Below are 72,089 nucleotides of genomic sequence, written 5' to 3'. Positions count from 1 at the left end.
TTTTATATATTTTGAGTATTTATAAATAATATTTAGAAATATATTATATTAAATTTTAAAAACTAATTTATTTTTTCGATTTATCGTAGATTAATCACCGTCGCACTAATTAATTGTGAGGTGGTGTTGTTAACCACAAATTTTTTCATCTGCAAAATATATAAATACAAGGCAAGAAAAATATAGGAAACAAATAAATTTATTATCAAACGAAAGCGGATTACAATCTCCGTGAATTCCCCTAATTATTCTCTCCTATTCTAATTTTGATTTAGGGGCTTAAAAGCTTGTTCTTGAATCGAACGAATGATTTCATATCACGAACACCTCGAATTCAAATATGTTATGATTTCGAGGTGGAGGTTCGAGACGTGAGCTTGAGAGCTCGGTATGTGTCTTTGTGAGTCTGATTTTTACATGCATAAATGCATTCTTTTATAGACGCAAGCTAGGTTTCTTACCACAAGCTAGGGTTTCATGATTTGCAGCATGAGCCGGATATTTTAAAGCCCAAATATATTATGGACTTTAATTTGAGACCTAATTAATAATCAAAATAAATTGATTATTAATTAGTAATTTATCTCAAAATTTTGATGTCTACGGGTGCCTAACCACCTCCGACCAAATTTCTACTTCTTACAACCTTTAGTAATACCCCTCAAAATTTCTTTTATCTTTTAATGGTAATAAATTAAGTTTGTATTTCATCATTGACATACCCTCCTAGCATATGTTAACCCATACATATGGTGGCCCAATATAATCCTCCTAGCATATGTTAACAGTTAACCCATGCATATGGTGGCCCAATAAAATCTCAATATTCTGCCTATCATAAACAAATTTCAAGCCCTGCTCACTCCAAATCTCGAAATAGAATTTTATTAATAATAATTTTTTAAATATTCTTTTCTTTAATATTCTTTTTTTTTGGGAATATCTAAATCGTAAACAACTACAAATTTTGGTTGTGATTTGTTTTTTCTTTTATTATATTTTATTTGTTTCCGGCAAAATTACTAAATTGTAATTAACTACAAATTCCACTAATCAAGTACAAAATTCTAATATGACTACAATTTATAAAAAATAACTATAAAAACACCTCAATCAAATTACAAATATTAGCAACCGACTGCAAGCTACAATTTATAGTAATCCACTACAATTTATCGAAATCTACTACGAAAATAGCGAAATCAACTACAAATTCACTGAAACCAACTATTAGTTATCGAAATCAACTACAAACTCTAACCAAACGACTAAAAAAAACCCAATTCTAGCAAACCCTAACGCCGCCACGCAAAAACAACTGCAAATTCTGACCAAAATGACTATAATTTTAGACTGTACTAACATTCATGCGTTAGTCGAAAAAAACTACGAAAACAACCAACTAAGAAAATATTAAACCAACTACAAATACATCCAACCAAAATACCAAACCAACCAAAATACCAAACCCTAGCCTCGCCGTGTGAAAATCAGTACCGCCACCAAACTCTAATGCAATCAAAACCTAGATGGCAATCCGAACCCAAACCCCTAGAGCTGTCACGCAAAAATCCTAACGGCCCTCATGAAAAAACAACCTAAGCCGCCGTCAATCGCGTTGTACCACCTCATCCGTTGGAGATTTTTGCCCACACCATCTCGTCATTGCCATAATCGAGGAACGTCGAAGTGGTATGACAGAGAAGAGACGGGAAAAGAGTTAGCCGCGGCGTCGGAAGAAGGAGACCGCCCAATTTCCACCGTTAGAATAGCACCTTGTGGGAGAAGAGCGCGGCAGGTTGCAGGCTTGTCGTCAAACTCAGCGTCTCGCCAGCGAAGAGACAAGGAAGAGAAAGATCTGGTGAATACAGATGTGTTTGAAGGAGTAGGATTGGTGGTGGAGCAAAAAATGTTATGATGGTTATACTAGATAATAAATGATTTAATGAACAAATGAGGGCGACATTGGTAAAGAGTAAATATGAAGTGGGTTGGTATACTCTGCAAATATAATTTGAGGGGGTCTCCCTAATTTACCCTCGATTAAAACCCCTCGAGCGCCTTTTCTTATTTTGGGGCCTCGAGTGTTCCAAGAGTTATGGTCAAGTCGCAAATAATAATACAATCCAAGACCACTTGGATAAGAAAGTTCTCTGCAACCACTAGACTATTTATGTTTTTTGTAGTTGTAAGTAAAGTATTATATTATTTATATTTTAGTATGCATTAACCAGTAAAAATAATTTTCACAATGACATTAATTATCTCAGTAACATTAATTTTTCACTATGAACATTAATTTTTTAATTGTTTTTCAATTTTCTTGTTACTGGAATATGGTCCGCTATTTAACTGTTAATTAAAACATAATACTGCTATTAGTATCGTGGCCACAATATAGTAGTGCCATTTTACTGTTTCTCATGATATAATTAATAGCCGGCAAAAAGATTGTAAAAAAGTAAATATAGCCGTGTTGACCGGTTAACTCAACTATATCATTGGTGAACACAACGACATTGCCGGACAAAATGCTAATGTTATTGTATTGACCGTGGTCGACAAAATGACAGTATAAAACTGAGAAACAATCAATGTTTGTCAACAACGGGCGGCTAAAACTGTCTAATGGGTCATAGTTGGTTAATTGGTTAAGTTACGGTCTAAATCATGAATTGTGAGTGTTTAAAATGGTTATGGATAATTTCAGTATATATAGTAGATTTTTCCTTTGTAGTGATAAGTGTTGGAGGAGAGGATTTATTCGCAAAACAAAAAAGTTGGATGCCCTTTATTTAATTAAATGTATTTGTCATGAGCTTATTTGTCATTTTTCCTTAAATTTATTTACTTTAACGTCCAAAGAGGGTGAAAGGACAAAGAAAGAGAGGGTTCAGATGGAAGCTTCAGGTGGTTGTACTCAAAAGATAAAACTCAAAAAATAATTGTTCAAACAATTATTCAGGGTAAAAGTGTAAATGTACTCCTTTTCTATAAAAGTACCTTTTCGAAAAATTAGCTAAAGTTGGTAGGGTTTTTTTTTTTTTTTTTGTGGTAAAATTCATAGTTTAGTCGATGAATGTGAAGTGGAAAGGATCGAGGATCTTAACTATAGACTCTATAAATTGGATATGGAGTACCGGACGGGCTCGATGGTGGAAGAACAAAGACTGTTGAGGACCGTACTTGAGACTCTATATGCTATGGACACTTATTGGAAAAAAGAATAATCGCTTACAATGGATGAGGTACGGAGATAGGAATACAAGTTTCTTCATGCAAAAGCCTTAGCTCGTTATCGAACAAATAGAGTTGAAAAGTCAAAGATGCTCATGGGAACTTGAAAGAGGATAAGAATAAAATGGAGCAGGTCATTAACAATTATTTCACGGAGATGTTTCGATCAACCGAGCAAGATGAGAGTGTGATGAAAGCAGTCCTAGAATACGTAGAGCCTCGAGATCACGGGCGCAACTGCTCAATTACTATTCTTACCATTCTCATCTATAGAGGTAAATCATGTTATATTAAGGAGGAACTCGTGTTATATCTCAAATGTCTCCTACTAAATTCTCGAGCCTTGATGAGACCTTCATGTTATTTTTTTATACAAAATATTGGCTATTCTTATTTCATTGGTATCAACTGTGTGCTTCAATTTCTTAACCCTACGACCCCCCCCCCCCCCCCCCCCCCCCCCAACTCTTCACCTTAATTATTTTGATTATATTTCAGAGGTGAAACCCTAAAAATGAATGAATTTTGACTCATCAGCTTACGCAATGTGACTGACAAGTTTTATTCAGAACTAATTGCGAACTGAACTAAACAAGTCTTTTGCGATATTATATCCCCACACAATTACATTCGTCCCGAAAACACTTATTATTGAAAAAAATGTTGAGTCATTTCAGTTTTCTTCTGATTTAATTTAGTTAATCATGTTATGTTGTGTCTCTTCAGTTTTTCAGTTGCTTCTTTTTATTGTTATAAGTTTTGCTCCTATTAAGTGTGCATAGTGAAACCATTAGCTTCAATCTAAGCCTAGACTCGAGCAATTGACGATCATTTCTTTGTCATTTACTGCAATATAGGTTTATTATCCTTTTAAGAGTAGTTGCACGCATTTTAAGCATTTTATGGTTTTGTTTCCTGGTTTTTTTTTGCTGAAAAGATGAGCATGTATTTACAGAATCAGTAGGGATTGAGAAAGGATTGTGCGGAAAAAAAAAAGAGAAGATAAGAGAAATAATCTTAACCAAGAGGCAACGATAGATTAGTCATAATTTACTGAATGATCTGTGAAGGTGCTTTGTAAATTTGAAGGTTTATTTCATAAGCTGTCTTGGAACTCAGAGAGACATCAAGAAAGAGAAAAGAACACATGGAACTCGACCAACAACCCTGAGGAGGCGATGAAAACCATAAGTAAAGTACCAAGGCGACGGTAACGCGAAAATCTTCGTGCTTCTCTATTTGGTTTATTTCATAATTTGGTTTTCTCAGTTTGTGCACAATGACAATTTGTTTTACTTACTTTTCTTATGATATCAATGATTGTGTTTTGAAGGATGCTTTCGAAGAATTTGGTTACCGAAATACTTGTGCAATCTTCCCCGAGACCAAAATGGTAAAATAAACCTATCTAGAACTCTTTAAGTTTGAGATTTGTTTAGAAAATCTATGTATCAAGCATGTATTATGATATAAAATCCCATTGATAATGTGCAAATTAATTTGGAGTTGCGGCTAAAAAATGGGATAGTATATACACCATGCTGGGAACGAACTATTTGTCTTCTGATTTAGCTCCATTTCTTCATTTCAGTTGAGCAAAGAAAAGTATCAGCCACTGGAAGTTCACCTGTTTACTTAACGTACTAACGTCTTTTTCGTTACTTCTCTTTACTTACGGAAAGTGTACATTATTTGCAGACACTAAACAGATTCTCGTGTATAGCATTAGCTAGTGGCAACAGAGTTTCTGTATGGTACTGCAGAAGGAGGCCTTTCGGATATCAACACGGTTTCGTTTCCCTCCCAAGAACAATAATTTTTAATTTCAGATTATGGCTAAAAATATTTTTCAAGAAAGCTAACAAACATTCCGAGAAATAGTTTCTCTATGCTTGATTATTCAAATTTTAGATTCATTTTTTCTTCATCAACTTCATTAGATTTCTCTATCTGTGTTGTTTGTTTATTGTAGTTGCTGGATGGCAGAAAATATAGGCATTTTTTATGGCCAAGAAGAGCGGAAGCAATTAAGTCAGGTCTAACGTTAGCTTTTGTTGTTATTATGTTCATTATATAAACTCTGTTTCCTACTTGTCGTTCTAAACTCGTTTGCTCGGTTTATAAAAATTAAAGTCGGATTGCTTCGTAAATTTTTTGTTCCATTTTCCACATGTATCTGGATGTTTTTATATACAATGCTCTAACTATAGCACATGGTATGGTATGGTGACTTCTCCTTTTTTAAGAATCCCTTTTCTTCCTAGTTGTGCTGCAAATTATAAATGGTTGAGTTGATTATACCCTTAAAAATGATTAAACTCATTTTACATACATTTATTATGTGCAGGGAGGACTTGCCATGGTTCAGTTGTTGGAATGGTTTGATACATTTATTATGCAGCTCACTGGTATCTCTTATTTTGTAGGTTAGGTTAGCATCGTAATTGTGGGTTGCAACATTGTTCGCCGAATATCAGAAAAAATCTCAAAAAGACTTTCTTGTTCTCATTGTCATATGTGCTGAACCACTTTTTCTGGGGTTTTAGAATTTCATGGTCTTTTGCACAAAAAAAGTTGTATACAACAAGTTTTATAAGCTTTAGAAACATGAATTTTGCTTACTCAGGAACACTAACTTTTTTTTTTCTTCTTTGATTGTTCAGGAACACATTTTACATTGGAGCATGGGAGCAAGGACATTTTGTTGAACTAAGGATATGTAGACTTTGAAAGTAAATGTATTGTGTAGGTTACTTCAAGTGTTGTTTTGAAGATAGATTTTTTGAAGTTTGGTATTTTATATTTTTGGAAAGCAATAATTCATGTTTTGGGGAATCCGAGTGATTTTTAGCATGTGTTTATATTCGTATTGGAAAATTATACGAATTTTTGGCATGCGGTTAAATTTTTGTAAAGGTTTATTGTTTACGAAAAAAAATATTGAAAAAATATGTACCAGTATTCCCGACGGTTTTCAACAGTCGAGAAATGTATTCTCGACGGTTTTGAAAATATGTATGAGTATTTACGACGGTTATCATAGCGTCGAGAAATATTATTCCTGACGGTTTTTTTACACGTGAAAGTATATACGACGGCCTTTTTCTTGACGGTTTTGTGACGGTCGAAAACCGTCACGTATAATGTTCCTGACGGTTTTTTCACTTTTCCCGACGGTTTTTTTTCGTCGTATAAAGCCTTAAATGTTGTAGTGAATGAATTTATGGATTTTACATACTTGTTTTGTTATGTTCAGTTAAATCATGAGTAGCTAGTTTTATTTCTAGGGTTTTATCGAATCCAATGTGGATGTCTTGAACTAAGTTTCCAATGTAATGCAATAATTAATTTTCATATCCATTTCTTGTGTTGGAAGTGATTGTATGCATACGGTTGTCTATTCTATGCTATGTGAATTTTCAAATAATTATCTGACAATTAATTATTGAGAATTGGACCGTTGGTTCATGAACCTTAGGTTTAGTGACTATAGAAGAGTAGCGTTAACGTGTGTGCAGTACATAAAGTGTGTTGTATTTCGTCGATAGTCAGTGTCGGACGGAAAACTATGTTTATCCTAACACCAATTTTTATCGAGCACACCCTCTACGTGCGATTGAGTCGTCTTCCGAGTGAATTGGAATCAATACATGCATAACTAGAGATAAATGGGAATATATTGATAAATTGGGTGAATAAATAATTCTAGATAGTCCTAAGGGTAAATTACAACGATCCCCTTGAGGTGTGGTCATTTTACGAAAAAAGCCCTCTTGTTTGGGTAATTACATCTACCCCCCTCAACTATGATTTTTTCTTACATCTCCACCCTTATGGTGTCAAATTCAACATAATCATCTAGATATCGTGGAATGTGCTCTAGTTTGTACTCGTTTTGTGTAAAAATACAGTTTTTGATGCACCACAATCAGATACATACAAGCCAAAAAACACATATTATGATCATCTTGCCGCAAAATGTAGAGTTCGAATGGGATAAAACGGGTATAAAAGTGATAATATTCCATATAATCTCGAAGATTCCACTAAATATAATACTACAAGGGTGGACGTGTAAAAAGATTTATAGTTGAAGGGGGTGGTTGTAATTACCCAAACAGGAGGGGGGTTTTCGTAATTTGATCATACATCAGGGGTGGTTGTAATTTACCCTAGTCCTAATTATTGTTAAATCTTTTAATATATTATATTAGTAGTATAAACAACCAACTAAATTTAAATTGCTTGGAAAAAACTAAATTGTGCGTTATTAGGTACTTAGAGCAGGAAAACTTTGCTTCATGTGGAGCGATATACGATTAACTGAGTTCACTTTACTACTTGAATGCGATATGTGCCATTGCGTGTAAGTTTCAGTCAACAACTCCCTTCGTTTATCCAGGGGATTTCGATAGGGAGAGACTCTATTTATTTCTTGCATAGAGGCTCTAGTTGCGAGAATTCAGGAGACTGATATTAGAAGGCATTCAAAGGATGAAAATTGCTGAGACAACCTCTGTGATATCAAATCTATGTTTTACTGATCATACATTATTTCTTTTCCCAGCTAAAGATTCGGATCTACGAGCCTAAAGAATATTGGGGATAACTATGATTAGGATTCAGGATAGGTTATCAATATCTAAATGTTAGGGGATAACTATGCTTCTGCACGTCTACATCTTTGCACGAAAATGAGCGCATTAAGAATATTATGGGGTTCCAAACAGTTGATAAGCACAAGAAGTATCTTGGTATGAAAACTTCGATAGGTAGAACCCACAAGGAGATCTTCGAGTATCATAGAGACGTGTTTAGGCAAAGGTTAAAAAGGTTGGAGAAAAAACAATGCTTGTAGGCGGGGAAATAAGTTATGATTAAGGCGGTCCTACAAACAATTCCGGCATATGTTATGGGATGTTTCATGCTTCTTCAAGGATTACATAAGGAAATTGAGGGGGCACTCCAAAGATTTCGGTGGTGTAATTAACGGAAAACATAAAATGATGGAGTGGGTGGATTGATAGATTCTTTTTAAATCAAAGGAGCTAGGAGGGACTGGTATCTGATAAGTGTTTATTTTGCATGATTTTCTCTTATCAATTCTTCGAGTTTTGGTTTCCGTTCGTCTGAGTTTTCGGCTTTATTTGTATTTATTATGTTTTTTTTTGTCTTTTTTTATATTTTAGGTAAAGAGAAGCTAAGCTAATTTTTCCGATTCGAAACAATTTTGGAAGCGAAGCCGAAAATCAAACCAAACACGTGCAAAAGTGCATTCTCGCGGATTGTGACAGTGTTTGGTATTTCAATCATAACGTTCACATATGACCTCCGATTGAGCTGATTCAAGTAGACCTAGACAGCTAACTGCAAGATCTACAACTTTTTTGAATGTACAATTGTCCAATTCGGGCTACAAAAGGGTCAAAACAGTGTTTGAAGTTGACACAGAACCCCAGATCGCGATCCAACCTTCCTATATCGCGATCTGGGGGGTCTTACATAAGGCTTTTTTTATCAGGACCCAGATCGCGATCCAGCCTTCCTGTATCGCGATCTGGGGGGTTTCACAGAACATTTTTTTTTATCAAGAACCAGATCGCGATCCACAATCCCGTATCGCAATCTGGCGAGGCGGTGCGCAGTTTTCTAGGCTGCAAGATCGCGATCCAAGAAGCCCAGATCGCGATCTGTGCGCAGAAATCGAGACCAGATATTTTTATTTGTTTTCTTACTATAAATAGAAGGTCTCTTTTTCATTTTTAGAGATCAAGACCTCTTCTTCGATTTTTCTTCGGTTTTCGCCAGTTCTTTGCGGGAAACTTCGACGAGGGTTTCGACTCGGGTTTTTCATAAGATTTTCTTTACGTTTAGTTTATGATTTCTCGTGTTCTTCATTTTGATGCTATGTTTGTAACGAGCTGAGCATTTTCTTTTAGGGAAACGAAACCTTGTATATATTGATTTTGATTTCCAGGTCTGTGATCTAGTTGTCGTTCTTTGATTATGTTTATGTTTTCCTATATTAAATTCTTTCGATTGTTTGGCCAACAGTTGAATGGATTGTAAATGGGAATGAACTTGAGAGAGGATTTCTCGTTTCCTTTTAGGAAAACATAGCTCGGGTTGTGGAAATGGAGACGTGATGCACCTCGGGTAGCCCTCAAGGACTTGACCTAAATATTCTCTTAATATCAGGTTCTAAACGGAGACGTCGGACCTGTGGGTAGACTCTAACTACACTGGAGACGGGGGTTAGGGTCTGGGTTAGCGAATATTGAATTGAAATTAGATTCGGATTTGTAGATCTTTATTGATAGTACACTGGTGAATTTTACCCTAGAAGCCATCACACGTCGGAATTCCTCGTTTGTACTGGCGGACCGTTGTTTTTATTTATTGTTTCTTTTTAGCTTCATTTCCCCCATTCTTTCGTTCGTCTAGATAAAATTTTAGGATAGTATAATTACGGTACTTGGTAAATTTAGGAACTTAATTCCCTGTGGATCGATATCTGGAATCACTATTCTACAAAAAGCGATACTGTACACTTGTGGTTTTTCATACGTAGGTTTTACGCGTATCAAGTTTTTGGCGCTGTTGTCGGGAAATCAATTAATCTTGAATTTACTAATATCGTTACCAACTATCCTTGCTTTACTTCAGACATTTTTCTTTTATTTTATTTTTTCATTTTGATTTTTCATTTGTTTTAGCAGATTTGTATACATTGATGGCCTCGATTTATGATCTCTCTCTTTGGGAGCTTCAATCCAGAGCTGATTACATTCAACATGAGTTGGAGGATATTGAAAGACATCGTATGCTGAACCTAGAAAATGGAATTGCACAAACAAATGAGCACTTCTGCTATCTATAAGAAGAACTCAACTATTTGACAAATCTTTTCGAAAATCTTCAGAGATGTCACAGTCCCAAACCACATTCGACCATCCAATATGAAGACAACGAGGTATTTACAGATTTTCGTATGAATGAAGAGGCTGAGAACCTTGAGGGAATTATTCATCCTAGTTATGTAGATACTTTTGCTTGTGATGGGAGTGGGATGAAGATGATGGTAGATGCGGAATTTGATGAAGAAAATCATATCCACATCGTAACTCCGGATTTGAGTGTGAGAGAGGAGATGAGTATCAAATTTGAGGTAGAGCTTACTCTAAAGCTCGAATATCTTGTGTACGAGTTTGAGAGATTGGTAGGCAAGCAACCCATCCTAGTCTCCTACCGACTGATTTCCCAAGCAAACGAAAAGTACCATGGGTTGGGATGGTCATTACAAGATTGCAATCTAGTCCATGATATGATTGTAAAGTATGTATCAAGACTGACGGATGGATGCGCAATCTAAAAGGTTTTGGATTGGACATAATCCTTCCAAATTGTGTTGAGCCGTCGACAGTAAAATAGGCGCTGAATGGGAGGCAACCCATTATTTATTTATCGCCATTTATTTTCATTGTTTTTGTCATTTTTTTTTATGTTTTAAATCTAAATTTCACCCATTCTATTTGATTTTTGCTGGTATCTCGTCCCCAAGGAAAGAAGAGTTAAGAAGTCGGGAAGTCTAGACAACTCCGGCAATTCGCCCTCGGTGCCAAAATCCACGGCACCCCGTGCAACCAAAGAGCACTTTCGCAACCGTAGAATGCTGATCAATCTGCAGCACGACTGTTCAGGGCGTATTTATTTCTCATATCTTTTATTTTTTGCATTGAGGGCAATGCATGATTTAAGTTTGGGGGTGCGTTTAGCGTTTTTTTTTTTGGTCTTTTGCATGCATATCATATAAGTTAGTTTCATTTATGTATTTCGATTTTTCGTATTGGTGTTATGTTTGTCACATTCATTTCATATAGGATCGAGTCTAAGTTGCATTTCTGGATTCTATTAAAGCAGAGCAGTTAATGAATTAGTAGACTTGCTAGTTGATTTTAAAATTAAACTTGGGTATAGCCGGCAATTAATAGATGAACCTTCCGACTGCATTTCTGCAACTTGTTTTGAGAGCCTTTTGAATCTTTTTCCGATTAAGCATGAGCACACTTTTTTGAGGGGTATAATAGTATGAGGTTTGGGGTTGAGTAAGAATGAACTGTATTTTCACGATTCGAGTTGTTAGCTAAAAGTTCAATAATGGTCTTTACGTTTTTATTTTCTGTTTTGTTAAAAAAAATGGTATTGTCGTGATTCACGCTCTGATTTCCCAGCTTCTCTGACTCGAGGTTAACCCGTAGGGTGCACTTCATCGCCTAGTCTCTCGAGCTAACTAGCTTTGGGGTTTCCTGGACTAAAGTTCGATACATGGGTCAGAGAGATGACACAGTGGTATCGAGCCTTGCACGAGTCTTGATTATTCCCGTTCCAAAAAAAAAAAGGAAAATGTTGTGATGAAGATCACCAAAATAAAATTGTTGTTGGCATTTTTCTATTGAATAAATAGACCTACTTGTGCCCGATTCGAGTTTTTGAATTTCAGAATCAAAACTTACTTTTCGTCCATGTTTCTACTCAAAACCCTCGATGATTGTGCTTTGTGTTTGGTTACGGATTTTAGAGACTATCTAATATTTTGGTGTAGAAACAACTAATTGCGTCGGTAGGGAAGTCGAATATCTTAAGCCGTATATTATTCTAAAATTTTAGGTTACCTAGCTCGTTTTATCTTTGGAATTAATTGCAATGCTTTGACTAATCTGACAACTTTGTGGGTATGTTGTCTGAAAACCTTCACGAGACACACCTCGTCCTTTGGGAGTACCCAGGGATTCAGGCGTGTTGCATACGCTAAATGCAATCGTGATTCTCTACGTTAGTGGCCTAGATTTAGTTGCTGTTTTTGTTTTTGGGTTGTAGTTTTTTTTTGCTTTTGATTTACTCGGAACGAGTAAAGATCTAAGTTTGAGGGTGTGATAAGTATTCATTTTGCATGATTTTCACTTATCAGTTCTTCGAATTTTTGTCTTCGTTCGTCCGAATTTTCGGCTTTATTTGTATTTATTATGTTGTTTTGTTTTATTTATATTTTAGGTAAAGAGAAGCTATTTTTTCCGTTTCAAAATTTTTTTGGAAGCGAAGCCGAAAATCAAACCAAACACGTGCAAAAGTGCATTCTCGCGGATTATGACAGTGTTTGGTATTTCAAGCATAACGTTCACATAAGACCTCTGATTGAGCTGATTCAAGTGGCCCTAGAAATATAACTGCAATATCTATAACTTTTGGAAATGTACAATTGTGCAATTCGGGCTACACAAGGGTCAAAACAGTGTTTGAAGTTAACGCTGAAGCCCAGATCGCGATCGAGCCTTCCTGTATCACGATCTGGGGGGTCTTACATAACGCTTTTTTGATCAGGACCCAGATCGCGATCCAGCCTTCCTGTATCGTGATCTGGGGGGTCTCACATAACATTTTTTTGATCAAGAACCAGATCGCGATCCACAATCCCGTATCGCGATCTGGCGAGGCGGTGGGCAGTTTTTTAGGCAGCCAGATCGCGATCTGGGCAAAAAAATCGAGACCAGATATTTTTCTTTTGTTTTCTTACTATAAATAGCAGGTCTCCTTTTCATTTTTAGAGATCAAGACCTCTTCTTCGATTTTTCTTCGGTTTTCGCCAGTTCTTCGTGGGAAGCTTCGACGAGGGTTTTAACTCGGGTTTTTCATAAGCTTTTCTTTACGTTTAGTTTTATGATTTCTCGTGTTCTTCATTTTGATGCTATGTTTGTAATGATTTGAGCATTTTCTTTTAGGGAAATGAAACCTTGTATATATTGATTTTGATTTCCAGATATGTGATCTATTTAATTTGTCGTTCTTTGATTATGTTTATGTTTTCCTATATTAAATGATTTCGATTGTTTGGCCAAAAGTTGAATTGATTGTAAATGAGAATGAAGTGGAGAGAGGATTTCTCATTTGCTTTTAGGAAAACATAGCTCGGGTTGTGGAAACGGAGACGTGATGCACCTCGAGTAGCCCTTAAGGACTTGACCTAAATGCTCTCTTAATATCAGGTTCTGAACGGAGACGTCGGACCTGTGGGTAGACTCTAACTACACTAGAGACGGGGGTTAGGGTATTTTAGTGTCTGGGTTAGCGAATATTGAATTGACATTAGATTCTGATTTGTAGATCTTTATCGATAGTACACTGGTGAGTTTACCCTAGAAGCCCTCACACGTCGGAATTCCTCGCTTGTACTGACGAACCATTGTTTTTATTTATTGTTTCTTTGTAGCTTCATTTCCCCATTCTTTCGTTCGTCTAGATAAAATTTTAGGATAGTATAATTACGGTACTCGGTAAATTTAGGAACTTAATTCTCTGTGGATCGATATCTGGAATCACTGTTCTACAAAACGCGATACTGTACACTTGCGGTTTTTCATACGTAGGTTTTACGCGTATCAGTATCCGAGACATGAAATTTTTTAACCTTGTGGTGCTCAAGAAAAAATTTTGGAAAGTCCTCGCGAAACTGGAAGTACTCTTATCTAAAATCCGCAAGGCTATATACTTTTCGGATGGAGATGTGTGGACGACAACAAGGGGTGGAGGTCATCGGTTACATGGAACTGCCGCTACTCATTTTTTGATATGGCCACAATATCCAAATCGATGGATCGATCGGTAAGTCTGTGATAGGGGTGCAAGTTGGAACGGATTTTCCAATTTCCGCCGGCTCCGATCCGAAAAGTGCCGATTTTGGAACAACTTTTTTCAATCCGACTTCCGAAATTCCGATTTCCGAAATTTTCCGAATTTTTTGGATTGGAATTGGAATTATATAAAACAAATTTGGAATTTCCGATTTTCGATCCGATTTAATTCCGAAATTAATTCCGAAAAATTCCGATTTTTTTCCGAAAAATACACCTATAAATAGTATATATTATATAATACTTATTTTCTGAAAAATAGAACTATAAGTTTTGTTTTAGGATTTTGACATAATGAATTGTTGTTAGAAGTTTTATTGGATATTATGCTGTGTTTATTTTTATTCATTTTTTTTGAGCTGAAATTTAGTCGTTATTAATTTTACTTTTATCGACGTGGATGCTCTTATTTTCGAAAAATTATGAACATTTTAGAAAATTTCGGCTAAGTTTAGAAATTTTAAAGCTTATGTGATTTCCGATTTTTTTCCGAAATTCCGAAATTTCCGGGCCTTTCGGAATTGGAATGAATTTTTAGATTCCGAAAATTTTGGAATTGGAATTGGAATTGATTTTGTACTTCCAAAATTTTTTGGAAATTTTCCGAAAATGATAATTTCGATCCGATCCATCCGACTTTCACCCCTAGTCTGTGATATTGAAAAAAAAAATAGAACAAATGCTAATACGCTGGGGGTTAGGATTGTTATTTGGGAAAAAAATTTCACCAACAGTGATGCATGAAGACCGAAACAATTCAACTTAAAAAAACTTTTACGGGCAAATTTGACAATTCATATCTCAATCCAAGCGGATCTTGTGTACCAAACTAGAGCCGGAGTTAGTACTTGTGAATCAAGCTCAAGAACCAAAAGCGATTTTCATATATTTAAAATATCCAAATAGTGCAATCGAGGCCTTGATTGATGTTGGGCTTCAATCCCATCTTGTAAACCAAAAGCGCCCTAAATAAAATTTACTAGGATTGAAAGTTGTCTATTTGGATTGTTAATTATTATTTTTTTAATTTCGGGACTTTTTTGAAATAATATTTTTCGGGACTTTTCGCCTACGAGATTTTCAAATAATGATTTTTTTTAGTATTTTTCCCAAATAAATAATTTGTAGAATATCAAGACTAACAAACAAGAATACAAACCGATCGATCTGATCTTGAAAGATAAAACTAACTACCCTAACTACTAACTTCAACTAAATATATATGTATAAAACTAATTTTTGGTGGTGGTTCTATTTTACGCTGGAGCTTCATCAAGGCAGAGTTGATGCCTCCTGGCGGCATTGCAAGGTCGTCTCACACGATCGGTGGTATGGGTTCGCCGCACGTGGCGGCGACTTTTGCTTTGGAATACGACCTTTTGCCATAGCTGGATACTCTATGTATTTTTGTGCCACCAAGGGTGAAATTAAACCAGCCACCACAATTAGAAACACCACCATCATCACCGCCAGCGTATTCATCCTCGCCATGCTACTATTACAATATAGTTATAATATTGATAAGATAATTTGACAAAAATGGAAGTCTGATATACTTTATTCAACGTCAAGTTGATGCATTTATACATGCATAAGCAAGTGAGTTATTCACAAAAATGCATTAAAGATGCTAAATAAAGGGATTAATAATAGGAAAATAAGTGGAATAATAGCCACATAAACAAAAGTAGACTTGCTCTTCTCTCTCTCTCTCTCTCTCTCTCTCTCTCTCTCTCTCTCTCTATATATATATATATATATATATATATATATATATATATATATATATATATATATATATATATATATATATGGCAATTATCATTTTTTAGTTAACAAATTTGGTTCCAATTTCTTTTTTTTTTTTTCGTATTAACATTGTTTTATTTATAATAGAAAATGGTTGTGTTGCACGTGTTTAAGCACATTTTAATTTGAAACCAATTATGTGACTCTAAGTGATAATTTATTCTGAGAACTGTAAATTAAAAAGAAAAGGTTATAGACAATAACTGGCAAATTAATTTTATACTATTTTTTTTTTACTATCTATCGTCTATTCAAAATACTCTTTTTTACTGTCATAATAAATTTGAGTTATGTTTTCTCTAGCTTCATTATATTCCTATTAATTCCTGATTCCTTTCATAATGAATTATTGTACATTGTGATTATCTTTACTGAAAACGTGGACTTCTTTGTTCTTTGCTTTTTCCGATTAAGCAAAGAACAAAAATACTATTTTTTTCTAAAAAAAAATTAATATTTTTTTTTCAAGAAAAAATTAATAAATCTTTTTTTTCTAAAAAAAAATGATTTCTACCAATATTTAAGTTAACTAATATTGAAGTTAATTAATGTTCAGTCAGCTAATCATCGCTCCAACCACTCACCATCAGAAAAAAATTAAAAGAAAATAAAAAAAGAAAAAAAAATGGATTTTTTTTTGACGGGAAAATGCAATTTATTAAGCTAATGATGCCAAATTAGAAGGAAGAACATACTCCTCCAAATAGTCAATACAGGGGATTTGAGCAATAGCATGAGCTAACTTATTTCCCAAACGCTTGATAAAACTAAATGAACACTAATCAAAATCTTGAGCAAGTCGAAGACAATCTTCCAATAATGCTCCAAAAGAAGACGACTTACTGTCTCCATTATCTCGGAAATTTGTGATAACTTGGAGGCAGTCCCCCTCAATAATTATGTTAGACCACCCCTTTCTTTTGCCATTATTAATCGCTTTGAGCGCAGCTATAGCTTCGCACTCCACCGGCTGTAAACCGCCCTGCATCTTTTTCACCTTCCACCATAGACAAATTAAACTCTCCAGCTAGCTCGATATAGACGACAATTCAACTCTGACATCGTGTTGATTTGAGGAAATTCACAAGGAGCTGGAAAACTCCATTGTTGCAGAAGGAGGGAGAGTTTGTTAAGGAGAGAGAAAGATAAACTAATTTTTATTAAAGAATTAATTAATTAACCAACGGTAACAACGAGTTGGTTTATATACATGCTTTTACACGTGTAAAAGAGAAAACGTTATTTACTAAACTAATAACAAAAAGCGCTAATAGCTTATAACACTTTTATCTGTGTTATAGTAAAATAAAACTGTAAATATAAAATAATCCAACATCCCCCCTCAAGATGGAACTGGAGAATAGATGTTCTTCAAGGCCATCTTGGACAACAGATGAGAAAAAAGAGGAAATGGCAGTGCTTTGGTAAAAATGTCAGCAATTTGATCGTGACTAGGCACGGGCATAAGTCTGATAATGCCACGAGTAACTTGTTTCCGGATGAAATGGCAGTCGATCTCAATGTGTTTCGTGCGTTCGTGAAAAGTTGGATTGGATGCAATATGAACGGCAGCTAAATTGTCACAGAAGACCAAGTTAGAATCAACTCAAATCTGAAAATCTTGAAGAATTTGATTGATCCAAACCAATTCACTGGACAAAGATGCTAAGGCTCTGTATTCAGATTCAGCAGAGGATCTGGAGACTGTGGATTGTTTCTTGGCTTTCCAAGAAACCAGAGAATCACCCAAAAAAACACAAAATCCTGAAGTGGATTTTCTTGTATCTGTACAGCTGCCCCAGTCAGCATCAGAGAATGCTTTGACCTTGGTTGTGTTGGGAATCGATGCATGTATACGCAGCGGAAAACAAAAATTTAATCGAACTCAATGTTCGATCACATGCATAAATCAATTAATTGAACGTACCTTAACGCTTCCGCCATACACATGGTAATTTTTCATATTTTAATCGAAATTAAATAAAACGAAAAACAAAGACGAGCATGCTTGCATACGACATCATGAAATCGAAAACATACATTCTTCATATAATGGTCATGCTCACAAATTAGTTTACATAATCCAATTATGAAATAATTCGCAGGGGTTTTCGATTTTACCTCTTGAAGCGTGAGATTTCGACGAATCAAAATCTATAAACTAAGACACGTACAAGCTGCTATTAAACAACTCCAAGGCTGCGAAGAACCGACCGAACAGCAGCTGGTCCGATCTGATCTCGACGGCGGCACATGAGGTGCAGCGGCGGCGGCGCGTGGCAACGGCGACGGCGCGTGCGGGGCAGGCGGTGGTGGAGTTGCGTTCTTCCTCTCCAATTAGGTTTCACCTCGTACAACTAGACCCACTCTAACTGCAGCACTAGATACAGAAGAGTCAGAAAACAACGGGAATAAAGACGAGGAAGAAAAGAGAAGAAACCGGCGGCAGCGGCGGCGGCGCGACGGCGGTGCGGCGGTGCAGCGGCGGGGCTGCAGCCGTGAGGCGGAGGACGGCCGTGCTTCATGCGGCTAGGGTTTGGGGCTGTAAAATCTGATCTCAACTCATCATATGAGTTGTATTTATACTAGGGTTCATAACCCTCATGGGCTTAAGTCATTGGGCTTGACCCACTGATCCATTAAGCCCACCCCTTCGTCGGCCTCGTTTCTTACAAACGATCGTCCACAAAATTATAACAAAATTATATTTGTGACGAGCATAAAGTCCTTGTCGATACGAGTGCCTCTTTGAAATTTTCAATTTCCAAAATTGGAAACTTCTAATTTAGTGGACCTGCTAAATCGGGAAACTTCCCAATTTAGAAAGTTCACTAAATTTCCGCATATCTCTTTCTCTCCGTTTATTCCAACTCGTAATCCACAATTACGAATCTTAGATTCAATCATATTGACATCCAACTACGCAAAGATTAACACATTAATCTATGCTTGTTGTTTTTCAAGGATCCATGTTACACGAGAAGTGTGACCCTCAATGGTTCAGGTGTAAGCTAGCCGTGGGCTCACAACTCTTTGTGATTCGAACAACACATTGTTCTTATACGAACTCCTCCCAAGAGTCCCGATTAGGGTAAAACTCATTTTACTCAATCGCCGATCAAATCGGTGCCCAACGAATCAAGATTGGCGTCTAGCAACTACGCATCATGATTCCCTAGATACAAATGAAGTGCCTGCAAGAACCTTGTGATATAGTAAACGTACAGTACGATCCCTTCGCAGCAAATGTCCCGATCGAACTAGAGGTATTGGTCCATCGAGACCTCTTATTAAGTTCAATAACCGTGCGAACGTTCTAGGTGTTATAATCCGTTCGTGTGTGACTTAGAGAAACACATTTCCCTAATCACCCCACTATCAACTCCGGCCGGAGATTCCATGGATTACAAACCGACAGAACACAAAGGACATCCATGACTACTCAAGCGCTCGAATCCCCTACTACAATGCACAGACTTCACACTAGATTTCGGACTGCACGAACGTTGGCCCTTGGAGCGGTCCGCGGTGGGACTCAGGGACAGGTCACGATACAGTCGGTCCTCTAGTGAAGTCACGGTGATGTCTGGGTCTTAAGGACTAATGGTGCACAACTATATCATAGAAACCTATTACTCGATGATTGGGAACCACTTATAGATTTCTAGGGGAGGGAGTTCAGTGAACTCATCTAATATGAGCACCCACTCAAGTATGCCGATGTCACAACACCGATGACTGATGAGATGCAGTACACATACACTAAGTGCTAGTCTGAAAAGGGAAAGGCCGGTATCCTCATTATTGGCGTAACCCATCGACTAGGAACAAGGTTTAACAGTTACATTACATTGCTGAGTTATCTCACGATTCTACTAGATCAACTCACAGTAATAGAGTAACTCGTTAGGACTATATCTATGCTGCTTGCATGGGATAAGAGATATAGAATGCCAAAAGGTATTTTATCATTAATTTGAAATAGATTATTTACGAGTAGCGTGAGAAAACACAACACTTAGTTGGCTTATTGGTCACATACTCTAACAATCTCCCACTTGACCTAAAGCCAACTACTCATTACCTAAGTCCCATCGACTCTCGATGTTTCTCATGGACCGGTCTGTGTAAAGGCTAAGTAAAGGGATCTAGAATTTTGTCTACCGAGGCAACTCTCTCGAACTAAAGTCAACCTCTATTAATTATCTTACTAATGAAATAATTTGTATTCAGTATCTGCTTGGATTTCTGATGAGATCTTTTGAATAAATACATTCAACATTTGAATGTAATTTCAAATCCAAACTGCTACGTTTGCGTCATCCAATGTCGCATTATTCTAAGCCTCGGAGGTGGAATCCGCCGTCATGTTCCATTTGGAACTCTTTCCAACACACGGCACCCCGTTATGAAGCATGAATATAATCCCTGATGTCCTTTAAAGTTGTCCATTTCCGATTGAAACGCTAAAGTCGTCGAACGGTTTCACTTTCAACTCGGAATCCCCACAGACTATATATGAACAAGTCCTTAGTACTTCGCAAGTATTCAAGGATTTCTTTCATATCTATCCAACTAACTTGGCTGGGGTTAGACTGATATCTACAGTGACGCTTCACTGCATAAACCATATCAAGTCTATAATATGAATTAGGGTAGCTAAGAAACCTCTTCTATTTATCTCTATAAATACGTATCCTCTAATACGTAGGAAGCTTACCCTAAATTCATTCATTGAGAAACGTGTGGACAACCGTGTTTTAGTTGACTGCAACATTCCTACATCATTCCCAATGAGTAGAATGCCACCAACACAAAACACTATTAAACGTAATGGCGCTCCCACTAACCTTCTTGTGAACTTAAGGCTCTTTCGAACTCTTCACTAAATCAAATCCCTTTGATTTTCGTGTAGAATCAAACATTCTAATTTAATGGGATGCTAGGTTCAATCCACAAATGGATCGCTGGAATTTTGCAAACATTTTGCCAATTTCGACAAGATGTGAAACCTTCCGGCTGTACCACTCTGATTCCCTCAATCTCGCCATTGAGGAAGGTGGTTTTCACATTCATTTTCCATATCTCATAGTCATACTACGCAGAAATGGCTAGCAAAGTCCTAATGGATTTTAAGCACAGTGATTTGTGAAACTTTATCTCATAGACAACAACTTGTCTTAGAGTATAACTATCTTTCACGTATCTAGCTTTATAGGTCGATACCTTTCCATCTATTCCAATCTTAAAGATTGTAGATCCACTTGCATCCAACGGGAAAAATTCCCTTGGGTGGATCCATCAAGGTCCATACCTTGTTGGAATATATGGAATCCATTTTGGATTTCATGGCTTCACGCCAATGTCCCTTGTCTGCATCAAATACAGACACATTGAAGGTACTTGGATCATATCCGTGGTCAAACTCATTTTGACTACCTTCGATGATCATAAGCCTATTGAGTTCTCTATGGATCCTTTCGAATCTCCACATAGTTGGTTGAGAAGGTACATTAATGGGTGATTAGATTTTGATTGGCTCTTGTCCTATTTATGGTGTTGGAACTTCAATTCGTGGTTCTCGAATTTCTTCGAGTTCTACCATACACTTATTTTATCACATAGAAACTTCTTCTTTAAGAAGGTGACATTCCCTGAGACACACTTTTGTTTCAAGGGATAGTAGAATAAGCATCAAAAACAATTTTGAGATACCCCACGAAATGATATAAGTTGGATCGACTAACCAACTCGTCTCCCACTAGCCATTTCATGTAAGTGGATTATCGGGTATGCCGAAGTTCATATGGTGTGGAACAAACTGTTTTGGTGTTAACCCTATTCAACAAATACGCGGCAGTTAGGAGTGCATGACCCCACAGGTATGCCGGCATCTCGGTGAACCCCATCAAAGATCGAACCATTGCCAACAGGGTTCGATTCCGACGTTCGAATACTCCATTCAATTGAGGAGTACCAGGAGGAGTCCATTGAGAGAGAGAATCTTATTCTCCTTTAGACAATCAATAAGCTCGGCGCTTAAGTATTCGCCATCACGATCGAATCGCAACTTCTTAATACGGCGACAAGTTGGTTTTCTACTTGGTGTCTAAATCTTTGAACCCTTCAAAAATTTCAGACTTGTACTTCATTAAGTACACGAAACCATACCTAGAAAAATCATCGGTAAAGGTAACGAAGTAGTTGAAACCACCCCTTGCACTAACGCTTAGTGGGCCACACATCTCTGTATGGATCAAATCCAAGAGACCTTCGGCACGTTCCATTTGCCCTTTGAATGGCGACTTGGTCATTTTTCCTTTAAGACAAGATTCACAAGTTTGAAGTGAGTTCTCATCATCGAAGGTGAATAATCCCTCACGAACAAACTCGTTCATCCTTCTTAAAGAGATGTGACCTAGTCGGGGCGTGCCAAAGTTTTGCGGGGTTTTGACTTCTGTATCGAGTTCGGGTTAACCTAAAGTTCATTGGATTATACTTCATATAAGTTCAATGAATAACGTATCTTTCTTAGAACATTTCTGAGCAAGACACTCCTTACAGTTTACAGAGCCTAATGGTCTGTCTTTCCACATTGGAGGCAAGCATCACTCGTATGCTTGTTTTCTTTGGCCTTGTGAATACTTGATTTACCCCTAGTCTATCTTTTGCTAGGCCGGAAACTATTTTCCTTTTGCTATCTTCTTCGACTTTGAACTATTCTTAGTAAAAGATATAGAAACTACCAAATGCAAAACAGACTTCTCTTCCTTTATAACCGACTCGTATTACAACATGTTGACCAACTCCTTCAAAAAGAGATTCAACCACATTCTTGTTGAAACTAATTATGAACGTTTCATAATAGTTAGTGAGTGATGGAAGTATGAGATACCGAGATCTCTGATGGGAGAACGACGTTGTGGTCACACAACTTCTTTAAGAGTGAGTCATCTTAAAACTATGCTTCAAGACCGTAGTCCTCTAGCTCAGTCTAAGAGACATCAACTCCTCAGTTGTCGCGAACCTCATTGCCATAATGTTCTCACCACACACGATCTCAAGGCGAGCCTATATGTCAATAACATAAAGGTGGTTCTCATAGTTCCTTGCTAACTTGGGCGACTAAGTGCTATCGTATAACACTTCGTCATAATGGACACCCTTCTTCCACTTCTAATAAGTGGTGGTTCCCTAGTGAGTCGAGTTATCATGAAGTTTGGTCGGGGTATTTATTTGAGTATGCACAATTTTTGCTCTTGGAGCAAACGCGCCAAACGAATTTTATTGAGCCAATCAAGGTAATTATTGCCATTAAGTTTTGTTCGTATCGAGAATTGACGATAAGGGATTCTTAGCATTTATACTGAAACTTTTAAGTAGACTTACATAAAAGATATTTCATTATTAATGAATGCAATTAAAGATTTGGACTTTTATCATTTAATTGTTCTCCCACTAATTTTATCGAATTCCACCACCCTCTAGCAGACAGACGAGAAAACGTATTTTTCCTTAATGGGCTTTAGGTCCAATAGCGCAAATGTAACCCGTAATTAATCTAGCCCGATTACATAAGCCTAAAGGTAGAGTACTATCTATCACATCACTATGTGACCCTAAAGATTGTTTTACCTCACACTTGATAATGACCTAAGTTAATCTCGCGAATATCAAAATCTTCGTGTGTCAAGTCTAGCCTACCAATGTGAGATGTCATAGATCCAACTCTATCAAACTAATGCAGTCCCTAGTTAATCTAGCCGACCACATTAATCCAATAGAATTTTATCTACAACCGTATCTCCATCTAATGTCAATTAAATTACAGCTTATCCCATAATAGCACTCCCCGCTAACACGGCTTACTGCACTATTATGAGAGGCTACACATAATCTAATCGTTGGTAGAAGGAAAGAAGAAAGAACGACAAATCGGTTCTCCTTTATAGCTTGATAATTATTCTTAGAAATTAAGAATGAGGGATTTTTATTAAGTTATGGTTATCTCATCAGAATTATTGGTTATGATCGTTTGGGATTCCTAAAACTATGTTCTCTAATGTGGAAACGCATATTGATCCTAAGAGAGACATACGATCATCATCGTACTCAATTACAATTATTCATCATATGAATTAATAAATTAAAATGATTAAATGCAAAATAATTAACAGACCTCTTTCATTCATAAATCAATCAAATAAGAACGAGACCCATTAATTATTTGCCATGTAATAACATTTGTGTTCCATTTATTAAATTAATTTAACAATTAAATTAATAAATAAATCCAACACTATTCCTTGAATTCAAAGTAAATTAATTGATCAATTATCTAATTGGGCTTAATTGATAAATAATTTCAAAAATTAAAAATCAATTTGTTTTAATTTTAATTTCAGAAATTTAAAATAATATATATATATATATATATATATATATATATATATATATATACATATATATATATATATATATACATATATACATATATACATATATATATATATATATATATACATATATATATATATATATATATATACATATATATATATATATATATATATATATATATATATATATATATATATATATATATATATATATATATATATATATATATATATATATATATATATATATATATATATATATATTTGGTTTTGTTTCGGTGCTGACCGGACCGGTCAGACCCGGTCTGACCCACCGGACTGGTCAGCTGTAGAAAATCAGAAAAATAAAATTCAGAATTTTCGATTTTTCAAATTCTACAATTTCTGAAAATATTCAAAATATTCAATTAAAATTAAAACACCCAATTTCGATAATACCAAAAATTTAACAATTCAACAAATTTAGCATGCTTTTGAAAGCGATTAAACACGTTGACAATTAATCGATTACCCGTGGCTCTGATACCACTGTTGGGAATCGATGCATGTATACGCAGCGGAAAACAAAAATTTAATCGAACTCAATGTTCGATCACATGCATAAATCAATTAATTGAACGTACCTTAACGCTTCCGCCATACACATGGTAATTTTTCATATTTTAATCGAAATTAAATAAAACGAAAAACAAAGACGAGCATGCTTGCATACGACATCATGAAATCGAAAACATACATTCTTCATATAATGGTCATGCTCACAAATTAGTTTACATAATCCAATTGTGAAATAATTCGCAGGGGTTTTCGATTTTACCTCTTGAAGCGTGAGATTTCGACGAATCAAAATCTATAAACTAAGACACGTACAAGCTGCTATTAAACAACTCCAAGGCTGCGAAAAACCGACCGAATAGCAGCTGGTCCGATCTGATCTCGACGGCGGCACATGAGGTGCAGCGGCGGCGGCGCGTGGCAACGGCGACGGCGCGTGCGGGGCAGGCGGTGGTGGAGTTGCGTTCTTCCTCTCCAATTAGGTTTCACCTCGTACAACTAGACCCACTCTAACTGCAGCACTAGATACAGAAGAGTCAGAAAACAACGGGAATAAAGACGAGGAAGAAAAGAGAAGAAACCGGCGGCAGCGGCGGCGGCGCGACGGCGGTGCGGCGGTGCAGCGGCGGGGCTGCAGCCGTGAGGCGGAGGACGGCCGTGCTTCATGCGGCTAGGGTTTGGGGCTGTAAAATCTGATCTCAACTCATCATATGAGTTGTATTTATACTAGGGTTCATAACCCTCATGGGCTTAAGTCATTGGGCTTGACCCACTGATCCATTAAGCCCACCCCTTCGTCGGCCTCGTTTCTTACAAACGATCGTCCACAAAATTATAACAAAATTATATTTGTGACGAGCATAAAGTCCTTGTCGATACGAGTGCCTCTTTGAAATTTTCAATTTCCAAAATTGGAAACTTCTAATTTAGTGGACCTGCTAAATCGGGAAACTTCCCAATTTAGAAAGTTCACTAAATTTCCGCATATCTCTTTCTCTCCGTTTATTCCAACTCGTAATCCACAATTACGAATCTTAGATTCAATCATATTGACATCCAACTACGCAAAGATTAACACATTAATCTATGCTTGTTGTTTTTTAAGGATCCATGTTACACGAGAAGTGTGACCCTCAATGGTTCAGGTGTAAGCTAGCCGTGGGCTCACAACTCTTTGTGATTCGAATAACACATTGTTCTTATACGAACTCCTCCCAAGAGTCCCGATTAGGGTAAAACTCATTTTACTCAATCGCCGATCAAATCGGTGCCCAACGAATCAAGATTGGCGTCTAGCAACTACGCATCATGATTCCCTAGATACAAATGAAGTGCCTGCAAGAACCTTGTGATATAGTAAACGTACAGTACGATCCCTTCGCAGCAAATGTCCCGATCGAACTAGAGGTATTGGTCCATCGAGACCTCTTATTAAGTTCAATAACCGTGCGAACGTTCTAGGTGTTATAATCCGTTCGTGTGTAACTTAGAGAAACACATTTCCCTAATCACCCCACTATCAACTCCGGCCGGAGATTCCATGGATTACAAACCGACAGAACACAAAGGACATCCATGACTACTCAAGCGCTCGAATCCCCTACTACAATGCACAGACTTCACACTAGATTTCGGACTGCACGAACTTTGGCCCTTGGAGCGGTCCGCGGTGGGACTCAGGGACAGGTCACGGTACAGTCGGTCCTCTAGTGAAGTCACGGTGATGTCTGGGTCTTAAGGACTAATGGTGCACAACTATATCATAGAAACCTATTACTCGATGATTGGGAACCACTTATAGATTTCTAGGGGAGGGAGTTCAGTGAACTCATCTAATATGAGCACCCACTCAAGTATGCCGATGTCACAACACCGATGACTGATGAGATGCAGTACACATACACTAAGTGCTAGTCTTAAAAGGGAAAGGCCGGTATCCTCATTATTGGCGTAACCCATCGACTAGGAACAAGGTTTAACAGTTACATTACATTGCTGAGTTATCTCACGATTCTACTAGATCAACTCACAGTAATAGAGTAACGCGTTAGGACTATATCTATGCTGCTTGCATGGGATAAGAGATATAGAATGCCAAAAGGTATTTTATCATTAATTTGAAATAGATTATTTACGAGTAGCGTGAGAAAACACAACACTTAGTTGGCTTATTGGTCACATACTCTAACAGGTTGAAGAATCAGAAGAATAAAACAGTCACTGCCCAGGAGCAACTTTGAGGTATCTGAGCAAATGATGAGCAGCTTGAAGATGAGTTGACCTTGGTTTGGAAACAAATTGGCTTAACTTGTGAGTAGCAAAAGCAATGTCTGGTCTGGTAATGGTCAAGTAGAGAAATTTTCCAATGAGCCTTCTATAACCTGTAGAGTCTGAAAGAAGATCACCATCATCTTGATTAAGATTTACCTTAGGATCCATGGGAAGCAGCACCGGTTTGGAACCTAAAAAACCTGATTCTTCAAGGAACTTTAGTGTGTATTGTCTTTGAGAAACAATAATACCAGAAGTGTTTCTAGTAATTTCCAAGCCAAGAAAATATTTCATCTTACCAAGGTCTTTAAGTTTGAAAACCATATGAAGCTGTGCTTTAACAGACTCAATTTCAGCAGAATCAGGGCCAGCAATGATCATATCATCAACATATAAAATGAGAGCTAAGAAAGAAGTACCTGAACCTCGAGTGAAGAGAGAATAATCAGATTGAGACTGAGTGAAACCAAGAGCAGTGATTGCATCTGTAAATTTCTGATTCCATTGCCTGGAAGCTTGCTTGAGGCCATACAAAGACTTTTGTAACCTACAGACTAGTTTAGTGCCAGAAGTGTGAGGAATCTGAGATGCATAGCCTTGAGGCAGATCCATATAGACTTCCTCATGTAAATCTCCATTGAGAAAAGCATTGTTAACATCCAACTGGTGGAGTTCCCACTGAAACTTGGCAGCTAAAGCTAAAAGAATCTTGACAGAAACAAGTTTAGCAACAGGGGAAAAAGTCTCAGTGTAATCTACCCCCTCTTGTTGAGTAAAACCCCTTGCAACTAACCGAGCCTTGTACCTATCAATAGTGCCATCTTGCTTTCTTTTCAATTTGTATACCCATTTACAGCTAATGGAATGTTTATCAGAAGGCAAAGAAACCACTTGCCAAGTATTATTTGCTTCAAGAGCCTGAAGTTCCTCAGACATGGCCTGAATCCAAGAAGGATTTTGAATGGCATGCTTGTATGAGGAAGGTTCTGTTTCAGCAGAGATGTTGGCAGTATATGCAGAGAAAGAATCAAAAAGATGTGAATAATCAAGAACATTAGAAATGGGATATTTGGAAGTAGAAGGAAGCTTGGAGTTAACTTGAAAATCAGAGAGATAGGCAGGCATTTTTATATGCCTGGAAGACTTTCTAATCAGAGGAGGTGAAGAAACAGAAACTGGAAGAGAAGAGGGAACAGTAGTAGGAGGGTATGACTCATAAGACACAGAGGTAGAAGAGTGATCAAAAGAAGGCAGAACAACATCATCATTGCCTAAATGAAACTGAGTTGAAGCAAAAGGAAAAATATCTTCATGAAAAATAACATCTCTGGAAATGAAAACCTCTTGAGATTGTATATCTAACAACTTATAACCTTTAATACGTGGGGGATAACCAAGAAAAATAGAAAGTCTTGCTCTAGAATCAAACTTAGTCCTACCAGCAGATAAAGTCCCTGCAAAAGCTAAGCAGCCAAACACTTTAAAAGTATGATAATTCACAGAAGTGTTGGGATATAACATAGAAAAAGGAGTACAATTACTGAGGTTCTGAGCTGGAACTCTGTTGATTAAAAAAACAGCAGTCAAGACACACTCAGACCAAAATTTAATGGGCACCTTGGATTGAAAAAACAAGGCTCGGGCAACATTTAAAATGTGTTGGTGTTTCCTTTCTACCACTGAGTTTTGTTGAGGTGTCTGAACACAAGAGAATTGATGTAAAACCCCATGTTGAGCAAAAAAAGACTTAAAAGATAATTCATGAGCATTATCAGATCTGAAAACCTTAATAGTTTTGCCAAACTGAGTTTGAACCCAAGCAAAAAACTGAGGAATAATAGCCAAAACATCAGACTTGTTTCTCAATAAATGAATCCAGGTGAACTTAGAAAAATCATCCACAATAGTCACAAAGTATTTAAAACCATCATAAGAAGCCACTTTATAAGGTCCCCATATATCACAATGTATCAAATCAAAAGGAGGTATGGACTGAGAAGAACTTACAGGGAATGGCAACCTTTTAAACTTGGCCAAAGAACAAATATGACAACATGTAGAACCTAATACATTAGGCAATGAAATACATTCTTTCAAAATAGCAAGTTTGGAAAAAGGAAGATGACCAAGCCTATTATGCCAAGTTTGAGAAGAAACTGAAACTTTATTACAAAAAAATTGAGTAGATGAACAAGAAGCAGACAAAAGTGACAAACTCATGATGTTGAGATAAAAGAGCACTAACAGAAAGCAAATTGAATTGAAACTCAGGAACATAAAAAACATTATGTAAGAAAAGGGAATGAGCTAACTGAACATCACCCACAAAAGCCACATGAAAAGATGACTTATCTGGCAGAATAACCTTAGTATTATCCTTAGTATTATGAGTAGGAATAAGATGCAAAAACAGGGACCTATTACTGCATATGTGCTTAGAAGCACCTGAATCAACAACCCAATGAAAAGGCATAAGCATGGGATTCATGATAGCATTAGCATAAATTGTACCTGTGACACAGGAAATGTGAGAATCATCATGTGATGGAACAGCTGAAGAAGGAACTGAACTAGATTGTTGAGCCATCTGCTGGGAAACATAAGCCAAAATCTGCTGACATTGAGCTGTTGTCATGGTTGAATGCTCCAAAGAAGATGATGCTTCACCCTGAATATCAAGAGGAGAATTAGAAGTGGAAACTTGATTAATGCCAAATCTACCTGAAGAAGCAGCCAATCTTGGCCGAGGCTTGAAACCAGAGGACTGATATCCAGGTGGAAAACCATGAATCTTGTACCACTTTTCCATTGTGTGACCATACTTATTACAGTGAGTGCAAAAACCACGGCTATGCTTTTTATCCCCAGCAGGATAATACTGATTGTTCTGAATTTGATGAGGCACTGGAGCAGAAGGCCTGGAAAATTGTGAAACCGGAGCACCTCTTACAGCAAAGGAGAGAGAACTATGCCCTTCAAAGCTTTGCCCAACTGATCTCTGTCGCTCTTCTTGAGAAACTAGTGCAAAAACTTTGTTAATGTGCAGAAGAGGATCCATAAGAAGTATCTGACCTCGAGTCTGAGAGAATGACTCATTTAGCCCCATAAGAAAAGCCATAACCTGCTCTTGATTATAGTAATCAACCAACAAACCACAAGTACAATTTGGGCGAAAATTGACCAATTCATCCCAAATTGCCTTCAGTTTCGTAAAATAAACATTGATAGAAAATTGTTCTTGCCGGAGATTTGCCAATTCACGACGTAATTGAAAAATTCTGGGGCCATTGGTTTGAGAAAACCGCACATTCAAATCATTCCAAATTTCACGAGCGGTTTTAGAGTACATCACACTAGCTTGAATGTCTTTAGAAACGGCATTTAAAATCCATGACATAACCATACCATTATTGCGAACCCAGGCATGATGAAGGATCGGATCATCTTCAGAGGGTTCAACAATGGATCCATCCACAAAACCTAGCTTTTTCTTCACAGTAAGAGATAAAATCATCGCACGACTCCAAGAGGCAAACTTATCTTCAGAGAGAGCTTGCGAAACAAGAACGAGACCAGGGCCATCAGAAGGATGTAAAAAATACGAACTCGAAACATCGTCGATTTGGGCGCGAATTGTACAATTCGCCATTGGAACGAAATTGAGAAAACGCGACATAATTCAATAACGAAAACGCACAGAATAGAACAGAAGCGAAGAAGAATCGAAAAAAACTCAAACTGATACCATGTTGATTTGAGGAAATTCACAAGGAGCTGGAAAACTCCATTGTTGCAGAAGGAGGGAGAGTTTGTTAAGGAGAGAGAAAGAGAAACTATTTTTTATTAAAGAATTAATTAATTAACCAACGGTAACAAGGAGTTGGTTTATATACATGCTTTTACACGTGTAAAAGAGAAAACATTATTTACTAAACTAATAACAAAAAGCGCTAATAGCATATAACACTTTTATCTGTGTTATAGTAAAATAAAACTGTAAATATAAAATAATCCAACACATCGAGGTCGAGTAAGAGGGTCTTCCATATTTCCTCCACATTCCACACCTCGACATTCAACCAGAACATGCATGGTAGATTCGACGTCTTTATTACAGCGGCAGCACATAGGAGAAGTAATAACCTTTCGTCTAAAAAGCTCAGCATTGGTAGGAATAATATTGCCGGATACTTTCCAGAACACCTGATTGAGAATATTCATGTCCCAGGTATTTGTCACGACATCAATCAGGTCTGAACCCTATTTGGAAATGCCGAAAAAATCGGGCGTTTTGTTATAATCCTGAAGTTTCCGCCATCTCGGAGCCATAGGTCTGCCCATATAGACGTGACAACTTCATTCCCAACTCGTCGATTAATGCCCAACTTAGCTTCAATATCGGAATAACTTGCCGAATACTTCTCCACGTAGCAGAGGGACGGTACCCAACTCCAGCAGAGAATAAATTTCTTTGAGGGAAATAACAGGCAACAATGATTTTTGTTAAAAGGTCCGGATTAGCCAATATTCCCCATGCTTGTTTCGTTCATAGAGCAAGGTTGAAAGATCGTAAATATCTAAACCCCAGACCGCCTCTCTCCTTTGCTTGCACATCTTGTAAATTTAATGTTGAAGTTAATTAATGATGAGTCTGCTACCTGAAGCTCCGACGACCCGCCGCCGGAAAAAAGAAATTCAAAAGAGAAAAAAAATAAAAAAATATGACTGGCTCGGACCGCCTGGTGAGCGGGTGGGATGGGATGTGGGTGAGTTGAGTTTATCGCAAATAGAAATATGTAGGGCTATTTTGGAAATTAATGTTTTTGTGGGTTCATTTGAAATGAAAGTTAAAGGGTGAGCCTATTTGTAGTGAAATTTGGATTTGTGGGTTGTTGAGTGTATATTTTACACTCAATATATAAATTCTTACGAGGATTTTTTTGTATATTTTTATTGATTTTATGGTCCTTAATTATTGGTTTGTTGTATTTTAGGTACAACTTGCAAATTCGAGAGTTTTAAAGATGACACGAGTCAAAAAATGTTCAAAACGGGTAAAAACGGAAGAAAACGATCGGAGGCTGAAAATTGGCCTGACACGGCTGTGTGAAAACTAGCTTATTTCTACGGCCGTGTGAAAACACGCTGGAAGCAATTTTAGAGTTTTAATCACCCAAGGAAACCTAAATCTCCTACCAAGTTGGTACATCTATTTAAGTGCAAAGACCAAACACGAATTAAAGAACTTTAGACACAATTTGAGAGCAAGAGGAGCAAGAGAACGGAGAATCGAAGATGAAGACTTGACGAATCTTCATCATAATTCTTCTTTCATCTATCTTTTCTGAATCTATGTCTTTTAATATTTTTATGATATTTTTCGTAGAAAACATGAGTAGCTAAACCTTTTAATCTTGGATTTTGTTGGAACCCTATGTGGTGATTCGAACCTAGTTTTCTTATATTATGCAAGTTTAATTCCATGATTATTTCTTCTATCTGATCTTATTTAGTGCATGAATCTAGCTAATTTATGTTACTATGTGTTATTATTAGAATTGAATCACATATCGTTTTAATAATTAAAGCATGGATAGAAGATCCTTCGAGTAGTTTTCACCGGATGAGTGTGTCAATTGCATGTGGTGTCGTAGACATACAAATATCACCTCAGGTAGCCGTTTACGAGACTTGCTAGTTAATGCTTTATTCATAATTGGTTTGCATTGACATATAGTAAACCGTTTATGAATAATAGACTCATAATACACACGACCGCGGGTTATGAGTAATTTAGTGTCTCGGATTAATAATCAAGAATCGCAACTTCCACGATAGAGGTTTAATTGGGTGATGAATTATCGCATAAGGGGGAGATAAAATCCTACATCCATTTTTATGGATATTATCTTGTGTTTATTTGCTTTCATAATTAGTTCAATTATGTAGTTGATTAAATTTGACAACTTTGTGTAGGCTGGATAAAAATTATAATTGTTAGAACTTGGTACTTAGGATTAGATAGTTTGAGTATTTCATGTGGGATCGACATCCAACTCTTATAAGTCCACTATTACTACTTGATTGAGACACATACACTTACGTGCCCCCCCCCCCCCCCCCCCCCCCCCCTCTTCTTTTTAACGTTATAGTAAGCGATTATTTCGAGACAAGGGCTAGTATCAATTACCACCTATGAACTAAGTCGACCTTCATTTACCTTTCCTCTACTACTAAAATCTTCAATTAGCCCCTTATATTATATGTTATACCAATTATATCATTTTCTTCTTAATTTTCAGGGTAAATTACGGTCACCACCTGAAGTAAGATTAAATGACAAAAAAAACTCTCATATTTGCGTAATTACAACCATCCTTCAACTATGAATCTTCTTACACGTTCACCTAGTTTTTTTTAAGACAAGTCTCCCTGTTTCATTATTTTACAAACCTTAGTCTTTTCAATTTTATATAAAAAAAACTATTCTAGTGTCTATAATTAATATTCTTTTAATGATGCTCATTTATGTTTTATGTAGGACCGGCAATTGAGCCGAGACTAACCGAAGCCCGATGACTCGGCCCGATTATATTTGAGCTGAGCCTACTTGTTAGTGAGCCGGGTCGAGTTTGAGCCATTTTACTAATCCCGATTTATTTATGAGCCGAGTTTGAGCCTACTATAGCTCAATCCGAATAAGGCCCGACCGATTAGGATAATAATAAAATAAATAATATATTTATTATTTTAATACCATGACTAAACATACAAGTTATGACCGAATAAGATTATTTGATTTTGCGAAGAAAAAAGTCAAAATAAAAGGAATTAAGTAGTGACGGTGGCATAAGTTAAATATGAATCAAATGCAACATCTCACCCAGATTTGAGAATATAAAATGTTTCCAATAATAAGAGTTACTAATCTTTTTTTACTTCTTTCGGTTTTATTTTCAAGTTTTTCCAATAACTTTCAATGATCGTTTAGGTTTTTTTTTTTTATTAGCTTCAATGGAGGTAAATCTTGTTCATCACTTATTTTTATAAAAAAAATGTACTCATTACAATTATATAGTAATGGGGCCCGATATAAACCCGAAACCCGAAAAAATACATGAGCCGAGCTTGAGCCTATTCTAATGAGGCCCAATGACATGTGAGCTTGAGCCTATAATAACGAGGCCCGATGGTATGTGAGCTTGAGCCGACCCAAGCTCGACTCACATGGCCCGATTGCCAGCCCTAGTTTTATGTATACATGATTGAACTTTGTAATCATTTATTTCATCTAGTTGATATTTATTCTGAAGAAAAATAAAATATAAAGTAGGATTTATTACATATAAGCCCATCATGGGCTACTTATTCATAAATGGGTCCACATAAAAAAACAATTATAAAAAATCCAAACAATGTCCAGAAACGTGTAAAAGAATATAATACTGCTTCAAAATTTAATATGCTCCAATTTCATCATTCAGTGTAACATTAATTTGACTCCAAATTTTATCAATTATTCAATTTTAACCCCTAACACAATTTTGACTACAATTTCGCCCGTCGCGCTGTTGACTGCTGATGGCTTTTGTTATTTTTTTCTACGTCCCCTAATCGGCGGTCAATGCCGGTGTCCGGCGGCTTTGACTTTTTCGTTTTGATTTATTTTTCAACATTTTTAGCCCGTTTAAACAGTAATATTGTTGTGGTTAACAAGAATATTAGTTATATTACTGTTTGACACGGTAATATTACTATATTACTCTCTAACACAGTAATATTAAGACAACAAAAATCATTATTATTGAGTAATAATGCAATATTAATATGTTAATCGTTCAACAAAGGCAAACATAATAAATAGCCAAAATAATTAATATTAATGTTGTTGACAATAATATTACTGTCAACCACAGTAATATTATTGTAACAACAGTAATATTACCGTCAACCGCACAAATATTATTGTGTTTACAGTAATATTACTATAGTAGACAGTAATATTATTATGTCAATCGGTCAACAAAGAAAAATAAATAAAAAATGCTAAAAAATAATAATATTGATGTGGTTGACAATAATATTATTGTTTTGACATGAATATTAGCTTGCTTAGGTGGACTTAGCATTCTTCCGGGTTAAGTATTGATGAAGCAAGATAAAACAAATGGGAGGCTTATCTTGTGAAACACGTGTCAAGACATCTAAATTCTAGCATGACAATGCTTGTGTGCAAGGCCGGTCCGGCGTATTTGGGGGCCCGGGGCGAGAATATATTTTGTGCCCTTAACAATATGGGGTTTCGGGCAACGCCTCGACTTTTTTTTTTCCTTTTTTTTTTGGATAAAATAATATAGATAAATATTTATTAATTTAAATTTGATTATCAATAAAATATTGAAATTATTTATGTATATCTAAATATTTTTTTTTAAAAACAAATGTTAGAAATGTATGAAATAATTTTTGTTTGAAAAAAATAAAGATTTTTAAATTGTATAGCTTTTAAAATTTATAAATAGATTTTTTTTTACAATAGAAGAATAAACTTTTTTTATACAGTAGAAAAATATTTTTTTGACACAAAAAATGTTAATATATATATATATATAAAATACTAAAAATGGGCCCCTAATAAAACTGGGCCCTGGGCGTGGGCCCTGCTCGCCCCACCCCAGAACCGGCCCTCCTTGTGTGGATTTCATGTATAAATAGAAGTATTAGCCAAAGGAAATGTACAGCTTTCATTTGTTAAGCAAAATAAAAAAATTCACTCTCTCTCGGATCAGTGGGTTTGGGATATATATATATATAGAGAGAGAGAAAGTGGCATCAGAGAGAGAGAGAGAGAGAGGAGAGAGGCATCAGAGAAGGAAGTTGAGCTTATAGAAAAAGAAGAGAGATGGAGAAGAAGAGAGATGGAGAAGAGAAATGGGAGAAAGAGGAAAGAGACGGTCGTATAGGTTAAAAAAATTAAAAAAGGTTACTATTGTGAAAGTGTATATTTATAATTAGGGTCCATTAGATATACACCCCTAGAATGTAAAATATATAGGCATAAGTCCACCCCTAAAAATCTTTCTTTGAGATACACCCCTGGCCCAAAAAAACCCGAAATTACCCTTGAACCCCAAACCCAGCCCATATGCGGAATTACACAGATTTCAAAATCAATTCCCAAATCACCCGTCCCTCCACTATCAAAACCTACCAAAAAAACCACCGGAAAAATCAACCTCCTCTCTGCAAAATCGCACCCATCTTCTCGCTGCGGGGATTCACCGGAAACGGCAACCCAACCGAGGAAGGCTAGGCATCTTCGTCGATAGCAACCCAAACAACCGCAATTCTTGTCAACTTCCGCTCTTCAAAATCGTATACCACCAACAGTAGTCACCTTCCATCAATGGCGAAGAAGACACCGGCAAAACGTAAGTTTATGGCTACATACAACAACATACTTTGTTTTCCCCCTCCGTTGGTACCTAAAAACCCCTTCAAACATTTTTTTTCCAGGCCGTAGTCGAAAGGAAAAAATGGCACAGGCTGAAAACCTATCAACAGGTACTACCCTACTTCAACCATCTCACTACTTCAAATTTGTGAAAAAACCGTAGTCATGTATCCAATTTTGGTGTCTGATTGTTGTTTCCATTAGTAGTAATTCGTAGTCATATTTGCATGTGGTTACATTCATGCATGCCACAGATTTTGTGCTTTTTTGTGTATGGGTGTTGTTTTCATGGGTAGTACTTCGTAGTCATATTGTCATATGTGCTCACATTCATGGATGCTGTTTTGTTTGTGCTGTTTTTGTTTGTGGGTGTTGCTGTCACTGGTAGTAATGCATAGTCATATGTAGTCATATGTAGTCACATCCATCCTCTGCTTCAGCATTTGTTCTGTTTCTGTGTGTGGGTGTTGTTTTCATATATAGTCACATCCATCCTTTGCTGAAGCAATTGTGCTGTTTTTTGTTGTTGTGAGTGTTGTTGTCATGGCTAGTTCTGGATAGTCATATTCATATGTGTAGTCACATAGATACTTCAGCTTTTGTGTGTTTTTCCTGAGTCTGGGTGTTGTTGTCATGGGTAGTACTACATAGTCATATTTGCATATGCAGTCACATTCATTCTTACTACATCCTGCTTACTACCTCATGTGTGTTTTGTGTGTGAGTGTTGTTTTCAAGAATACTTATTAGCAGTCATGTTCACACCCTAACATATATATAAACATCTTTATGCAGGTACTGAAACAAATGAACAAATAGACAGACATAAGAAGGGAAAATGGACACAATACCGAGCCAACATGCGATCAATCGTGACCTTCTTCGAAGATATACACCTACGACCACCTCACTATGCATGTCTTCGCCGTACCCCATTCTACCATCTCGTTCTACCGTTCGCAAAACACAAACTCAGCAGAGATGAAGTCGCGGGCACACAGAATGGAACTTTCAAAATAATGACGTCATACAGCAGAATAGAAAGGGCATTCCATATAGGAGGCAAAAATATTACAATCACGCCACAAGATTGCAAGTTAATCTTTGGCATCCAATCTGGCAACACACGGATGACTTTTGACTGGTCAAAGAAGCCGCAACAAGGACTTGCAGCACGAAGATTCGCCGCACACCCATCGCTCCACCAAAAAACTTTGAAACACCAGCTTCTGCAGTGCATAGATAGCGATGACGATGAAGACATTGAAGATGTGGTCAGATTAATAATCCTACACCTTATGTCAACCGTCCTTTTCAACACTTCAGCTGAAATCGTAGCTTGGTGGATGTTCAAGTACTGCGATGATATCGACCAAACAAATGACTTCAACTGGGCCAGGGGGATAACAGATTTCTTGGTTAAGCAAATCCACACATCAAACAAAAATGACAAAGTCCGTGGTTGCATACCACTTGTGCTGGTAAGTATGAATAGTCACTTATAGTCACTTACTGTCATGTACAATCACTTATAGTCACTTGCAGTCATGTACATTCACTTATAGTCACTTGCAGTCATGTACAGTCACTTATAGTCACTTGCAGTCATGTACAGTCACTTATAGTCACTTGCAATCATGTACAGTCACAAATATGACTAATTGTTTATGTTTATTTACGCAGTATTGGATGTGTGAGCGTGTATCAATCGTGCCTCCAGTGGCTGATTCTGCTTTTCCAAGATTTCGGCGGTGGGATATCTCCGAGCTTGCATCTACATTGAGCAGCAAAGACATGAACGATATCGATCCACAACTCGTCAACGAGAATCCGCTGATCCCAACAGAGCAAGAACAACAAATCTTAGATGGAAACTTGGTCCTGGACGATATCAGCAACGATGCAAACGATGAACAAAACAACGATAACAACAACAGCAATGCTAGTGTTCATTCTGCCACTCCTTCTGATTCTGACGAGAATGTCCCAATCAAAAACTGGTACAAAAAGAAGCAGTCGTCAGATGAACTCAAGAGGCTGTTGGAGGTAGAAGCAAAACAAAGGGCAGAACAGGAGGCCCAAGTGTCGAAACTGCAAGCTGTCGTAGAAGAACTTCAAATGGAGATAGTCATGTTAAAAAACGACAAGCAGGTACTTGTTGACGAAAAGGCACATGTCGCTCTTCAACTTGCAAAACTACATGACGAGGTCGCACTTAGCAATGATGATGGGCCATCTTTCAATATCTTGAGCCAAACACAGCCGAACCAGAGTGAGCTGCAACAAAAAATCAAAGAGAATGCAGAACTGAAGGCAGAGAATGAATCCCTCATCAAACGTCTTGAAGAGTTGACAAATGCTACAACAACTGTACAACCCGAAAAACCTTTTTCGCTGACACAAGAGTTTGAAGCAGAAAATATCTCACTCACAAACATGCCTGAGCACACAGCAGCCCAAATCTTCTTGGAAGCTGAAATCACCCTCCTAAAATCAGCTGAGAAAACTCATCTTGATAAAATTAGAGAAAGGGATGAAAAGATAGCCGAGTTGGAAGCTAATTGTGCAGAATATGCAAAGGCACTTGATGAGCGCCCACCAATACATTCGGACAGCGACTTTGAGATATGTGAGGAAGATATCGAGGCCAAGCTAAAGGACCCAAAATCTGCAGTGGGAAAGCGTACAAGGTCAAAAAAACATGAAGTCACACCACGTAGCACCAAGAAAACACGTAGGGATTTCAGATACAAAAAATACAACCCATACATCGGCATGAGTGCGAGAGACAAGGCCATAATAAACACAATGGCAGATGAAATAGTGCATGGGAAGTAAGTAAACTCTAACTACAGTCATATATCCAGTCATCTATATGAAAATATTATACTACTTTATACAGTCATATATAGTCATATGACTATATGACTATTAGTGACTAGTTCTATATGACTATTCATATATGTAGTCAACAGTAGTCATATAGTCATATGACTACCCATGACTACCCATGACTGCACAATCACATGTCTTATTCATACTTCAAAAAATGTTTAAAAATGCAGTAGAACAGTGTGGAAGAATCCAGATGGCAATATTCATGTTCGGATGGCTGACATCTTTATCATCCTCAGAAAGGAAGATATTTCCGGCGAGGTAAAAACAAATTTAATAACACTGTACAACCTATCCTGCTCACGTTATGTACACAAATTTAATAACACTGTACAATCACAGGTTATAGATGCTTACTGCGAGATATTGGGACATCAGCAAGCTGCATGGTTGTTTGAAGGTAGCGCTTATGAGTCGCTTAAGGGAACAAGCATGACGTTCACCAGCATGCTACTGGTACAAAGTCGATAATATATTTGTAATTGTTTTTATAGAAAAGAAGTATATGTTTTCCCGTGGTAACTAATCAGTAGCTCTAACAGACATCGTTAAGGCAGTCCAAAAATAAAACATTCCGCATACGAGCAGAAGTTAACATAGATACCTCATCTTCCCATTACACTCCAACGGTAATCCTCAAACCGGGGCTAACCACTGGACACTGTTAATATTGGACAGAAATTCAAATGAGTGGCGTTTCTACAACTCATTACATCCTCGCAAAGGTCTTAAGGAACCATACCTGATTGACGCCACCGACATGGTAAACAACTACTGAATATTTATTTCCAGCAACTACTTATTTAATAAACAAATATCTAATTCATTCATTTACACAGAAAATGTATGTCGAAAACACAGCAAGGAAGTTTAACATCTCCGCCATTCCCATAAACGCACCGCTGCATGAGGTAAATGACTCACCCCAACAAGCAGATGATTCAAGGGATTGTGGTATTTTTGTCCTGTTTGTTATAAGGAACACATTCCGCCAAATTCCACTCGTTACCAACGACGCTGAGACCGGTGTCGATTGCATGAGGATGTCCGTTGTTGAATCATTGCTCCACTATAAGATTAATTAGACAATTATTATTCCTATTAATTGAAACTTTTATTTCTGTAAAACTATTTGCACCAAGACAGAATCTTATGTAGTTGTACTTTTATATGACTATTTTGTAGTACTTTTGTATGACTATTTTTGCAGTACTTAAAATATCTTTTCTTATGGCTATTATATGCGTTACCATTCTTCAAAAATATTATTTTGTAGTACTTTTGTATGACACCACTACATACATCTATGAATACTACATAAAGTCATATAAAGTCAGATAACAATGTGACTATATATGACTACATGTGACTACATAGTCACATATAGTCACATTGTCTTATGACTATCGTTGACTACTTGTTTATGATCTACATATTTTGGTCAGATTACAATATGACTATCTGTGACTATGTAGTCACCTATAGTCACATAGTCGTATGACTATCAATGACTACTTATTAATAATCTATATTTTTAGGTCAGATGACAATATGACTACCTGTGACTACATAGTCACCTATAGTCACATAGTCATATGACTATTTAAGACCCCGTAGTTGTAAATACTCATATGACTAAAGTGACTGCAGGTGTTAGAATCCAAACACAGAAAACTGTACTTACATGTATCAGTAATAGCGAAATTCATTACTCGAAAAAACAGATCATGTACTTGGAAACTCAAGAAAAAAATTCACAATCTATGTTCCACACAAATTCAAGGCGGTAGAAAAAGAAAAAAAGAAATTGAAATACATTTCTGTTCCACTCAAGTCTCATACAGGCCTCCTGCACGTTTTCTTGTTGTGATTGCCCATACGGTTGCATGAGTTGCATTTTATCTTCCTCTTAACCTTCTCACCTCTCGAAGGAATTCTCTTCACCTTCGGCCTGCCACGCCGAATATGATAATCTGGAGGTCCAACCAAAGGCAAATCACCATCAAAATCTGGCTTGACAAATGGATAAATACTGTGCGAATACGTGGTTTTATAACACTCAACCGTGTAATAGTAGTCAACATATGCATAACCATCATTATTTTTATGGAACAGAACACACGCAGCATGTATACACGGCAGACCGTTGACTTGCCACGCTCTACACGTGCACGACCTGTTGCGAATGTCAACAACAGCTGTTGGAGTACTAAGCACCTCGTAAATGTACTCCGATGCCCTCTTTGTTGTCAAAACTCTACTGTCATGTACTAGTTTATTAACAGCACCCTGAATGGGAGTGCAAAGTACGGTTGACATAACCGCAGCCTCCTCTGCCCTTACACACATTTCCACCATCATAATACTCCTAAGACCATCAACCACATCTGTTATAGGCAGGCCACGAATGCCGCCAATCTTCAAATTCCACGATTCTGCAACACTAGATGCCATCTGCCCATATCTATTCCCCTCAAAATGTGCACAAGTCCAGTTGTTATACGGAAGGTCTGCTAGAAAATTTCTAATCCTTGTACCTCCAGTTTCTATAAACTCCTTTATATGCACATCAAACTCAGATTTCGTAGGAGCGTAGGCACAAGCATTAAACAAATGAGCCATCTTCTTTCGAAAACCAGATGGACAACCTCTACATTTACTTGACAAATTTAATTGCAAGTGATACAAGCAGTATATATGAAGACAATCAGGGAATATATTTTTCACCCCATCCAAAATACCGTGATTGCGATCCGAGAAAAACGTCACCACACGATCCGTGCCAATGCAAACCCTCAAATGAGTAAGAAAGTAAGCCCAATTGCTATCAGATTCTTCACTAACTATGCCAAATGCAACTGGGTACAATTCTGTGCAAAAAGGAAACAACAACAGCCTTAGTAATATATAGTCATATATAGTCATATATAGTCATATATAGTCATATATAGTCATAAATCACATTAAAAGGTACAGAAACTTACTATTATGACCATCTTGCCCAATTGCAGTTAACAAAATGCCCTTGTGTTTGTTGTGCAGAAATGTTCCATCCAAGGAGAGTGACGGGCGACATGACTTAAAACCTGACAAGCATGCACCAAAAGCAAAAAAACAACGTCGAAACTTCATCGTATCTGCATCGATGTCAAGATTGTAAACACTATCCGGATTGGTACGACCAAGTTCTTCGAAGTACGACGGTAAGTGTGAGTATGAACTAGTATCATCACCAAAAACATGTTGCTTCCCTGCCGTGACAGACCTCCAAGCCACATAATAGCTAATGTCGACTCCATAATTCAGCTTCATATCCACAACAACATCATTAGCAACCATGTCTGGCTTCGCTCGTACCAAATTAACTATCATACTAGCAATAATGTCAGACGTCATTCTATTCTGCCTTGACGACCCAAAAGAAGATCCACAAGTGTGATGCTTCTCAAATTTCTTTATATAAAAATAACCATTGGCCTTCTCAACTGATGCGTGTATCCTCCACATACATTTATTTACTGTCTTGTGTCTGCATTCAGCTGTGACACGTACACGCTCATTCTTAACGTATGTAAACTCAAATCCAGTTTCCACCGAATACATGCATAAAGCTTTCCTAAACTCCACAGCACCTCCACGAAAAACTTGACCAACACCCTTGATCAAATCAGCCCAGTTAGCACTCATCAACTGAGTTTGACCACACATTCCAGCATTTTGCAAGTGATTGATTCCACTACCTTGACCAAATTCGAACGCAACCTCATCATGCAGCTGTGCCCGATTAGACAAACATGATACACTTGATACCACATCAGGAACAACTCCCTCTCTTTGTTTAACACTCACTTCAACACGATCAAGAGACATATCGCGCGCTAATGACAGCATGTAAAACACATCGTCATCATCACACAACACACCCTCCCCCTGACCAACAACCGTATACGTGAGAGACATGGTGTTCTGGTGCAACGAGCCCCATTTGGCCCTTACGTATCCAACCAACTCTTGAAATCCAAAGAAAGTAACACATTTTCTCACACCAAATAATTCTCCTAACCTCATTATTAGTACAATATTTGTAGACATTCTGGCCCTGTAAACAAAAAGTACTGTATATGAATACTGTAACATATATTTAACTATCCTGACATGCAACAGATCTATGATGCTAAACATGACTACTCTTGTGTATACCAATACAAATCAAAAACTATACACAAACAAATTCAAAAAAGCAATTCTGTATATGACTAAACATGACTACTCTGGTATAAATCGAATACAAATTTCTGAAAAAATCAAAACGACACAATTTTGTATATGCAACAGGTCTACGATGCTAAACATGACTACTATGGTAATTCAAAAATCAAAAAACAATATAATTCGGAATGCATCAACACAAACACAATTGACCAATAAAAACCCCAAACTGTACAAAACCACAGGAAAACGCAAAATCACAATTGAAAAATCAACGAACACCCAGCCGCGCATCATGATCATAAACAAAAACGAGCCATGAAATCTCTGTAAAAAAAATTAAAAAAACGAACCTTAAGGAAGCGATTGAGATGGAGAAAGTTGAACCTCGATCGCAAATCACGCTAAAACACCCAAAAATCCGAAACCCTACCCAATCGTATAAGGAAGCGATTGAGATGGAGAAAGCGAGAGAGAGAAATCACCGTGAGAAACAAGACCGAGAGAGAGGGAGAAAAATAAGCTGCTTCCTTCTATACCGTTGGGAAATTTCCTTGCCCAGTAAAACAGAAAATAAGGGTAAAATAGTCATATCCAATGTCCTCAGGGGGGTCTACCTAATTAAGTTCAGAATTTGGGCTTTTGCCTTAGAGAGAAAAAAACATTGGGCCTTCTCATATATATTTTGAAAAGTAGGGGGTTATCCCACATTTCCCCTTATAATGAATTAAAATATGTTTGGATTTATCTCAAAAAAAAAAAAAAAAAAACAATTTGGACCAATCTTAACTAATACATTGCATCTCAGGGGTTTGTCAAATAATCCATATAAAATAAAAGACTGAAACAGACGATTAAAATATCAATTATTATTGAACAATAAAATTAGTTGATAAAATTATTTTCATGATTAATTTTTTTTTGAATAGTGATTACAAATAAATTAGCCATCAAATAAATATAGTTATTGTTAAATTAGAGTTGCTTGCAACTGAAAAAATTATATATTTTAACAGTTGTACTAGTAAGTTAAATATTTTACTAAATAATATATGTAACTGAAAACAACAATCATTTTATTCACAATCCAAAGAGAAAGGGATTAAAGTATCCACATTTCATTACACTTCTCATCAGTCAACACACTGATTACTTATTCATGACTGATAAAACACAACTTTCTCAAACACACACACAAATCAACCAATAGGTTGAATATCACAATACTGATTAAGAGCAAAAGAAGGATCAAAGTTTGAGCCACTAAGTATAGAGTAAGCTACAATCTTGTTAGCAGCTTCAGTCAAATGAATCCCATCCCAGCTCACGTAATTCTGCGGATCACTACAAGCCGAAGCCGTCACTGTCTGACCGTCGACAACCTTTGTAGCTCCACAAAACACTTGTTGGTTATAATTGTACGAACCGCCACCGTATCCGCAGCATGCAGTTGTCGCATGCTGCATCCCTATTTTAAATATGACAAAAAATATTTATATAAATAAATAATTGTAAACATTAAAGAAAAAGAAAATTCGATTTCTGGATGTATAGTAGGGGGTTATTCAAGAAATTGTACCGTGTGAAGTGGGGTTTCGGAAAAGGTCAAGAATGATGGAGTTTGTGTCGACGTAGATCACGTTTGCGTCGTTGAGTTCTTGCCTAATTTGGGAGAGAGCTTGCTTGAGATTCTCGTTGTAATTGTTTACTGCATTGTTGTATGACATCATGCATCCGGAAGGATCTATATCCGAGCCACCCTGCGATTGTTGTACCAAGAATGTAGGGTAACAACCCACCGGAGCGAGGTTTAGGACCATAAATGTTCGCCCTCCTAGCCAATAGATTTCCTGCATTTATGCAGTCAGTGGCGAAGCCAGGATTTCTTCACGGGGGCCGAATATACATAAAAACTAATGTAAATAAATTAATATGAACAATAATTTTTCTAAGAGCGACGAGTCTATATTGTTACATGATGGACTTATATTTTTCAGGGGTTCAGAGGCAGCGTCCCTGAAAAAATTAGGATTTTTATTTTGGAAGAAGATAGGAAATGAAAAACTTAGGACCTTCATTTTTGCAAATCTAAATTTTGATGGACTAAATAATAAAAATTGGTGAACTTGACTCCGTCCTTGCCCATTAACGGACTCGCTTGGTTACAAGTCATGTAACTTCCTTATTGTTAGACTTATTTATTATTTTTCATTATTTTCTTCAATTAAATTTCTTTTTATTTTTTATATAAAACTTAATTGTTCAAAATTATAGGAGCACAATATAAAGGGTATAGTGAGCCCCACCTTGATGGCGCTAACAATTTGGGAAATGATTTGTGGCTGAATTTGCTTGACCCCGCCGGGGCCCGCTGAGGATGCATAGCCAGTGAAGTCGTTTTGGCCGATGTAGAATGTGTAGAGTGATTTTCCGAATACATCCGGTTGAGGAAGATTGGTTTGTCCTACAAAGTTTCAACTTTTTAGAGTTTTTTTTTTGTTTTTAAGGTTGTTACATGTAAGAAGCAAAAAGAAAAGAACATTTTGTACCTTGGGATTTGAATTCTTCAACTCTTGCTTTGAAATTCTTCATTTGGTTGATCTGGACAGCCAGATAAAAGGGGCTAACACCGGTGACATATAAGGAAGTGTTTGGCTGAAGAACCGTCGAAGCTGACGTGGCAAAGTTGGCTCCGTGTCTGTAATCAGATCCAATTGACTGCAGGTAAGGGCTCAGAAATGGCAATCCCAAACCTTGAGCTGCATTAGTTCAACAAAATAAAAATAAAAAACATTCATAGCTAGTATTAAAACATTAATTTCATAAAAAAAAACATTAAACATATATATATATAATACCTAGGAAATCGATAAAGAGACGGCCATTGCTAGGTCGGCCAGTCGGGCGGTTAAAGTAGGTCATCCCGTTGGGAGAAGACTGAGATGGAAGAGCAGCAAAAAAACCACCGGTGTCGGAGTTCGAGTCACCGAAGTTGAAGATTGCCTCAAATGCGCATTTTGCATCACCCCTTAAAACCATCACCGCCATGACAACCGCCACCAAAGAAACCCTAAAAACGGCACCTTTTTCATGAGAAAAATGAGCCATTTTCGAAAGCCAAAATTCTAATCTTCAAGACTTAATATATATATATTGAAATAGAGAAAAGTGTGAGATGGAGAAAAATGATTGAAGTTGGCTACATTTATATAGAGGTGGGATTTCGGAAGAAGAAGCAAATTGCTACAAGTAAGCTGAAAAAAACCTCCAAATTTTGTTGATGAAGATCAGTTCAAGAAATGGTGACAAGGATTAAATATAATGGATGGTTATACAGATGTCCGATGAAGCAAGCAGTTGGTAAATAAGGGCTAGGGTTTAATGCAAGAGAAACCAAATGCATGGATACGTACGTAGATGAATCTGCAACCACTATGACATACTATATCGTTGTATGTATGTGTTAATGTGTGGACAAACAATACAGATGAACAGATCAGAAAAGAGGAAGAAGCATTTAATTTATATTATATGCAGTGGCGGATCCATGACGAAAATTCAGGGTATGCCGGTTGTGCCGAGTCCAAGAATTTACTGTACTGTGGGATTAAAATTTTTGGGGGTTCGGGGGCAGCGCCCCTGGAAAAGAAATTTTGAACCTTTTTTTGTTGGATAAATTAGGAGAAGGGAAAAAAAAATTGAAACTTTTTTCTTTTTAGATAAATTAGGAGAAGAAAAATTTGGGACTTTTTTTGTATATTTTGAATTTTGGGTGGACTAAATAATAATATAGATATAATATAATGTGTTTTTGGGGAGAGGGGCTAAAAAAACAAGAAAAAATTTAGGACTTTTTTTGTATATTTTGAATTTTGGGTGGACTAAATAATAATATAGATATAATATAATGTGTTTTTGGGGAGAGGGGCTAAAAAAAGTTAGGACTTTGTTTGTATATTTTGAATTTTGGATGGACTAAATAGTAATATAGATATAATATTATGTGTTTATGGGAGAGAGACTCAAAAGAACCATAATGGAGTCGAACTCATGACTTCATGTAATAACTTGGAGATCTTTGCCACTAAGGCAAATTTATTTTCTTTATTTGGGGTGGTCCATGGCATACTTGCCCACCCCTTAGATCCGCCCCTGATTATATGGTAGAAAATAAGATGACAAAAATTGCCAACTACTTGTTAGCTAGGCCATATATTCATGATCGATCACGCGCTACAATGATGACTATATATATATGGTATAGGTATTTGATACAGGGTGGGCTTAAAATTTCGGGGACTGGACCTAATTTTGGATATGCTGGTTGGTTTTTTTTTTTTTTTTTTTTTTTCAAACTATAGAATTGGAGTTGATCTTCCAAAAAAGTGTCAAAATCAAATGAATAGTAGAAAAACGAGCCAAACCGATAAAACTGGGTTCTTTGGTTTCAAAGGATTTTGGATAGAGAAAAATGGGTTACATCCGGTTAACTTATAAAAAATTGGTTGAAATCGGTTGAATAGTTGAAGAACGGGTTATCAAAATATGTTGTTTGGTTCAAAGTCATTTCAATTTGACGAAAATGGTGTGATGCATCTTATTGTATAATCCAAGTCCAAAATAATATATAACTTGTAATATTTCAAAAAAAAACTGATGAAGAGGTGACGTCAGAGGCGGAATTGCGTGAGGCCAAGCTTTTTTCGAACCGGAACGACGAGGTCGTTTAGGCCCTCAAAACGACGTTTTTGTCGTTTTAGGAATGTTTTAAATAATTCATAATTAATTCTAGAAAATTTGGATTTGAAATCCGCGAGTTGGAATATTTCCAATTTTCGGTATTCTATTAGATTTAGGAGTTATTTCATTTTTGCTTGTTTTGGTAATTTTCTCGTTTTCTTAGTTTAATTAGGGTGTTTGAGTTTTCATTCGTATAAGTAGTTGCTATAGGGTTCGTTTTTTAGCATCATTTATTATCAATAAAACTTCAGAGTTTTCTCTCAATTTTCTGTTGGATTCCAGAGTTCTCGTGTTCTTTCGGATTAATTCGCTCAATCAGTTCCTTATTGTGCTTCCGTTCTGCGTCAAAAAAAAAAAAAAAATTGGTGCTAACCGCTATTTCTTTTTCTCCACCGTCGCAACAATACGTGCTTTGAGAGTCTACATTGAAACATGCAAAAAATGAGTTAAAAGATCATACCGGTTTAATTGGCATGCTAGGCTACGCATTAGGCTCGTAAAAGACAAACACAATCTCTCTTCTGTTCGGCAATTTGTTCAATTTCTTGTCGCAAAATTATACCATTTGCAAAATTGGGGGAAATGGGTTAAATCGGTCTTATGAGGTTCAAAATAGTTTCAGTTGGTGTCGAAAATGTGTCGAAATCGGTTAAATAGTTGAAACACGAGTTAAATCAGTCACAATAATATCAAAACAAGTTCAATTGGTGCGATTGAGCCGATTTGATATTTATATGTCGAAACGACGTTGGACAACCGAAATTTGACGTAACTCAGGAGCATTGCTCAGTCATCTAAAAAATACATTCACTACTTTTTAATAATTAAGCAAAATCCAAAAAATCACACCCCTATGACACAATATTCTCTCAAGTTTATATCAAACCTGTTAGAGCAACTCCAAGAGTGATGTGCAAACCTATTATTTACATTTTTTACATAATTTCAGCCCAAAACTTGAGCTCCAGCAACAAAATGGGTAAATGGAAAACTTGTCCAATTGAAATTTTGGTTTCTCAAATTTGAGAAACCAAAGTTACTATTTAACAAATGATGTAAAGATAAAGGCGGCCGTTATATGCAAGCCCATTTTTTTATTATTTCAAAACCACATAGAGGAGTTTATTAGTTCAAGCCCGTAAATTAATCTAATTTTATTACATCAAGACCAAAGATGACAAATATACCCCTATCAACAAATAATACTCAAATACAAATAAATCTTATTTTTAATTTGTTCAAGACCAAAAATCAAAAAAAAAAAAAAAAAACAAAAAAGAAATATCACGACTGCCAAATATTCATCTATGCTAAATCTGCATGAATGAACATTAATATATGCTTATTTCTTGTTGGGTTGCAATGATTTGGCCGATTTTGGAAAAAAAATTGAGATTGAAATATTGTTTTTTCTTTTTTCTTTGGTTTACCAAATCGGTTTATCCTGATCGATTTTGTACACGAAAATCGGCGTCATAATACCGATTTTTGTTAACCGAATCGGCGACACAACGTCGACTTGCATTCCTTGGGATTTGATTGATACCTGGCACAAACTCCAACACTATAGCATATATCTGGTCTGCTATCATGCTTCGATATAGTGTGGGATCTACAAAGGTTGCATCCAACTGTCGCGACAGTTTGTCGTTCGTTCCCATAGGAGTTCTAACAGTTTTTGCAGATTCCAAACCAAAGCGTTTGACAAGATTTTTAGCATACTTGGATTGAGTTATGAATATTACATCACTCATTTGTTTAACTTGAAGACCTAAAAAATACGTAAGTTCCCCAACCATGCTCATTTCAAATTCACTAGACATTTGTTTAACAAATTCTTCAATTTTTGTTTGAGAGGTAGACCCAAAAACAATATCGTCAACATAAATTTGAGCAATCAGGATGTCTCCCTTTGATTTTTTAAAGAAGAGAGTTCGATCAACGCTACCCCTAGTGTAACCCTTGTGAGATAAAAATTCTGTAAGACGCTCATACCACGCTCGAGGCGCTTGTTTGAGACCATACAGGGCTTTGTTCAATTTGAAAACGTACTTGGGATGATGTGGATCTTGAAATCCTTTGGGTTGTTCAACATAAACTTCTTCTTTTAAAATACCATTTAAGAAGGCGCTTTTGACGTCCATTAGAAAAAGTTTGATTTTTAGAAAACAAGCAATAGCAAGGAGTAATCGAACAGATTCTAGTCTAGCAACAGGAGCAAAAGTTTCATCGAAGTCAATGCCTTCGATTTGACTATAGCCTTGTGCAACTAATCTAGCTTTGTTACGAACGATATTTCCATGTTCATCAGACTTATTTTTAAAGACCCATTTTGTACCTATTATATTGACATTATCAGGCCTAGGAACCAAAACCCAAACGTCATTTCGAACGAATTGTTCCAGTTCCTCATGCACGGCTTGAATCCAATACTCATCTAACAAGGCTTCTTTAACGTTTTTGGGTTCTATAGTCGAAGTGAAACAATCATACCTTGCCATTTCCTTGTAGTCTACCTTGGGTTTACCTCTGGTTTGAATTCCTTCTTCTACCGGACCAATGACTTGATCCACTGGATGATTCTTCTTGACTCTTTTTTAGGGTTCCCTGTGAGTTTGGTCATCCAATTCGAGAGGGCTGACTTCAGCTTCATCTCCAGTTTCAGAATCAGCGTCACTTTCTTCTGAAATGGTAGAGGTTACATCAAATGTTGGAACTGTTGGTGTGACACTAGAGCTGTTATCTGATTCCTTTGTTGGTTCCTCTTCCAGTGGGCCTGCATTATTGTTAAAGTCATCAAATTGAACATATGCAGATTCCATCACGGATTTAGTTCTAAGATTGAATATTCTATAAGCATGACTATTTCGAGAGTAGCCTAAGAATATTCCTTGATCACTTCTAGCATCGAATTTCCCAAGCTGTTCTCTGTCATTCAGAATATAACAAGTACAACCAAAAGTACGAAGATAGCTGAGTTGAGGTTTTTTACCTGTCCAAATTTCGTAGGGAGTTTTAGTGGTACCTGGTCGAAGATAAACTCGATTTACGATATGACATGCAGTGTTAACTGCCTCTGCCCAAAATCGAGGAGCAATCTCCTTTGCGTTCATCATGACCCTGGCCATTTCTTGCAGAGTGCGATTTTTGCGTTCAACCACTCCATTTTGATGAGGTGTTTTAGGTGCGGAGAATTCATGAGATATTCCATATTTTTCACAAAAGTTAGTAAATAAAGAATATTCAAATTCTCTCCCATGATTGCTCCTAATTCTCTCAATGTCACGCTGTTTCTCAACACTCACCTTTTTGCACAGTTTTTTAAACACATCAAAAGAATCAGATTTTTCCCTAATAAATTATACCCAAGTAAATCTGGAAAAATCATCTACACACACGAATATGTATCGTTTTCCACCTATACTTTCTACTTGCATTGGTCCCATAAGGTCCATGTGTAGAAGTTCTAGGTTTCTACAGGTTCTCACATTAGCTAAAGCCATGTGTGAACTTTTTATTTGTTTACCCATTTTGCAATCACCACATATTCTTCCTACTTCTTTAGTGAGTTTGGGCAGACCTCTAACATACTCACTGCTGGAAACTTTTACGAGATTATCAAAGTTCAGATGTCCTAACCTTTTGTGCCATAGCACTGTAGAGTCTGACAAACTGTTGAAACAGTTCATACCAGCAGATACAAGAATATAGCAGTTGTCAGATGATCGGGTTCCTTGAATAACACAATTCTCGTGTTTGTCTAATACTCAACATGCGAATTTGTTGAATTTGACTTCAAGATCTTGATCACATAACTGGCTGATGCTTATCAAATTTGACGTGAGTCCTTCTACAAGTAGTACATTCTTCAGCTTTGGCAGATTCTCATGATTTAGCGATCCTTTCCCTAGCACTTCACCCTTTTTCCCGTTTCCAAAGGTAACAGCTCCACCGGTGATTTGTTGATAGTTTTTCAGAAACTCTTTAACACCGGTCATATGTCGTGAACAGCCACTGTCAAAATACCAATCATTAGCAACACTTGCTTTTAAAGAAGTAATGGCAGATAAACATTTAAACGTGGACTTTTCAACCCAATTTTTTTGCTGAGGCCTATTTGAAATATCAATTTTATTTTTGGGTTTTTGAGAGGGTGCAGGAAAGTAACCAGCCCTAGCAGAGTACAGAGAACGAGCCACTAGTTTTTTCATATGTTTTAAATATTTGAAACATCTAGGACGTATGTGACCTGATTTTGACAGAAAAAACAGGTGGGAATAAACCTTTTCTTTGAATGGTGCTTCGTTGCTTCAACAATTGCAACTGTTTGTGCGACAGAAGCTTGTTTTACAAAGTTGATTTTTCTGTTTTGATCTTCTTTTCGCTTTAGATCAACTTTGGGTAGCTGACTTCCTCCTATGCCTAGACGATTATAGTTTGGCTTATTGTTGTTTAAGATTTCATCTAGATTACCTCTACCCATGTTCAATTTTGCAATTGCTTCTTGAGTTTGAGTAAGTTTAGCCTGTAAACTATTTTTCTCTTGATCACTAGATATGACCCTCTCCTCAAGAGTAGAGATTCTTACCTTTAGTGTTTTGTTATCCTCTATAAGCACAAGCTTCTCCTTTTCCAGGAAGTTATTTACTTTAACAACGTCGAGCCATTTTTGGTACATTTTTTCATATACCTCCTTTACTTCGTCCAAGGTTGGTTCTTCCTCATCACTGCTGCTGTTCGGATCCTCTACAAAAGAAGAATTTTCGTTTAGATTTTTGTCATAATCAGAACACACATTTTCATACCTGGATTCTGTTTTACAGTCTGTTGCAACAGTTGATTCTGAGCTGTCCAGAGGAACTTTGCTGCTGAATGCCACAATGTTAGTGACTTGATCGTTGTTTCCTTGGTCATCATCAGATTCTTCTTCATCGCTCCAAACAGTAGTAAGTGACATTCTTTTCTTTTTCTTCAGGGTGTTTGCGCATTTTGATTGAATGTGACCAAAGCCTTCGCATTCTCGGCATTGTATTCTTCTCGGTTTTGACTCCTCTGAGTTATCTTGATTTGAATTTCTCCTAGAGTTTTGAAAGTTCACGGGTTTCCCTGTGTTGGGAAGGTTTCCCCTTTTACCGATCTTTTTGAGAAATTTCCCAAAGTTTTTCGATAGTAGTGCCAAGGATTCTTCTACCGTCTGCTCATCTTCTTGAGTTGACGAATTTTGGGGTGTTGCATATGAGGTTTCTGCTTGAAAGGCTATCTTCTTTTCTTTAGGCTTTTCACGATGATTTTCACCATGATTGAGTTCTTGTGCTAGAAGTTTCCCCATGAGTTCGTCTAGTTTGAGCGTGTCAACATCTCTGACTTCTTCAATGGCAGCAATTCGGTAAGCAAATCTTTCAGGTAATGAGCGCATCGCTTTTCTCACTAATTTGCTTTCCGAGTAAGGTTCACCAAGTGCGTATGATTCATTGGAGATATTACATAGTTTAGCATGGAAGTCAGTGATCGTCTCATTCTCCTCCATCTTCAAAATTTCGAATTTGGTGGCCAACATCTCTAACTTGGATGTCCTTACAGTTGACGTTCCTTCGTATGTGACTTGAAGGATTTCCCAAGCTCTTTTTGCAGATTCACATGACGCTATTAGTTTAAATTGATTATCATCAACACCACTAAATATTGCGTTTAGGGCCCTTGAGTTGGAGTTTGCGATTAGTATCTCTCCATCACTCCAATCTGCTTCTGGTTTGAATACTTCCACTTTGTCTTCTCCTTTGATCATGGGAGGTGTCCAACCAATTATGATGGCGCGCCATGCTCTCTCATCTATGGATTTGATAAACATCTTCATTTTTGATTTCCAGTATGAGTAGTTGGAGCCGATTAGGAGAGGTGGGCGAGTAGTTGAAGATCCTTCTCGTTGAGTATTCATATCTGCACAAAATAAGAGTAATCAGTTCCCAAAATCTCACTAGATGTATTTAGTGACAGGCTCTTGATGCCAATTGTTATAATTATTTTGTGCAAATTAATTATATATTTGTGTCCGATAAATTCCAGATTCAGTTTTACGAAGAGTTGCAACAGTTAATGAAACAGTAATAAAAAGACACAAATTTTAAAGTGGTTCGGATACAATTGTACCCTACATCCACGGGGACCTGCAAATGAAATTTACTAATTTTTAGTTTTACGAATACAGTAATAGGACTTAATCGAAATACAAAAACTACCTCTTTGTCGACGCTGTTCTTGTATACTACGCTGAATTATCAATCTTCACTTTGCAGCACGTCCCTTGTTCCGCACGGTTGAACTTCCTTCAACGCTGAGTCCCTCAGTCGGCGGATCGACCTCCTCCCGAGATCTTCTGAGTTCTCCTCCCGAAGAACCAATCTTCTTTTCACGTGAAAGAAGCAAATCTTTGAATATGCTTCTCTTCTCGAATAATATCAACTAACAGGAGCAGCAACGTAAAGAGCAGAAAATAACTTTTCTCTCACACGAAAGGGACGGCCATCAAAAAGGTTGATACTCCTGTATTTATATTCCTTAGTTGAGTAGAAGAGCCCTACAAGATTGGAGCACATTAGGTTAGTGAGAATCTTACGTGAGGAAACAAAATTGTGTAGTAAGGAAAGTCTTTGTCCAAGAGATTCCTTGCTAACACATGACTTATATAATTAAAATAAATTAATGACAAAATAAGAGTTTAAAGCATTAAGGAAACTTCCCTAGCTTTAGATACACGTTTTTCACACACGTGTTGAAAAACCAAAATTAGAATCCTCTCGGATTCTAACAAATACTAACCATTTTTTGTTTAATATGCAGAACCTATAAATTATAATAACCTACTATCGATATCGTCAGCAGTAAACTTGGCGCCCTTGTTCTTAATTCTTATCAGCAGCAGCGTGTCCCTTAGCCTTGTGATTAAGCAGAGATGTAAGATCCTCATTGAGACAACAAAATCAAGAAAATATACAATGGAATTTCAAAAAAAGAGAGTAAAGATAAAACAATGCTCATGCTATGGAATTTGGCATACGAATGGAAAAGAAGTTAATAAAAAATTACATATGCCACTCAAGTCGATGCTATGGCTTTATAAAATATTGCAATGGAAGATTGGCAGTTTTATCATAAACGACCATGAATATGAAAAAATATAAATGAGCAAAATAGCTGTTTTCAATGTGAGTAGTGCTCGCCCCATGTTTTATCATGGCAATGCCATATGGCAACATATATGGAATAAATGATAAGTATTCAATTTTGCATACGTACAAAATAAATTAAAAAAAAATCGTTAGAAAATGACTAAAATGCCCCTAGGTTTAGGTTTAGGGTTATAAGTCAAAATATCTTCCTTTTACATATAAGATCCAAAGTATTTTTAATTAATAAAAATTAATATAGTTTCACAATTATACCCTTCTTCCTATTTGACATAATTCCATTATTTCATATGAATTCATAAAAGTTCAATTATTTACCCAAACTCCCAAGCATATTCTCTCAATCTATCGTTTATTTTATTTTCTCTTTTTTTCTCCACGCCGCCGCTGCTCCTCTCTTTTCTTTTCATTCGCCATTTTCATAGGAAGACTTCGTCGGTAATCAGATTTAGGAGTTCGATGTTTCTGATGGATCTAGGGCTTAAAATAGGCGGCTTCTCCATGTGCTTCTTGCTTTCATGGATGACGATATTTTTTCAAATTTGCGATAGACTGGGGACAACCGAGATCCACATCTTCGTCCGAAATCCGATCTAACGTCTATTCCTCTCCCCTATCAATTGTTGATATTTATTTTTGTATCTCATCTCATATGTATGAGAGATGAACTCTTCTATCGGGTAAGAATTGGGTTTCAGAATACATACATGTCCAACCCTAGTTCAGGTTTCGACAAGTATGGGGAGGACTACTTTATATGTACAGGACTCACCTCAATGTAAGAGTGGTTTTTGCACGCAAAGTGGTTTTCATTAATTCCATTGTCGTTTTCGTTAATGATAAGTTTTTAGTGAATTTTTGTAATGGAATTTGTTAATTACGTAGTGATTTTCGTTATTACATAGTGGTTTTCATTAATTATAGAGTGCTTTTTGTTAATTTGATAAGTTTTTAGTGATTTTTTGTAATGGAATTTGCTAATTACATAGTAATTTTCGTTAATTATAGTGTGGTTTCATTAATTATAGAGTGCTTTTTGATAATTTGATAAGTTTTTAATTATTAATATTCTATATTTTTTTTGGGACGGTTTTTTTTTTTTAATTATAGATTAAAAAATAAGGATGCCACGATGAAATAAAAGAATTCCTAAAATATTAAAACCGCCCAATCCCATTCCTATTATTCCTCCATTTCTCCATTCTTTGCAGACATGGTCAAAGAAGTTTTAATTTCTTTTGTGCAGCAGTTTTATTCTCTTTTCTTTTATTTTTATTTTTATTTTTTGTTTTTTCTCCAATGGCCAGTTTCTATGTTATTAAACAGTCTGAAGAAAGGTTTTTTTTTTTCTTTCTCCAAAGCTTCAAAGGTGAATGCCCACGTTCCCACCTTCCATGTAAAGCTGAGGGAAGGAACAAATAACTGCCATCAAAATCGATAACTTCGAATTATGTAACCTCTCCGACAAGTAATTCCTATAAATAGGTGGTCTTCATGGATATCTTTCATTGTCTGTTGTTACTCTTCTTCGCTTCTAACGCACTCGAGGCGAAAAAGTTATTTTTTTTCCACAATGTAAATTTACAGCCATTAATTTAATGTTTAATCAATTATGATAATAATCTGTTAAATTCTCTGTAACTCTAATTATGTATATACGATATTTTGATAATAGTCCCTATTTTTTTTTTAGGGATTATGTTTCGTGATGATATTCAGTTGTTTGGACGGAAAATTTGTTACATCAACTGAAATTCTACTTGGTTTTTTACGAAAATGTACGTAGAAAAAATGTTTTTATTTTATTTTTCTTATTTATAATTGTCGGAATCCCTCTGTTTATCTCCAAACCCTTCATGGAGAACAGGGCATCCCATCTTCTCTTCTCGCAATTTATTGTTTTTTTTCAATGACAAATTTTTGGAAGGGTTTATCTTAATGCAGCTGCGATGCCGTCATTGTTGCAAGAGGCAGCGAGGGAGGAGGCCATGCAAATTGAAGGATTGGTACCCTTCATAATGAAGAAGTAATTCCAATTGCTTTCGAAAAAAATATGTGTCTTCTTTTCAACAGTTTAATCCTCGAAATAGGCCTTATTTGATCAAGACAATTTAACCCGTATATATATCACCTTCTGCTTCCAATTGTTATTCTTTTTTTTTTTTCTTTTTTTTTTTTTTTTTAATTTCATGTTTACAGCTAGCTTATGTATAAACACAAGTATTCGATTTATTTTTTTAATACGTTTTCAGTATTGTTAATCTCCAAATGTGTTATCGCCAAATACCTTTTGAGCACATAGAGTTCTATTATTTTACACCCTTTGCAAGAAACATGTGCTCTGTAAGTATTTTTTATTTTTTTTTGCATCATAAAAATTTATTTATATTATTTGATGATATTTTTCGTCAGGGGCGAAAAACATAAATATATATGCTGACGAGAATTACAATTTTTCTTATTTATTTTGATGGTGTGGAAAATGTGACAGCTACAGACCAATTCCACACCAATTTCTCCATATTTAATAAATTGAGAGTTATTTTTCAATAATATTTTTGATTTATTAGATTTTTAGATTTATTGCCAAAATATGTTTACCGGTTATTGTTTAACTGTATGGATATTGGTTTATGGGTGTTCATACACTCTCTTTACGAATACAATGAATACAGGAGGATTTAGTTTATTGTATTTTCTTCTTATTACTTCATCTTCAAAAGATAATCATATCTATTGTCATGTAGTGGTTATATATTTTATTTATAATATTTTTATTATAAAAATATTCTTGATTATATCAAACATATACCAATAAAAGTAAGATGTGTAGATGGATCGACTCATCAAGATCTCATTCAAATATTACGTTGGACAAATTTAAGACAGTCCATAATAGTAATAGGAGTAGAATTCGGAACATAATTTCCAAATTTTATCGATTTTGATCATAAAAAATCCTAATTTCAAACCGTTTTTTTAAATAGTAGTGTGCTAGCTAGCCGATAAAAATATTTCTTCGATTTGTGGCTGCTCTAATCATGATGCTTTTTTTTCATATTTTATACGTCTCTTTTTGAATGTTACCCGTGCATCGCAGGGGAAGACATACTAGTAGTAATTAAAATAAAATGATTTATGAACAGAAAAAAAAAAAGAGAAGAGACTGCACTTTCGAGAAAAAAAAGTAATATTTTAACCATGAAATAGTAACCTAACTATGAATAAGGGATTTTTTTCACTGATTTTTGCCCTCTTTTATTTACCAACTTACGTGTTAAAGTCCCTATAAATAAATCTTATATCTTGGCTTCATATCCTTATCCGCCATTAGCACCATTCCAAGAAATCCAATTCACAACAATATCAGATCTCATAAAAAAAAACTAATTAGAAATATAACTGATATGCCTAATTGGCTCAATCCAATGGGCCTACAAATTATTTATTTACTGGGCCACGAGCCCAATATCGAAGACCACTATCACTGAGGCCCAATCACCTTCAAGTAAGGTTTGGGCCCAACAAACTCTCATCTAAGCTATAAATAAAGGTTTGAACTCATTCATCAGGTACGTCCAATTAACTGAGCAATACTACAATATGTATTCTCTGGACTATTTCCACTATCCGCACGTCTGACTTGAGCGTCGGAGGGGTTTCCGCCGGATCAACCCCCGGCCTAGTTCACGTGTTCTATGATCGCAGGTATCTCAAGGTCATCAAGCTCGTGAGCCAGTGATCCACTCTGCTCTTCCTGCTCATGCTACTTCAACTCTCTAAGGTGATCTATCTCTAGCATCATCATTTTGGCGCCGTCTGTGGGAAGGCAAACATAATCACGTAGCGTACATGATGGCCTTGAGACATCTGCTCAGGTGAGTGTGACAGTGCTAACAACCTCCCACCTCGTGGAGGCTCTGGCTTGTCACATCCTCATCCCCGTGCTCGGGATCCACTACGAAACCTTCCTCGAATGTCCCACTAGATCCTCAACAGGATTCACTTCTTCCTGCCCCTCGATCGGTTCAGACACCCGATGAGGCCCTTCAACGCTAGCAAGGGTTATAGACTCCCTGGGGGCTTACATCTGCCCCCAAAATATATCGTTCGCCAAGGGTTATCGACTCCCTGGGGGCTTACATCTGCCCCCAAAATATTTCGTTCGCCAAGGGTTATCGACTCCCTAGAGGCTTACATCTGCCCCCAAAATATTTCGTTCGCCAAGGGTTATCGACTCCCTGGGGGTTTATAGTGCCCCCAAAATATATCGTTCGCCAAGGGTTATCGACTCCCTGGGGGCTTACATATGCCCCCAAAATATTTCGTTCGCCAATTATCGACTCCCTGGGGGTTTACAGTGCCCCCAAAACATTTCGTTCGCCATGGGTTATCGACTTCCTGGGGGCCTACCTCCGCTCCCCCTCGAACGGTTCAGATAACTGAAGAGGACCTTCAGCGTATGATCGTCGAAGTTTTAACAAGATCAACTCCTACTTGCTCCTGTAACGGTTCAGATAACCGATAAGGACCTTCAGCGTACGACCGCGAAAATTTCAACTCGTGTTGTCACTGAAGCAATGGCACAACCGTGCGCATCCACAACAGACCATAGGTCTTGAAGTGGGGGGCTATCTCATCCCAACGTTGGCATCATCCTTATCTTTCAACCCCAAGTGGGTGCACATCCCATCTCAAGAGACGAGTATAATCTCCCTACTCAAAAAATAGACTAAAAAAAAAAACGAGAAGAAATAAAAAGAAGAAGAAAAAGGAAGGAGATGAACAAAAAAGAAAAAGAAGAAGAAGAAAAAAGAAGAAGATGAGAAAAAAGAAGAAGAAAAAAGAAGATAAAAAAAAAAAAAAAAAGGAAAAAACGACCGCGCGAGCCAAGCCGCGCGCGCGCCTCGAAGCTGCCATGCCGCCCTTTTTCTCGAGGCGCGCGCGCCTCAACTCAGAAGAAAAAAAAAAAAAAAAAAAAAAAGGAAAAAACGGCGCATCTGCACAGACCGCGTGTGGAAACCACGCGCCCGAAGTAAAAGCACCCCAGAGCCCTCTGCGCGTGCACTGCACGCGCCGTACTCTCTCTCTCCGCTCGTGCAATCCACGCGCCTTGCTGCTTTCTGCGCGCGTGCACTGCACGCGCCACGTTCTCTCTCCAGCATTTAATGCCGCGCGAATACCCAGGCACATTCTTGGCAGCTCCTCAATTTCTCTCTCCAGGCATTAATTGCGCGCGCCTCCCCATAAAGTGTTGAGCCTCCTCTCTCTCTCCTCACATTAAATACGATCGGATTCCCAAGGCTGCCCCCGCGCGCGCGCGCGCGCGATTTCAAGCGCGCATGTTCTTCCACACGCACCGCCTCCTATACTCGGAGCGCGCGCAACTCTCGCTATTATCCACCAAATCGCGTGTAGATTTTGACGCGCTTCATCAAATTGCGCGCGAATTTCAACGCGCTTCACCAAATCGCGCGTACTCTTCAACGCGCTCTACCAAATTGCGCGAGCTCTCCAGCGCGCCTCATCAAATCGCGCACGCTCTCAAACGGATAAATAAAAAATATTATTTCTCCACACCACGCCAAAAATTAACGGTACATCACCACACGGATCTACTCTCGACACGATCCAGTATTCTTTTCGACTCGACTCCCACATCGAATCGAGAGTGGGGGGCTTGCAAGACTCCCACGACAAGCCAACTCCCTCGGGTCTACGAAACCACAGCGAGACAACTCCCACGAGGAGCAAACTCGCTCTGTCCTACATCCCGCAGCGAGACAACTCCCAAGAGGAGACAACTCGCTCGGTCCTACAACCAGCAGCGAGACAACTCGCTCGGTCCGACAACCCGTAGCGACACAACTCCCACGAGGAGAAAACTCGCTCGTTCATATAACCCGTTGCGAGGCAACTCCCACGAGGAGCCAACTCCCTCGGGTCTACGAAACCACAGAGAGACAACTCCCACGAGGAGCAAACTCGCTCTGTCCTACATCCCGCAGCGAGACAACTCCCGCGAGGAGACAACTCGCTCGGTCCTACAACCAGCAGCGAGATAACTCGCTCGGTCCGACAACCCGCAGCGAGACAACTCCCACGAGGAGACAACTCGTTCGGCACTACGAACCCGTTGCAATGCGACTCACAAGTGCAGCCACCTCGCTTGATAATAAGACTCGCTGTGAGACAACTCCCACGATGAGACAACTCGCTCAGAGCAACTTCAATTTGCACGCTCCTCAGTCGCGCGTCATCTAATGCTCCAACAACTTCGCTGCAAGACAACTCCCATGAGGAGACAACTCGTCCGAAATTCACTATATAATCGCAAGCTCAAGTTATCACGATTACAAACCTAGAAACACTTAGAAATATTATGGGAATCTATATAGCCTGGCCAGCTTGATTACTCAAATTTATCTACTTGTTTTCGATGGGTCCTTCATTAAAACGTGGCCACGGTCCAAACATACTTACGACCCACGAGGTCTAACAAGGGGCACGATCCCCATAAAAAAAATAATCTTGAGAGCCTGACAATGTAAACACATACAAGCAACGCGTCGAAACATTGACAATGTCGATAAATAACAACTCCCACGAGGAGAATACTCGCTCCGTGCTACTACATTATCGCGAGACAACCACCACGAGGAGCAAACTCGATCAACTCTATTACCCCGCGACGGGACAACTCCCACGAGGAGATAACTTGATCCGAGCTACTACATCGTCGCGGGACAACACCGACGACTCAAGTGACTTACATCGCGACAACTTGGTCGCGCTACGCGCCAACGCACCTTCACGCCCCTCCGACACACGCTCCAACGCGTTTTCGCACACCATCGACTACTACAATTTTCACTCTCGACACGATCTGTCACCCATTTCAACATGGCCCCCACATCGACTCGAGAGTGGGGGGCTTAATGATATGCCTAATTGGCCCAACCCAATGGGCCTACAAATTATTTACTTACTGGGCCACGAGCCCAATATCGAAGACCACTATCACCGAGGCCCAATCACCTTCAAGTAAGGTTTGGGCCCAACAAGCTCTCATCTAAGCTATAAATAAAGGTTTGAACTCATTCATCAGGTACGTCCAATTAACTGAGCAATACTACAATATGTATTCTCTGGACTATTTCCACTATCCGCACATCTGACTTGAGCGTCGGAGGGGTTTCCGCCGGATCAACCCCCGGCCTAGTTCACGTGTTCTATGATCGCAGGTATCTCAAGGTCATCAAGCACGTGAGCCAGTGATCCACTCTGCTCTTCTAGCTCATCCTACTTCAACTCTCTAAGGTGATCTATCTCTAGCATCATCAATAACCTATAAAAAGATTTTTGATTTATTTATTCTTAATTTGCCTGGAAAAAAAAAGAAACTTGAAATAAAATTGTATTTCACAGTAAGTAAAAATAGTTTGAGACAATCTCTAATATTTTTTGTTGAGGAAGAATGTTCAAATTAAATATTTTAATAAAAGTGACTGTTAATCTTTTTTATTAAAAAATATATTATGAATATTGCTGAAAAAAAGAAAGCACTGGCAAAGACCGAAGAAACATGGAGTAATTGGCGAGAAATGAGTTGTTAAAAAAGAAATCTAAGAGGATGAGACCTACTAAGAGGGAATAGAGACATATTGTATTGGATGTAAACAATACAATATTATAGGAAGAACAATAAAATGTAAACGATAGAGATATATGCCGGGTCAAGACCAAAGTACAATGATTATAGAAAGAACATAAACAATAAAATCTAGAAATCAACGACATCTCTACATTTGAACCAAGATTTCTAACTTTGATAGAAATTTGTCTGACATCCAGGAAACGAATTAGGTATTGCCATACGAACATATAAAGGCAAACCATTTGCTTCTCCATTCAAAATTGAGTCTGACAATCCCTTGTAAATTTCCAATACCAATTCTTGGTCATGCACACCATGGTATGTCAATCGGCACGATTCAATCATATTAAAACCATAACATTGCCACATGCATTTCCTAACCCCATCGAACGTAGCTTCTGGGAGGGTAATGGGTATTCATCTGAAAAAAAAAATTATTAATTAATAAGAAATACAGATTAAAATTTATTGATGTAATAAACATTACGATTAAATAATTTAATTGTACACAAAATAATTAAAACCATGAGATGAAAATACCAATGAACTTCAATAATGAAAAAATATCCTCAATACAAATGGCGTAAGTACTAAATAATATAATGAAAATAAAATGATGGTGAAATAAGGTGAATATGTGGGGGTTATACACTTGTCTATGAACAATAAAAAAAGAAATAATCAATTAAATATGGTAATAATATCAAAAACATTAAATGCAATAGAAGGAGGATATATTTTTTATTGAGAAGTGATGATGCTAAAGTTTAGATCACCTGGGTAGTGTAGAAAACGAGCTGGGAGAGCAAAGCGGATCAGTAGTTCGTCAACTTGATGATCCTGAGGTCCCTGCGAAATGAACACACGTGAACTAAGCCGGGGGTTGATCCGACGGAAATCCCTCCGACGCTCAAGTCAGATGTACGAATCGTAGAGATAGTAGAGAGAATAAAACTCTAGATTGATTGTGAGTAATTAGAACGTACCTTAACAAATGAGTAGAACATCTATTTATATGTCTTTAATTGGGTTGGGCTTACTTTGTTGGGCCCAAGCCTTACTTTGAAGGTGCTTGGGACTTTTGTATAGTGGGCCCACTTGTAGGTGATTGGGCTTCCGTGTAGTGGGCCTAATTATTAGGTAAATTGGGGCCCATTGGGTCGGCCCAATTAGGTGTATCATTAAGCCCCCCAACTCTCGAGTCGAGATGGTAGATATGTTTAGGGGAATCCGGCTCGTGTCGAGAGTTAATTGTGTCATGGCTTGAATAGTTTCCGTTGGCGTTGAATTGATCTGCTTAATTAAATAAGGGATACTTGGATTTATTTGGCAGCGAGGTATATATTTAGGGTTTTAAATAATATACCAGGGCCAGATAAATAGACTCTTTTTGTGGTGGAAAGAATTAATCTCCAACTCCTGGGTAATAAATATGGGTATGTATTTTTAACTTTAGGTCTTCTTCTGTGCTCTTCTTATTTTACTCTATAGCGGTATAGTAGAAAAAATATATTGTTACTTGATTGTTTCTTCGGGGAAAATTATTTCTCATGTCGAACCCGTGTAAGTCGAAATCGTTGCAAATTAAACTTCGAGATCCGGTTGAAGGGGGCGAGAAAACTTTTGGTACGGTGGGTATGGAACGCGAGAAACTTGTGGTATCCGGTGCTAAAATCGGATCTGCATCACTAGATGCACGAATTGAAGGGAGAGAGGTGGAGTTTAGTAGGGGCGACGGCTCGGCTAGAGGAGTTGGCTTGGACCGAGCAGCTTCCAACTCCAGGGTTTGTGAGGGTGCGCAGCCCGAGGAAGCCGGTGGCGCGGCTGGAGAAGGTGGCGCGCGCGCGTCTGCTAGGGTTGGGGAGTTTGCGACGCGCGTGTCGGTTGGTGGTCGAGGAAGCGGCACGCGCGCGGCTGATTGGGTGACGAGTGGACGCGCGCGCGCGTCTGGGAACGGTGCCGGGGAGCACGCGCGTGCGTCGTTGGGCGGGTCTTACGTGGCCGCGCGTGCGCGCGCGTCTGGAAGTAGGGGTGCTTCCGCGCGTGGTGGTGCGTCCGGGAGCGTGGATCAGGCGCGTGGCAGCGCGTCTGGGGCTCGTTTTCGTCGCGGTTCGCGCGAGCGGGTCGGGCGAAATGAGGAGCGAAATTTCTTTGAAGATGATGTGAATGTTAGGTATCCCGTGAGGCGAGAAATCATTGAATCTTGGAGTGACGATGTAGAAGCGAGTAATAATGTTAATATTTGCCCTACTGTTGACGAAGTGGGTTCCAGTAGACGTCGTTATAGGCGTCAAGTCGTGGATTTTGGGAGTGATAGCGATGAGTCTACTCATTCGCATTCGGCGAGTGAACATGCGGTGGCGAGTAGTGAAGTTGAGCCGATGGTTGAGGAGGAGGAGGAAGATGATATTCCGCCTGGTGATGTTGAGATTGATACGAGGAGGCAAAATAAAATTAAGCCAATTAATTTGGACTTAGTTAATTTTGATAGTGTACTGACGGAAGAGCATTTGCAGTCTATTCGTCGTCTAGTTGGAGCGCCTAGAAATATCGAGTTGTTGTTGCCTCAGAAAGGGCGACCGTTTGTATTCGCCACCCGATGGGTTTCATACGGTTTTTTTGGCGTACGTGACGTGTACATCTCAGATTACTCCGCATCCGACCTTGTTGAAGATTTGTGAGGAATTCAAGATAGGGTACAGTCAGCTAACTCCGACTGCAATTCTTATGTTCGAGGCGTTTCACCATAGAGTATCTCGAGTAGGTTTGCATGTGACTGTGAGTTTGTTCAAGGCGTTATTTACGTTACATCGGCCTAGTAAGCTGCCTTTCTTTTGTGTTCATCCTCGCGTTCCCTACCAATTTTTGAAGAGTGTGAAGTTATCATTGGGTGAGTGGAATTCGCGTTTCTTTTATGTGAGGGCCCCCTCTTTCGATGTCCCTCTAGTGTGGAAACCTACGTGCGAGAGTTTCAAAATTACCGCGAATATGGCGAAGAGGATTGAAGAGTCTAGGTTGTGTGATGTGGAGTTTGACCCGAGGTGTTTCATACCGAAGGCGAAGGGTCAGCACCGTATATCCGTTTGATGCCTTGACTTGGGTCTTTTTTTTTTTTTTTGGTAGTCATTTGGTTGTATATATCCATGTCTCTTATGTGGTTGTCTTCTTTTGTAGATGGGGGTATCACCTTTGCGGCGCTTCGAGCTAAGGCGAATGGGACGTCGAAGAAGATGTCGAAGAAGGCGTCGAAGAAGGTTTCCTCTACGTTGGGGGGTTCTTCGAGTGGTTTGCCTCGTGAGACGGTCCATGTACAAACTCCTTGAGTGATCGAAGACGATCGTAGCTGTGCTGGTGAAGTGGAAGAGCGTGCACCTACGAGAGATTGTAGCAATGGAAAGAGGGTAGATACTGAGTACGTAGCTGTGCCAAAGCGTCCACGGGTAGCCTCAGGAGACTTATGCTTTCCATGGTGGGGCAGGGAAACAGTTGTTTACCTTTGGCGTGAATCGCGAAGGGAATGAGTCGCACTGGGATGTGTCGGACCGTGATTTGCCGATGTTGAGTACCGAGGGATTCGTTCGGGAGTACGACCGCGCTCGGATGTCTGGTAAGGGCCCTTCTCACATGTTGGAGTTGGCTGGTGGGGACTTATGTCGGGTGAGTACTTGTCCTTTTAAAACAAGATTTATATTTATTTCCTCTTTGTCTTATGTCGTGTGAGTACTTGTCCTTTTAAAACAAGATTTTATGTATTATTATTATAATTTTTTTTTTTATAGTTGGTGGCGACTTGGAGATATCTCATGGAGCAAGATGGGAACATGGAAGCTAGGAAGGAGGAGGAGCGGGCTCGAAGTCAGGTGCGTGAGGACGAACTTCGAAGCCAGTTGGAGTTAGCGCAGTCCGATCTTGCTCAACGGACCGAAGAGCTTGCTCAGAGGACAGAGGAGCTTGCTCAGAGGACAGAGGAGCTCGATGTTACCCGAGGTGATGTGGAGGCGTATAAAGATGATGTTCAGAAGTTGAACGAGTGCTATGATCAGCTCAAAGAGAAATATGAGGTTGAGAAGGTGACGGGGAAGAGGTTTCTCGCGACGTTAGGTAGTGCTGCTTATAAGGAGTTCATCGTGGAGGAAACCAAGCTTAGCTTCCGAGGTAGTGCTGAGTGTGCTACTATGATTGAGGAGCATGCTTTGGCTGTGGTCTATAAGCCCTTAGTTCGTGCCTGTCGCAAATACCTTCGTGAGGTGGGTGGTATTAGTGAGAAGGTTATTCGTGGGATGGAAGCCGACATATCCGATGAAGAGGAGGATGAGGCAGAGGTCAACGAGACGGGCACAGAGCTCGTGGATGACATGCTTGCTGATGACCCCGCAGTGGGGGCGTTTTCCGCCCGTGGTGGGGGAGTTTAGACTGATTTGCTAGGATAGTTAAATTTTTATTTATTTATTATTTGCTATGGGTTTCTTAATTTATTTTTATCGCTGATGCAGATGGGTATGTCCTCTGCTGTGTCGTTTGAATTTCTTCATTGTTTGACATTTGACGTTTGATATCTTGAATAATTTATTTTGACATTGTCGAGAGTTAATGCGTTGCTTATATGTATTTATATTTAGCATTGTACGCGATGTACTTGAGGAGGGGATCAGTCTCCCAAGGTTTTTGTTAAGGGTCGTGCCCTTTGTTCGGACCGCTTGGGTCTTAAATATATTTGTCCGTGGCCACGTTTTAAAAGTAACACCTCGTGAAACAAATAAAGGTACTTAGACAATCCAGCTGGCCAGGCTATATGAATTATCTGAATCTCTCTAAGTGTTTGTAACGTTGTATTGAATTGAACTCATGGTAAGAGGTAACTCGTGTAGATGTACCATTGCAAAGAGTAAAGCAAAAAATAAATCTGATTAATTCAATGATAGCAAAGGTGCATTGTTACAAGCCTATGTGAGGCGAATGTAAATAACTACTGCTAAAGCAAATAAATTGACTCGATAAAAATTCTTCTAAGTGATTGTATTACACTTGTTCTTCTTCCACGTCTTCCTTGTACTTGTTCGTTTTACTGTGCTGATGGTAGATTAAATCAACTCGTAAGTTGTTAGGAGTTGCTATGTGATCATGCCTGTTAGATGGAATGATTTTGTCACGTTAGTATGAATATTCAAGAGCATGCGTGTGATGTATTCTAGTGGAAGTATTTTTACCCTTGGCGATGTGGTATGGAGTGTCCTCGCTCTTTAGGCCATTGATTGAGTAATATGCATCCCCTCGTAATTGGTTCTCAATCTGTAATAAGATGATGAGATGTGATTATGAATTGCTGATGTAAGTAGTTTTACTAGCCCCCCCAGTTTAGGTAGGATGTTTACCCACCTCGTTATGTAGTAGAGAGTTTCCAAGCCTGTAGAGACAGTTTTGCAAGACGAGTGACGTGTAAGGTCGCGGAGCCTGCAGGGGTAACAATTTGTAAGTAACTTTCATATAGGAGAGGTATGGGCGGTGACCTCAACTGATCTGAAGTAAGGTAGATGTATACCTTAAGCGTAGAACCGTTTGAGGTTCCTATATTCCATGTTCTGGGTATAGGGTGTCCGTCAGTGTTCTCGAGGCGATATGCTCCAGTGTTGACCACTTTTGTGATTTTATATGGTCCTTCCCACTTTGGATCGAGCTTACCAATGGGGTGAGAGGCTTCAGCTTTTCGGAGGACTAAATCTCCAACTTGAAAGGAACGAGGGCGGACTTTTGAATTATAGGCCTTGGCCATGCGTGATTTATACATCTGTTGCCGGATGCATGCGATCTCTCGCAGTTCATCTACGAGGTCTAGGCTTCCCCGCATAGCTTCTTCGTTAGCTGCTGGATCATAGTTGGTGATTCTCCAAGATGGTTCACCGATTTCAACGGGAGCGATAGCCTCTATGCCGAAAGCTAGATTGAAAGGCGACTCTCCGGTTGCTGCTTGTGGGGTTGTGCGATAAGCCCATAGTGCGTTAGGCAATTCTTCCACCCACTTCCCTTTGGCACTTCCAAGCCTTGTTTTAAGGTGTTGGAGTATGGTGCGATTCGTGACCTCCGTCTGGCCGTTAGCCTGTGGATTGGCTACGGATGTGAAGAACTATTTGATGTCTAAGGCGAGGCACCAATTCTTTACTTTGTCGCCAAAAAATTGGGTTCCATTATCTGAGATAATGGAACGTGGGATCCCAAAGCGACACACAATGTTCTTCCATAGGAATTGGATGACTTCTTCTTCTCGGATGCGTGCTAAGGGTTCAGCCTCCACCCATTTGGTGAAGTAATCCACTGCTACAATGAGGAATTTGCGCCCTCCTGTGGCGGGCGGGAATGGTCCAACTAAATCCATTCCCCATTGGGCGAAAGGGATGGGGCTGTCAATCGGTTGCATTAATGCCGCTGGTAGGTGAGGGATATTGGCGTGCTCTTGGCAGGGCTTACACTTCCGGACTAATTTCTTTGCGTCTTCATGCATTGTTGGCCAGTAGTAACCTTGCCTCAGTATTTTGAGAGCTAAGGTTCTCCCGCTCAAGTGATTTCCGCAGATACCTTGATGTACTTCTCGAAGTACGTAATTTGCTGTAGTCGGATCGAGGCACTTGAGATAGGGGAATGAGAACCCTCGTTTGTACAATTCTTCGCCCACTATGACGAAGCGAGCGGCTCTCGTTTTTAACTTCCTTGCTTCAGTGGGATCAGTTGCGAGTTCTCCCTTCTTGAGATACTGCGTGATTGGAGTGAACCAGCATGGTTCATCCTCCTCGGTGTATTGTACTTCATTGGGTGAAGTTATCTCCGGCTGAGGTGAGGTAAGGAGCGTCACCATCCGACTTCCGATGCTTGCCATGGAGCTTCTAAGCCTTGCGAATTTGTCAGCATGGATGTTACTGGAGCGAGGCACTTGTCTTATCTCGTAGCTCTCAAATTTAGATAACAGAGTGTGCGCGAGAGCTAAGTATTTGGCCATGGTGTCTTCTTTGGCCTCGTAAGCTCCGAGTACTTGGTTGACGACGAGTTGAGAGTCGCTTTGGATTAAGAGCTTATGGGCTCCGGCAGCTAGGGCGAGGCGGATTCCTGCTATTAGTGCCTCATATTCAGAGACGTTGTTTGAGGCTGTGAATTCGAATCGTTGAGCATACTCGAATTCGTCTCCGTCGGGGTTCGTTAGTACGATACCCGCTCCACCTTCGGTGGCTGTGGAAGATCCATCAACGCTGACAGACCAAGTAGGTACAGAGGTGCTTTCTTCTACTGAGGTCATTTCGACTAGAAAGTCAGTCAATACTTGCGCTTTGATAGCGGGGCGGGGCTTGAATACCACCCCATATTCACTTAGCTCTATCGCCCATTTTGCTAATCGCCCGGATGTTTCGGGACTCCTTAGTATCTGCTTCAGAGGATAATTTGTGAGAACCACCACTTGATGTGACTGGAAGTAAGGTCGAAGCTTCCGAGCTGCGTTGATGAGGGCGAGAGCGAGCTTCTCCAATTGGTATAGCGTTGCTCGGCTCCTTGAAGAGCGCGACTTATGTAGTATATGGGTTGGTGACCTTTTCCTCCATCTCGGATGAGGACTGCACTGATGGCATCAGCTGAGGTAGCTAAGTATAGTAGGAGGGTGTCTCCGGGCTGAGGTTTTGTGAGCAAGGGTGGGGATGCGAGATACGACTTCAGCTCAACGAATGCTTTTTGACATGCTTCATCCCATTCGAATTTCTTTCCTCCCCTTAAAATCTTGAAGAAGGGGAGGGCCTTGTCTGCTGATCTAGAAATGAATCTATCCAAAGACGCCAAACAGCCGTTAAGCTGTTGGACTTTCTTGATAGATGTTGGTGGAGGCATGGAGGTGATTGCTACGATTTTCGCGGGATTAGCTTCGATTCCCCGCTGCGAAATCATGTATCCCAAAAATTTGCCACCCCGAACTCCGAATGAACATTTGAGGGGGTTGAGTTTCATTTTATATTTTCACAGGGTGGCGAAACACTGATCTAAATCGGTTAAGTGGTCCGAGACCTTGACACTTTTGACGAGCATGTCGTCGATGTACACCTCCATATTCTTACCGATCTGATCTGCGAACATTGCGTTCACTAGATGTTGGTAGGTGGCTCCTGCGTTTTTTAATCCGAAAGGCATGAATTGATAGCAGTAGATGCCTTGGTCAGTGATGAAACTAGCCCTCTCTTAATCTTCTGGTGCAAGTAAGATCTGGTTGTACCCTTGGTATGAATCGAGGAAGCTGAGGAGCTCGCACCCCGAGGTCGAATCGATGAGTTGGTCGATTCTAGGTAGAGGAAATGGGTCCTTAGGACAAGCTTTGCTGAGGTCAGTGAAGTCCACGCATAACCTCCACTTGCCACCAGGCTTGGGAATGAGTACTACACTTGACAGCCATTCAGGATACTGAACTGGTCGTATATGACCTGCCTCAAGAAGTTTTGCCACTTCCGCTTTGATATGCTTGTTGCGTTTGGGACCAAATGTCCGTTTCCTTTGTTTGACTGGCTTCAACCTTTTGTCGACGTTGAGCCGATGCAGAGCTACCTGAGGGGGAATGCCCGACAAATCTTGGGCTTTCCATGCGAACACATCTCTATTATGTCGTAGGAAGTTGATTAGTTGCTGTTCCGTCTTTGGATCTAGATCGGATCCGATTCGTATGAGCTTGGAATTATCTCCGGGTGTGAGCTCTATGAGCTTAAGCTCTTCGACGGCTGCTAGCTTGATGCTGTCGTCTGGTACACTAATAAGGATTTCTTTATCATCCTCGATGATCGCGTTGACCCACTTCCGTTTGTCGGATTTTTGAGTGTCGTCTCCCACCGTCCACTAATATCTTCTTAACCAAGAAGTTGGCCAGCGTTGTTGTTACTACCAACGTATCGACATGATCTTCATCTGGCCTTCCAGGTCTGAGCAGTTGAAGACTATGCTATGATCAAGTCTTCGTATTTGATAGATACATGCGGA

General features: G+C 38.2%; 4 protein-coding genes and 2 long non-coding RNA genes across 7 annotated transcripts; 2 read left to right on the top strand and 4 right to left on the bottom strand.

Moving 5' to 3' along the window:
• Positions 1-4,515: 4,515 nt before the first annotated feature.
• LOC105958460 (uncharacterized) lies at positions 4,516-5,627 on the top strand. Of its 2 annotated transcripts, XR_016029289.1 has the most exons (4): positions 4,516-4,630; positions 4,936-5,026; positions 5,210-5,273; positions 5,585-5,627. It is a non-coding gene; the product is annotated as an uncharacterized LOC105958460 (long non-coding RNA). The 2 variants fall into 2 exon arrangements; XR_016029288.1 differs by having other exon boundaries at positions 4,936-5,273.
• Positions 5,628-5,639: 12 nt separating this feature from the next.
• Positions 5,640-6,132, top strand: LOC148765765 (uncharacterized). Its single transcript, XR_016029287.1, has 2 exons — positions 5,640-5,813; positions 5,901-6,132. It is a non-coding gene; the product is annotated as an uncharacterized LOC148765765 (long non-coding RNA).
• A 35,009-nt stretch (positions 6,133-41,141) lies between these two features.
• On the bottom strand, positions 41,142-43,373 carry LOC105956948 (uncharacterized). Its single transcript, XM_088812335.1, has 2 exons — positions 42,290-43,373; positions 41,142-42,175 (listed from the first exon to the last, which is right to left on the bottom strand). The coding sequence occupies exons 1-2, from the start codon at positions 43,371-43,373 to the stop codon at positions 41,142-41,144; spliced, it is 2,118 nt and encodes a 705-aa protein (XP_088668461.1).
• A 1,200-nt stretch (positions 43,374-44,573) lies between these two features.
• LOC105964386 (GDSL esterase/lipase At4g01130) lies at positions 44,574-46,701 on the bottom strand. Its single transcript, XM_088812106.1, has 5 exons — positions 46,373-46,701; positions 46,064-46,273; positions 45,821-45,978; positions 45,094-45,364; positions 44,574-44,982 (listed from the first exon to the last, which is right to left on the bottom strand). The coding sequence occupies exons 1-5, from the start codon at positions 46,620-46,622 to the stop codon at positions 44,714-44,716; spliced, it is 1,158 nt and encodes a 385-aa protein (XP_088668232.1). The 5' UTR covers positions 46,623-46,701; the 3' UTR covers positions 44,574-44,713.
• A 4,150-nt stretch (positions 46,702-50,851) lies between these two features.
• On the bottom strand, positions 50,852-54,189 carry LOC148765764 (uncharacterized). The gene is made up of 4 exons (XM_088812334.1): positions 52,538-54,189; positions 52,118-52,268; positions 51,894-51,926; positions 50,852-51,559 (listed from the first exon to the last, which is right to left on the bottom strand). The coding sequence occupies exons 1-4, from the start codon at positions 54,187-54,189 to the stop codon at positions 50,852-50,854; spliced, it is 2,544 nt and encodes an 847-aa protein (XP_088668460.1).
• A 14,286-nt stretch (positions 54,190-68,475) lies between these two features.
• Positions 68,476-71,255, bottom strand: LOC148765763 (uncharacterized). The gene is made up of 4 exons (XM_088812333.1): positions 71,133-71,255; positions 70,783-71,003; positions 69,385-70,690; positions 68,476-69,189 (listed from the first exon to the last, which is right to left on the bottom strand). The coding sequence occupies exons 1-4, from the start codon at positions 71,253-71,255 to the stop codon at positions 68,476-68,478; spliced, it is 2,364 nt and encodes a 787-aa protein (XP_088668459.1).
• Between the last annotated feature and the right edge of the window lie 834 nt (positions 71,256-72,089).

The sequence above is a fragment of the Erythranthe guttata genome, chromosome 13, assembly GCF_056151865.1.
Source record: "Erythranthe guttata isolate IM_541 chromosome 13, IM_541, whole genome shotgun sequence".
Taxonomy (NCBI): domain Eukaryota; kingdom Viridiplantae; phylum Streptophyta; class Magnoliopsida; order Lamiales; family Phrymaceae; genus Erythranthe; species Erythranthe guttata.
This window is presented reverse-complemented; position numbering and strand designations above follow the sequence as displayed.

Coding starts and splice junctions, on each gene's coding strand:
- LOC105964386 (XM_088812106.1), bottom strand. CDS start 46,622: ATGGCTCATTTTTCTCATGAAAAAGGTGCCGTTTTTAGGGTTTCTTTG. Junction 45,979..46,063: donor TGAAGAATTCAAATCCCAAG/GTACAAAATGTT, acceptor GAAACTTTGTAG/GACAAACCAATCTTCCTCAA. Junction 44,983..45,093: donor CCGAAACCCCACTTCACACG/GTACAATTTCTT, acceptor TATTTAAAATAG/GGATGCAGCATGCGACAACT.
- LOC148765763 (XM_088812333.1), bottom strand. CDS start 71,255: ATGCCTTTCGGATTAAAAAACGCAGGAGCCACCTACCAACATCTAGTG. Junction 71,004..71,132: donor TGCTCGTCAAAAGTGTCAAG/GTCTCGGACCAC, acceptor ATGATTTCGCAG/CGGGGAATCGAAGCTAATCC. Junction 70,691..70,782: donor GCATTCGTTGAGCTGAAGTC/GTATCTCGCATC, acceptor CCATCAGTGCAG/TCCTCATCCGAGATGGAGGA.
- LOC148765764 (XM_088812334.1), bottom strand. CDS start 54,189: ATGAATACTCAACGAGAAGGATCTTCAACTACTCGCCCACCTCTCCTA. Junction 52,269..52,537: donor AAGCACCATTCAAAGAAAAG/GTTTATTCCCAC, acceptor GTATTTTGACAG/TGGCTGTTCACGACATATGA. Junction 51,927..52,117: donor ATCTGCCAAAGCTGAAGAAT/GTACTACTTGTA, acceptor CTGTTTCAACAG/TTTGTCAGACTCTACAGTGC.
- LOC105956948 (XM_088812335.1), bottom strand. CDS start 43,373: ATGAGGTTAGGAGAATTATTTGGTGTGAGAAAATGTGTTACTTTCTTT. Junction 42,176..42,289: donor TGGGCAAGATGGTCATAATA/GTAAGTTTCTGT, acceptor CTTTTTGCACAG/AATTGTACCCAGTTGCATTT.